This window comes from Arachis hypogaea, chromosome 19, assembly GCF_003086295.3.
Source record: "Arachis hypogaea cultivar Tifrunner chromosome 19, arahy.Tifrunner.gnm2.J5K5, whole genome shotgun sequence".
Lineage (NCBI taxonomy): Eukaryota > Viridiplantae > Streptophyta > Magnoliopsida > Fabales > Fabaceae > Arachis > Arachis hypogaea.
The window spans coordinates 118,888,502-118,960,590 of NC_092054.1; the positions used below are offsets into that span (position 1 = coordinate 118,888,502).

General features: G+C 36.7%; 1 protein-coding gene, 1 long non-coding RNA gene and 1 other non-coding gene across 16 annotated transcripts; 1 reads left to right on the forward strand and 2 right to left on the reverse strand.

Moving 5' to 3' along the window:
- Nucleotides 1-6,150: 6,150 nt before the first annotated feature.
- Nucleotides 6,151-7,621, forward strand: LOC112776681 (uncharacterized). Its single transcript, XR_003190124.3, has 3 exons — nt 6,151-6,694; nt 6,768-6,879; nt 7,364-7,621. It is a non-coding gene; the product is annotated as an uncharacterized lncRNA (long non-coding RNA).
- A 653-nt stretch (nt 7,622-8,274) lies between these two features.
- LOC112776506 (uncharacterized) lies at nt 8,275-13,039 on the reverse strand. 14 transcript variants are annotated; one of them, XR_011877078.1, is made up of 9 exons: nt 12,755-13,038; nt 12,535-12,577; nt 10,728-10,979; nt 10,201-10,248; nt 9,384-9,458; nt 9,054-9,131; nt 8,934-8,972; nt 8,715-8,771; nt 8,275-8,606 (listed from the first exon to the last, which is right to left on the reverse strand). XR_011877078.1 is itself a non-coding variant. In XM_025820690.3 (7 exons), the coding sequence occupies exons 1-7, from the start codon at nt 12,935-12,937 to the stop codon at nt 8,587-8,589; spliced, it is 708 nt and encodes a 235-aa protein (XP_025676475.1). In that variant the 5' UTR covers nt 12,938-13,033; the 3' UTR covers nt 8,275-8,586. The 14 variants fall into 14 exon arrangements, 4 of the variants coding, with proteins under 4 accessions (XP_025676475.1, XP_025676477.1, XP_025676476.1 ...); XR_011877075.1 differs by lacking the exon at nt 8,934-8,972; XR_011877077.1 differs by having other exon boundaries at nt 8,934-9,131.
- A 42,208-nt stretch (nt 13,040-55,247) lies between these two features.
- LOC112781467 (small nucleolar RNA R71) lies at nt 55,248-55,355 on the reverse strand. Its single transcript, XR_003192243.1, has one exon. It is a non-coding gene; the product is annotated as a small nucleolar RNA R71 (small nucleolar RNA).
- Between the last annotated feature and the right edge of the window lie 16,734 nt (nt 55,356-72,089).

Consider the following 72,089-nt stretch of genomic DNA (forward strand, 5'->3'; position numbering starts at 1 on the left):
TGACCTCTTCATACTAAATCAATCATAACTCGAGCTACAGAGGTCCGAATGAGGTAGTTCCAGTTGCGTTGGAAAGATAACATCTGGGGTTTCAAAATGATATGCAATTTGCCATAGTTGCCATGCAGTTAGGTGACGCGTACGCATGGATGACGCGTACGCGTGACCTTGCGAAAGTTCAGAGACCCACGCATACGCGTGACAGAGCCACATGCTGCACGTATCAGAAAATGCTGGGGGCGATTTCTGGGCTCCTTTTTGGCCCAGTTCGAAGTCCGAAAACACAGAATAGAGGCTGCAGAATGGGGGAATCATTCATACAACATTCATTCACATAATTTTAGGTTTTAGATGTAGTTTTCTGGAGAGAGAGGCTCTCTCCTCTCTCTATGTTTTAGGGTCCTTAGTTTTATTCCTTTTCAATTTCTGAATTCTATCTTATTTCAATTTAGTTTCTCTTCTACTTTTAATTGTTCTAGCATTCTAGTTTATTTATTTCCCTTGTTGATTACTTTATGTTGCCATTTGGTTTATGAATTCTCATGTTAGATTTGATTTTCTATTGAATGCAATTTGAGGTATTTCATATTTATTGCTTCTTCCATTATTTGTTATCATTGATTTTGCAATTGTTGGTTTTAGTATTTACATTCTCTTGTTAATTTTCTATACTTTTATTTTGTGCCCACCAAGTATTTGATAAAATGCTTGGTTGGATTTTAAATTAGCTTTTTATGTTCTTAGCTTAGATTGAGTAATTAGAGACTCTTGAATTGTCAAAGTCTCTTGTTGGTTAGTGATTGAAACTTACTAGTTGGCTTGAGCTTCACTAACTCTAGTCTTTGATTAGGACTTGTGAACTCAAGTTGATTTTATCACTTGAATTACTTTCAATTGTTAGAGGTTAACTAAGTGATAGCAAAAGGTAATTTCCATCACAAGTGACTATGATGATGGGGATAGGAATTCCAATTATCAATCCTTGTTAGGACTTTTTCTTAGTCATTATTTTATTTCCTTGTTATTTTACATTACTTGTTCAACATTTAAAAACCCAAAAAGATACTTTTCTATAACCAATAATAACTACACTTCCCTGCAATTTCTTGAGAGACGACCCGAGGTTTAATACTTCGGTTATTTTTATTGGGTTTGCTTAAGTGACAAACAAATTAAATTTGATTGAGGTTTAATTGTCGGTTTAGATCTATACTTACAACGTACTTATTTTTGTGAAATTCTTTACTGACGATTTTCCCCTATCAACGGTCCATTGAGCAATGCTTCAGATCCCTTTAAGATGAACAATCGCAGCCAGTTGGGGTCACATTCAGATGTGGATGGCACAATTTCACTGTTAAACCTTCTGAAGACAAGTAGCAGCCCTCGCAGTTATAAAAATTCAATGCCCTGTCAACATTTAAAGGCTTCAGCTTTGGGCTATACACCCTGAAATTGACATGCAGCTGTTTGACATATAGATTTGAATCTGCCTTAACCACTTCAGGCTTGCCATCCTCTGTCCAAAGGAGGACACTTTGATGCACAGTAGATGGTACAACCCCAACTCCGTGAATCCAGTCTCGACCCAGTAAAGCATTGTAACTTGCTTTTGATGGCACCACCACAAACACAGTATTTCTTTCAGATGACCCCACTTTCACCCCCAAAGTAACTAGACCTTTTGCAGGAGTAGAAGAGCCACTAAAGTCAATCACAGCAATATTGGTGGAAACCAAGTCATCAGGATGTTTGCCAACCTTCATCAACACCCTCTCAGGTAAGAGACTTATTGCTGCTCCACCATCAATCAAAACTTTATTTACCTTAATCCCACTCAAAGTAGTAGTAATATGAAGTGGGCAAAGATGAGACTTTTGCTTCTCAGTAGGCTGCAGGAAATATCCTGGTTCATCCTCATATCGGCTGAAAGAAAAAGCCTTTTCAGTATCCATGTCATAGTCCTCTTTTGGATCACCTTCATATTCACCCAAATACTCAGTTGGAATAATCGAAATAGTTCCAACCATATCGTCATCTCCCTCTTTAAAATATTCTTCGTCCAAGTCAACATCCTTCACTTTGTCAACACTTGGAATTTCGGCCAACACCTTACCTTTATCCAACTTTACAGGGGATGGAATGCCTTTTGGGCATGTCTCCCCATCAGTAGGGAAAACTATTTGGGAATGCACCGAAGGGATGGCCCCCTTGCCTTTGTCAGACTGAGGCTTCTTACTCTGAGGCATACTTCTTCTTCCCTTAACCCTCGCATATCTTCTGGCTCGACCATGTTAGTAAGGATAATGGTTTCGAGGAGGCCCTCGACGTTCCCATTGTGGGTTTCACTGATAATGAACATCTCGATTCTGGAATTCTTGACAATTCCTAATCCACTGGACACCTATAGCCTGAGAACGACTCAGCGGTGCAACAACATTTTGCTGAAGGGCCTTGGAACTTTGCCCTTTTATACGCCAAATTGGTTGCCTCTGACGTGCTTGCTCTTCTCCATGAGCTAATTCCTTCTTCATTTTTTTATTTTTGAAGATTGCTGCAACTTCAGCATCAAATACAACATTACACCATGGACACAAAGATACATTTCGATCTTTGATCTTTTGCTGTACCAAAAAATCTAACAGGCAATCTCCTGCTCGAGGATATACTGATCGAACTTGTGACACAAAATCATCCAAAGCCACATCAAAGTCATAAAACATGCCAACCATATTTACGTCAAAACATGGTTCAATGAAACTAGCTTCTGCGTCGAAAGGATCTACATTAACTTTTATTTCTTTTCTCCCATCGTCGAACTTCAAACGTCCTTCCATTATAGCCTCCTGAATTAAATCCTTGAAATGAACATAGCTATTAGTCGAATGACTGGTTGCTTGGTGAAATTTACAACAAGGCTTCCCTTTTAAATCTTTCACTGAAAGTAAAGTTCTACCCTTAGGCAAAACTAATTGTTTATCTTTAAGCAACACATCGAAATTCTGATCAGATTTCGAAATATCAAAACTATATTTTTCCCACTCTCTAGTTTTGAATCATTCGAATTTTCATTACTACGGAGCTTTTCAAGTAAGGAGCAAACATATGGAGGACCCTTCTTAAGTTCAGCCAAATCGACCTCTGCTTCGAGATCGAATTCCTCCTCTGAGGACTCCATGGTCACATAAGCAACCTTCTCCTTTCAAGTAAAAGGTTTACTCTTTAACTTCTGTTCATTCCTATATTTCTCCTTTTCTTTTTTTATTAATTCAACCTGATGAACCCTTTCAGCTAAATGGGCTAACTCAGAGATATGCACATTAAGCAACTTTCAACCCATATAGAATCCTAACCCCATAACTACTATTTTCACCATTTCACTCTCAGGTAATGACACATAGCATCTACTTCTAGCATTTTTGAAACGTATCATATAGTCATCAATGGTTTTACCATCTTCTCGTTTCAAAGCAACAAGGTCAGTAACTGCCACATTCAATTCTCCTCGATAAAATTGAGAATGAAAAGCAATTTCCAACTGATTCCATATCGTTATCAAATTTGGTCTAAGATTTGAAAACCAAGTAAACGCATTCTTCGTTAACGAAGAAGGAAAAAACTTCATTTTCAAATTCTCATTATTGTCTAGATTCCCAATCTCGACCAAATATCGAGCGACATGTTCAGTAGTTGACTCTCCAACTTCCCCTGCAAATTTTGTGATTATTTTTGGATTCTTCACCCCTCTTGGTACTTCATCCATTTGAACAACTTGAGGGAAAACAGACACAAAATGGGGTCGGTTCATAAAACCAACGTTCAAACCAACTCGATTGAGCACCTCCTCCATAATTCTTGTGACTTGATAACGTTCACCACTATGATTAGCACGTAATCGGGTTAGAACATCATCTGCATTCTGGCCACGAGGAATTATCTGAGGATTCTCTCTATTTAAAACGTTGTTTCATTTTAAAATATATTTTCAAATCCTTCATTATTCCCCCTGGCCTCATGCCTTTCACTTTCATCATAATCAACGATTTGAGCAATCCGTTCGACTTGTCTGGCAAGGCGTTCAAATTTTGATTCGTGATCAGCCATCATGGGATTTAGAATTATGGTTATTTGTTGAATCAATAAGTTGACTAAATCATGATGACTTTTCTCTACATGTTGTCAAAATACCGCCATGGAATTAGAAGCATTCGACGTAGAGCCCACATTATAATCACGAGAGAACTCAGAATGTTGTTGTGGGTTTTGAGAATTACTTACTCTATTTACACTCCTGAAATAAACAGGAGGAATAAAACTACTCATTGGTGGAGTATAACCAGGAGGAAGGCCATAAGGAGGCCATCCAATGGTTAATGGAGGCTGGACTGGTGGTAAGTTACCACGTGGACGAATATTACATCCAACATTTTCAGTTTGTATGCTAGTAACCACCGTACTTTCACTTACAACCACACCCTCCGAACGTGAAGTAACATCCGCAGATTGCACAGTTACTGGTATGCTGTCATTGGTGGACGAACCACCATTCACATTTGACAATTCATCAGCCATATGAATAATCTTTCCACTTCTCAATTGCATACACCAAATGAAACCAAAAAATTATTTGACACACTTAAATTTAAAACTGTCTCACTGGGCATGCCAATTTGTTTTGTTGATTTTTAGCAAATCGATGGTGGTTCGATTCTAATGGTCTAGGAGCGAAACCTACTCCTCTTTTGTAGGTACCAGTTCTATAAGTGCATCAAAGTGTCTTGAATTAGATGAGTATTAAAACAGGAAATAAGTTCGAAAAGTGCAAAAAGGATAAAAGAAGCGTAAAAGAAAAGATTTGAAAAGTAAACTGACTGAAATCAAAATGACTTGCTGAATTATAAAAAAAATAATAAAAATACATTCGATGGAATCAAAGGACTTTCAACATGAAAATTAAAGGTACTGAAACATAAATTGAGCAAAGAAGTAAAAGAAACTTTGAATGTAAATTTCGCAATAAAATTAAAGGATGCTTTAAAGATAAATTTGACAAGGAAAAGTAAAGTTTACAGAAATTGTAAATGGAAAATTAAAGACAATGGAAGGAACCTTACAGAAATCGAAGTCGAATGCAGACTCAGAAATTCGCTGTGGATGTGAGTGTGCTTGAGTGTATTTCTGAAGAAAAGTTCCAACTCTTATTTCCTAAAACTTATTAATATTTATAACCTATATCTATAACTGATCCTTAATTACACGTCGCTGCCTTGTATGCGGATTTTTAGGTAACTGTTCCTGCTCTTTTGTTAACAGACGTTACCCATAAATTCCTACCCATAAACTCCTCATTCAAAGAAAGCCTTCAACTTCTCTACTTAATGTAACCACTCAATTCTTTATTCGAACACTTGTTTGATTTACCAAGATGTCTAAGTCGAGTTCGTGTCAAACAACTTCTAATAAATGCCTGCACGTGCGTTATTTCGACCTTTGCTTCCTTCCTAACCCTTCACTAATGTTTTGAATGAGCCTAATCCTTCGAAATAATTATTTCGACTGACAACGGCAAGATATTTACATGATATAAAATAATTCTTCAAAAAAAAATTGTGAAATGGTTTTATGTTCAAATGCTATTACATAATTGTAAATTGATTATTTATTATAAAGAATTAAATAATCAATAAGTATTCGATCATTAATCAGTCTATAATATAATATGTCAATCATAATTGCACTCTATTTTATTATGTTTTCAATTATAGTAATTTCGTATTCTATCTTCAATTATATTAATTATATATTAAAATTAATTATTAAAATAAATAATCAGTATAAAATATATAATATATATTAAAAATTATATATATTGATTAATTTTTAATATATAAATAATATTATTTATTTATTTTATTTTTAATTAATAAATTTCAAAATTCTATAAAATAAAATTCTTGATTATTTTTTAGTACATAAATAATATTATTTATTTATTTTATTTTTTAGTTAATCAACCTCAAAATTCTATAAAATAAGATTCTCACATATTTGCTAATCAAACTGAATTTGATTTTCATGCTCATTATCTTTAATTATGACAATTTTCTCTCTCTTTCTATTTCTTTTTTCTCTCATTTGGCCATTTCTCTTATTCATTTTCTTTCGGGATTCATTATGCCACATTGACTTCTTTTTGTTTGCATCTATATATTATATTCTTTTCACTACATGAAAAAATACTTTTACTGATAAATTTTTAGCAACTATAATATTATTGTCATCATTTTTTTTATTTAATATAATTTTTTGTGACAATTATATATTTGTCATTATTCTATTAATTACAGTGGTAATTGCAACAATGGCCGCTAAATAATTACAATTAGACTTTTATTTTTAAGTAAAATTTTCTATTGGCTATATTATGTGAAAACAAAATAGAGACTGCCTAGTCACCAAAAAAAAAAAAAAAATAGAGACTGCCTCACCTCCTCAAATTGTCCGATCCCTGATTCTTCACACACGGTCACCACTCACACATCAGCCATTTGTACCGGCGGCTTCGTTCGTGCACACATTCCTCAAATCTTGATCTTGGTCTGCGATCTCAACAATCTCTCTCAAACACACTAACCGCTAATCTTTCACCTTCGCAACACCACAACACCACACCTCCGCGCGTGCACTGTTGCCGGTAGGTATTCTCCCTTAATTTTTTTAATTTTTGTTTTTTATTTTATATTTTTACTAATTCTAAAATTGATCAGGATTTTGTTGTTGTCGCCATTGCCAACTGTTGTTGCTATTCCTCTATTTTTTTGGTGACCAAACTTGCTGCTCGTTGCTCAGCTTGCTCTCTATAGCCGCCATTTGAAGTAGGTAAAGATTTCTATTTCTCTCTTTTTGCATCTTTTTCTTTTTATTTGTACTGGTACTTGTAACTAATTATAATTTATTTTTTTTATCGTAATTACAATTAACTGCATTTTATTTGTAATTTGTATATTGTTGGTTCTTGTAATTTTATTTGCAGTTGTTAATTTTTTGTTGTTTAACTAATTGTTTGGTTTATTAAATATTCAGAAGTCTGAGTTATCTGTTCTGTCCTTGTGATGAATACATTATAGGTTAGATTACAGTTTTTGTTATAGTGGCTTCAAGTTCGAAAAAATAAAATCTTCCTTATTTGCATATTGGTTATTTTTATTTAGACACTATCATTAGTAGATTAAATGGTGAACCTTACTCATTATTTTTTCACTCTCTCAACCTTTAAGAAGTGTCTAAAGTAGACATTTGTTTGGGTGTGTAAATAATAATTTTTCATGTAGATAATATATATTTTCTTTCAATGTTTTTTTAGGTACAACATACCACAATTGGCAAAAAGACACAAGGTGTATGTCTTAGACTTGATTGGATTTGGCTTGAGTGACGAAAAACTTATTGAATATGATGGCATGGTATGGAGGGATTAAATGGTAGACTTCGTGAAGGAAATAGTTAAAGAACCATCAGTTTTAATTGAAAATAGATAATTCACTATAATACTTGTACCAATTTTTTTTAGTAGATTGTATCTAATTTTAAATAGACACACAAGATAAATTAAGCGTTGGTAGCTGCATAGTCTTAAAAGATAACTAATGTGAAAGAGGGTTTAATAGTTTATTAATATAATTAAGAGGGAAAAATTAAAACTCACTACTACATACTTGATTTTTACTAACATTTATAAAATGTTACCAAATCATATTAAAATGTTACCTATGTATATTAGTAACATTTTACAAATGTTAAATATACCCTATATTACCAAAAAGTTTTACTAATATTTTTTTAAAGATTTAATAACATTTAGTAAAAATGTTACAATAGATCTCTATAGTAAAATTATGAGAAATGTTATAATAGACCCTTCTTAATAACACTTAAAGAAATGTTACAATAGATATATTTTGTAACACTTAGAAAAATGTTACTATAGTTATTTTTGTAACACTTAAAAAATGTTACAGTAGATATTTTATATAACACTTAAGAAATGTCACAATAACTCTTTCTAATTACACTTTAAAAAATGTTATAATAGATCTTCTATAGCAATACTCTAATAAATGTTACAAAAAGATCTTCTTTGTTAACAATAAAAAAATATTACAATATATCTTTAATAACATTTAAATGCACAAAATATTGAATTAAGATATTTTTCTTCAATTACATATTCTACACCCACTTTACAAATTAAACCCAAGATATTTAAACACTAAATTTGGTCCAATAAGTCAATTTTCCTATTTCTTCAATATGCTTACATTGCATAAACTTTTCCTACAGTAAAGATTAGTTTGACTACATATAAATATTTACAAGTAACAAAATAATAAAATTCATACTAATATTAACTTGAAGAATTCAAGTGCTCCCTATTTGTCATCTAACAGCACAAGATAACACCAATTAACATACTAATTTTACATTAATATCATTCTCTTATATAACTGGACAGCAACCAGAAAATTTCTCACGTTTTCGAAGTACTGATATGCCGATAATAGTGCCCCATCCAGGATCAATGCAGAATCAATAGGACTCTCCACAACCTTAAAATGAAGAACACATTATAGACATTAGTAAATACTAAACAAACAATACGAGAAAAGTGAGTAAATTAAACTCTTCCTCAGAGTGTTCAGTTGGTAAATCTTTACCTGCAACAACTTTAACCATTTTTCTAATCCACCCTGCTGCTTCATATCTTCTAGATGCTACATATCAATGATTTTCTATTTGAGAATTCAGAATAACTCATACAAAATCCAGATATGCAACCGTCACAGAGATAAAGATGATAAATCAATACATTAATAGAGATAAAGATATGCAAACCATGAATTTTACAATCAGGTAAGGAACAATAAGCTGCTTACAGTATTATTTTCAGATGGACGTGATGGGCGAGGATTCACCTTGAATAATAATTCCTTAGTTTCATGTCATAGCAAAAGCATTAAATACTATCAACCGACATATTAATGGTTCCATCTTACCTTGCTCATATTCTTGAACTCTCCTATCAACCTCTTCGACATCTGTTGACTGCCTTAGAATTTCTTCAACTTTAGTTCCTGCAAAGACGATTCGTTTAGTTCACATTTTTCTCTTTCCCAATGACCAGTTAAGTGCATTTCTATTTTCCAACATGGCTTTGCAATATATATGAATCATAGAATATCAACTTAACTAAGAAAACAAAACTAAACATCTAAATCCAAAAATTTGAGACAAGGACGATGAAAATTGAAATGAAATTTGGTTGCACTAGATACTTGTTTGAAGATACTCTAGAAATCGAAGAGCTTTTTCAAGGAAAGAAAGACCTTCATCAATATCTTCCAGTGCTAGAAGAATTGGCCTTCCAACAACCAAAGACTTAACTGGACGCTTGTCCCTCCCTAGAAGCAGTGCAAAGAATATAGACAAATCAGGATGGCAGAAACTTTCTATCAGAACAAGAAAAGAATATTTCTAATGATGAAGGGGCAGGGGAAGGTTCAGAAGCTTGCAGAAATAACCCAAAATTGCAAAATCAACATACAACTAAAATATGTTAATATAATTTTTCAGAAAAATCAACATACAACAAAACCTGAAAAAAGAAAAAAAGGTTTGATGTTTTCTGAATTTCTTCTGTATTTTCTTCTTAATCTAGTTACATGACATCTCCTACTAGTTAAATTGTACATAGTGAATTGATTTTCTATCAATAAAATTATTATAGATAAGAGTTTATAAGAAGATAGGCTTTACTACATCTATTGGATTAAATAAAATAAAATAAGTAACTACAACTATTGGATTAAAGGGTATACAATCAAAGAAAAATAAAATAAAATAAGTAACTACAACAGTCATTAATTTATTCATATCATATCATTGTAAGCGTAAAGTCCCTCTAGTTTATCTTATGGATGGGCTTTGATTATGGTACTTCAACTATATATGCTATTTGCTATGACTATCACAAGCCAATGACAATGCATTATAATTTATACCTTATCGTATACTTGCCTTCTTTAGTGGACAATAATTATTTAAAAAGGAAAAAAGAAGGAATTTTTATGCAGAGAATTTTTATCACAATTCAACTCTGAATCTAATATTTTTATCGCAATTCAACTCTGAATCAAAGCACACCTCAATATCTTAGTTCAAGCAGTCCTAGCCCTGCTTTAACACCTTCACCTAATTCAAATGCCAAAACAAAATCTTAGGAAGAGGTATGTGTATGTGGTATGAAGATAGGGATGGAGAACTCTTGTATGGGAATTGAAGCCTATAATGGCAAATTCTAAGACAAAAAAATGAGGAACTTTCAGCAGTAAAAAAAAGATTTAAATGGGGCCAAAAAAAGTTACATATTAGAGGACTAGTCCATTTTGGTTTGTAGAAATAAACCTAAGCAAGTAATGAAAGCATATGAAATAAAGATACTACATATTATGAAAGGTCTCAAAAAGAGAGAATACCATAAAAGAGATGTGAATTATTATGAAAGGTAACAAATCAAGTATGTAGCTGCAACTTTATTTATTCTCAGTGGTCCAAAGTGGAAAAAATTGAATCAGAGAGAAGGTGTGAGAAATTATATGCCTTTATTCTACCGTGTTGTTTCAAGAAATTATATGCCTTCTAATAACTAATAAGTTTTGGACAACTCATACCATGGTTAAAGTCATCAGTTGCAGCCTGGAGTTCAGAGAGAGTGAAATTCTTCCATGAAGATTTGAAGTTGGCAAACTCAGAGTCAAAAGAAGAAAGAATGAGATCCTCTCTAACCCTCTTACTCTTCCTTCTACTTAACTTAGAAACATCCTTCTTAAGAGGGTGAAATGGTTGAAATGGCATCTGTGGGCCTTTCTTGAGAAGCTTGAAGAAACCATGCCATTGGTTGTTAGCATTAGAACCACCACTTCCTAGTAGAGCCTCAGAATCAGAAGTGCTTGCTTAACAAGTGTTATAACCATTTCTTTCATATATACTATTATATATATCTCTATAAATTCATCTATCATTGATCTCGTACGTACGAAAAACTAAGGGATACATATCTTGGTATGCAAATTAATATAAAAACTTGTAGTATACTTCAATAATTAGCTTTTATATACGTATTTTATTATTTAAGTACTTGTAGGCACTAAGTATAATAATTTAGACTTGATGTAGAAAATCAAAAAAGAAAAAAAATAATTATCTACTGGAGGAGTCAGTCATGTGTATGTACCTAGCAAGGGACCAATTAAAAATGATGAAACTCATCTTGTATGTCTTTCAATTTGGATTTAATGATTAATGAGTACATACAAAATGGATTAGCCATCTAGAAGCCTAGATAATTAAGCATACAGACAATGCTGGAGGTTATGTGTAAGTGGAAACCCACACTTAAGTAAGTCTTTTCCAAAGAAAGGGAAATTCATCGCCACTCTTATCCACAGTCACATGCATGCCGTTCCTTTTTTTTTTGAGACATTTCTTCAAACACCTTAAATGCACTCCCAAAAACCCAAAGAACTTTCATAAAAAAATTTATACTAAAAAAATTTGGATTCATTGTCAAACACACCATATGTATTTATTCCCATTTTAATAATATAATAGTAACAAGTGCCGACTGAAGCGACTTGAACTTCAAAAATCTGATTTCAATATCAATTCAGAAAATGAGAAGTACTCACTGAAACATTCCTTAGGATTTGCACTTCCAAGCCGGATCCCCTACAATTTTTATTTTAGTACATTCTCAAGTTAGCCAAACACAGAGTATGAAAAATTTAGCAGTGAAGAATGAGATTTAATACTACATAAAAATTGTGTGCGGGGGTTAGGTCCGGACATTGAGCATCCAAAAAATAAATAACACTAAAATAACACTATATTTACATGAGGATAAGGAAAGGGTTACTATATTTACCGACAAATAATGTAGAAATCACTTTTCGATAGCTCACTAACTAGTGTAGATTTTCCCTAACAAGTATGTAATAAAGGCATTTAGTGATGGTTCTAACTTCTAAATGCAACACATAGCAAAAACAAATAAACTTAGACCACTTACAGCATTTGTATAGACAATAACAGCAACAACAGCTAAGCCATGTCCAAATGAACCTCCATGCCTCTTGCGACTAACACCTTATTCTATTAAAGATCTCAGCATTTAACTTGTTTATCATTACCAGTAGAGATTTTTGTGTAATTAAATACTAGAACTGTTATAGTCAAATGGAAAAATAGAATGAATAATAATTAAAAAATAAGTGTAATTAAACTCATTTATACCTAAATTCAAAACCTAAATTCAAATAAACAACTTAATTAAAACCTAAATTCAAAACCTAACTACTAAATAACCAATTAAAAACCTAAATTAACTAATAATTATACATCAAATTAATTACATATTAATTATCAAGTAAATATTAAAGAAGATTGAAAGAGCAAGAAGATAACTGAACTGGAACTCACCAAGCCGTGAATTGAGTAAAGGATGGAACCGCTGAGAAGACGACTTCGCATGGAGAAGACGATGGCGCAGGCGAGAAGAGGACAGTGCAACGACAGTGCAGGCGACAAGAGGATGAACCAGACGTGAGAAATTAGATATGCATGATTCAGATATGGATCAAAATCAGTAAGAAAAGAAAGAACACGAAAAGAGGTTCTTCTTCTTCTCCATTAGACTCACCTCAAAACAGAGAACAACAAATGTAACCCTAGAATTTGTTAAAACGAGAGAGAGATTCAAGGAGCGGAGGAGCACGATCGAGAGTGCCAGTGAGATTGAGAGTGAGAGTGAGAAGGAGAACGAGATTTGGAGTGATGTTGAGAGCGCTAGCAGGTTCCCCAATCTTTCTTCCACCCCAGCCATTAGGTTAGGTCTCCGTTTTGATTTCTAGAGTGTTATTACTGTATTTCTTCAACCTTTTTCAGCCACGATTTGTTTTCTTCAATTTGTTATTACTGACCATGGAATAGGTAACATTTTTGAAGTTTTTAAAAAAAATTATATATATTTATTAACATTTCATTATAAATGTTACCTTATATATAATTTTATAATAATCACTAACACTTTAACAAATATTAAGCAATAAATGTTACCAAATATTCATAATGTAGTAGTGACTATCCCTGGCATCCCACTTTATGAAGAAATTTTTTTCCAAGTTCATAATAAGGTTTTTTTTTTTGGGTATGGAAGTAAAAGTAGTGATATACTCTAATATTGTAATTTTTTGTATTTTTTAAAATTGTGAAAGGTACATGATGAATGAATTTTATGCGGTTTAGAATTCACAAATAAATCTTTGTTGCAAGTATAGTTTCTAAACCAACAAATAATCCTCTCATACAAAAGATTGTTTGTCACAAGTAACAAACCCCTAAAATTAATAACCGAAGTATTCAAACCTCGGGTCGTTCTCCCTAGGAAGTGCAATAAAGTGTTCTTGTTATTGGTTATGAGGTATGTTTTGGGATTTTTGAATTAAGAGACAAGAAATGTAAATGGCAAAGGAAATAAACTAACAACTAGAAAGGCTCTTGGCAAGGTATGAGAACTAGAAGTCCTATCCTAGCTGTCATTATCAATTGTGATGAGAATTATCCATTGCTCCCACTTAGTTAACCTCTAACCATGGAGGAAAGTCAAGTGGATGGATTAACTTGATTCCACAAGTCCTAGCCTAATCATAATGAAAGACTAGCTTTAGTAGCATTCAAGTCAATTAGTAACTTCTAATTATCAATCAACAAAGGAATTAGATAACTCAAGAGTCACTAATTACTCTACATAGGCCAAGAGGAGGAAAATCTATACTAAAATCCAACCAAGCATTTCATCAAACACTTGGAAGGCATAAAAGGAAAGTAAAAGGAATTAAACAACAACAAAGCAATTCAACAATAAAGGAACATGAATCATAAATTGCATTAAAAGAGAAATAGAAGAAACAAAAGTGTATCAACATATAGAGAATTACAAGAATTAAATGCTAAACTAGAGAGAGGAGATGTCGAAGAACAAGAATTACAAAAGGAAAAGTAAATCAAAGCATGAAATTAACCTAGATCTAAGAAATCCTAATCTAGATCTAACCTAATCCTAATTCTAGAGAGAAGTGAGAGCTTCTCTCTCTAAAACTAACTTTCCCTCCAAAACTTAAACTAAACTAAAACTAATGTGTTCAATAGTTGTGATTCCCCTTCAGTCCTTGGGTTGAATAGCATCAGAGATGAGTTGGATTTGGGCCTGGGAAGCCCAGAATTCGTCCACAGCGTTTTGCCTTTAAGTGAGTGACGTGCGAGCATCGATGCGTACGCACCATATATGCGTACGCGTCGCTTGACAATTCCCTATCTACGTGTATGCGCCATGTACGTGTACGCGTCGCCATGCGACGTCACAATCCACGTGTGCACGTCTGGTGCGCGTGTGCGTCGATCTCAACATCCTAAATCCTTATTTCTTCATGAGTTCTCCTCTTGCATGCTTTTCCTCTCCATCATTTTGATCCATTCATAGCCTTATCAATCCTGAAATCACTAGCTAACATATCAAGGCATCTAGTGGAATCAAAGGTGAATCAAGATTAGCAATTAAGGGCCTAAAAAGCATATTTTCACACTTAAGCACAAATTAGGAGACACTCATGAAACCATGCTATTTCATTGAATAAATGTGGGTAAAAGGTCATAAACTCTCCTAAATTAATGACAAGATAAACCCTAAAAATGGGGTTACACAAATCGGAGGGTCCGATTTCTATACCTCAAAATTTTTAATTTTTTTAACACAAATCGGACGGTCCGATTTCTGTACTTCTCACAAATTAGACGGTCCGATTTGTGTACCTCTATAAATTAGATGTCCGATTTCTGTAACTCTAAAAATCGGATGGTCCGATTTCTACTTCTCTAATTAAACGGTTCCACATTTGAGAATAACACCCCAACAGTCCATATTTTAAAAAAGAACACCATTGCTACTCCAATATCAAAAATAAAAGGTTCTCATAATAACCCAAGCCAGCCACGGCACCTGTACTGTGGTTTAGGATTTTAGGTTGCTTATGTTTAGTATCTCATACCAAATAGTAGTACAGCAAGATATTTACATGATATAAAATTCTTCAAAAAAAATTGTAAAATGGTTTAATATTCAAATGCTATTTATATAATTGTAAATTGATTATTTATTATTAAAAAATTAAATAATCAATAAATATTTAATTATTAATTAGTCTATAATATAATATGTTAATTGCATTCTATTTTATTATATTTTTAATTATAGTAATCCCATCTTTCTATTTTCAATCATATTAGGTATATATTAAAATTAATTATTAAAATAAATTATCAATATAAAATACATATTAAAATTATCATAGCTTCCTCTAGGATTATATATTTTGGAGTATGAATAATTTTGTTGTGGCCTAGAAGAGTTCATGAAATCAACTTTTTCCACTTGTCGTTGATTTATGTTGTAATTGTCATAGCTTCCTCCAAAGTTATCTCCCTCATACATGTCATAAGCTGGGATTTGGGTGTTGATTGCTGAAACTTGCATCCCCCCACTTGCTTGGTCAGTGTTGCTAATTGCAGAGAGGTGAGCTGCATTTGTTGAGCCATGAGCTTGTTCTGTTCCATGAGAGCATCCAAAGTTTCAAGCTCCATCACTCCCCTCTTCATGTTCATGTTTCTCTCCAAAAAATAGAAATATTGGTTGTTAGCCACAATATCAATGAGATCTATTGCTTCTTCAAGAGTCTTCATATAGAGTGAGCCCCCTGCGGAGTTATCCAGTGAGTTCCTTGAGGCTTGAGTTATGCCTTCATAGAAGATTTGTAGTTGAACCCAATCAGAGAACATGTTTGGTGGGTATTTTCTCAGCAATCCTTTGAATCTTTCTCATGCTTCATAGAGTGATTCTCCCTCAAGTTGCTTAAATGTCTGAACTTCAGTTCTAAGCTTGATGATCCTTTGAGGGGGGAAGAATTTAGTCAAGAACTTGTTGACTAAATCCTCCCAAGTAGCAATACTCTCTTTAAGAAAAGTCTCCAACCATTGAGTTGCTCCATCTCTAAGAGAGAAAGGAAACAAGAGCAGTCTATAGGTGTCTTGTGGAACAGTATCACAGATTCTGAGTAAAATGAACAAGTGTTGATTCAGATCTTCTTGAGCACCCCTTTAAATTGACAATTCTGCTGGACTAGGGTGACAAATTGGGACTTGAGCTCAAAATTATTGGCATGCACATTAGGAGTGAGAATGCTACTGCCACAATTACCAGGATTAGGATCGGTGTATGAACCTAATGTCCTTCTAATGGGGCATTAGCATTATTGTTGCCAATTTCAACATTGTGATCATGATTAACTTTCTCATCCATGTTGTGTTCTGAATCCACTTTCTCAAATTCCTCAAGAAGTTGTTTACCTCTTGCTTCTCTTTTTAATCTCCAAAGAGTTCTTTCTAGCTCTGGATCATAAGATGTTGATTCACCTCTACAACCACCTTGCATATACAAAAACAACCAAAACCAAGAATTAAGGCTCACTCTATTATAAAGTTTGGTTAGAGTCAAATGATGCAAAATATCAAACAATTAGTTTGCTAAGTGAAATGAATATATATATATATATATATATATATATATATATACAATAAACAGGTGAATGGCATCAAATGTAAAAATAAAATAAGTGAAATAAAAATAAGCTAAGTAACCAAATAGAAGAAAAATGTTTAATCTAGGTAACCAACTAACTTAGTCACTGTTAATCTAAATCAATCCCCGGCAACGGTGCCAGAAAGTTGATACGGATTTGATAAACAATATCCATCGGTAAGTGCACCGGGTTGTAATCAAGTAATAACTCACTATGAGTGAGGTTGATCCTACAAGGATTGAAAGATCAAGTAACTTTAATTAACTGGCTATTCTAGTTAAACAAGCAATTGGATGAGGTTTGATCAAATCTTAGTTACTTGACAGTAAAGTAAATTGTGGAAAACTAAATAACAAGAAAATAAATGACTGAAAGTAAAGAGCGAGAATGTAAATAACTGAAATTTAAAGTGCATAAACTTAAATTGCAATAATGTAAATGCGGAAAATTAAATGACAATGTAATTAAAGTGCTAGAATGTAAAGGAATTAAAGGCAATGAACATTAAACAAACACAAGTAATTAAGAAGGGAAGCTGAAGCAAGTAATTAGAACGAAAAATTGAAATACGTGAAGAAGTGATATGGAATTAAATCATTAGGGATTAGAGATGTTGATTCCTCCTGAATCAATAATTCTCAACTTCTTCTCAATCATGGAAAGTAGATCCATGGCAGATCGTAAGTAATTAATTCCAATCTTTTGGTAATTCAATTTCTCTTAACATAATCAATCACCAATCTCTTGATCTAATTGCTCATGAGAAGAGGTGAAGTTCAATTTCTGATCCCAAGCCACACAACCCTCAAGATCTTAATTCAGAGTGATTACATGTCACATATCAAGCTCTGAATTATCAATCAAGAGAATTGTTTGAGTAGAGTCTTAAACTGAATTACTTTGAATCTTTTCTCAAGCTCATAATAGAATTAAAATAGATCTAATCCCTCTCTGGATAGAACTAGATCTTTGAAGACCAAAGACTCTCTCTTAGATGAACAATACTTGAATTCAGAAGAAGAATAATAACATCAATTTATTTAAAATACAACAGAGTTCCTCTTCCCAATGAATGGGGGATTAGTAACTCAGGGCTTAGTTACAGAATGCTTCACAAAAATGGAAAATATTAAGAACTGGAAGAAAATAAGAAGTAAAAAGCAAAACTAAAGGCCAAGCAAAAAGTGAAGTATAATCCAAAGCCAAAAGTCCCCCTCTCAAGTTCTAACCCTCTCTTATTTATACTATTTCTGCTCCTCAAGTCCTTTTGAAGTTCGCTTCTAGGTTAGATCTTGTTGGGCTTGAATCAGAAGCCTTTCTTCAGGCCTAGGCATTAATAGCTTCACGCGTACGCACAACACATGCGTACTGCAAGATTCCCTGTTATGTGTACACGCAACCCACGCGTATGCAAAAACTCCACTTCACGCGTACGCGCAGTCCATGCGTACGCATGAGAACTAAATTTCCCAACCCCAAAGTCATCGCAGACGTTACTTGTAGAGGGCGCCAGTGGTCTTTGGTGTTAACAATGCCCAACAATGCTTCCAGGGACAGATTCTCACCTCACACGTACGCGAAGCCTTTGCGTACACATGACCTTTATCGTAGGCGTCATCTCGAGGGAGCGCCAGTAATGTTTGGCATTGGTAACGCCCAAGTCCATGCTCCAGGGAACTCAGTAGTGTGGAAGACATTACTTGAAAGGGTGCCAGTTGTTCTTGGCATTGGTAACACCTAGTTTCACAACTCCAAGAGCACTCTTGTGGCCAAGGTGTTGTTTTGGAAGGGCACCAGTTGTATATGGCATTGACAACACCTAATGCCACCATTGCCAGCGTTGTTTGGGCTAACGCCTCTTGTTATGGGCATTGACAATGCCCACTATCTTCCAGAGTTGGCATTTTTTTTTGATGATGCCCTTGTACCTTGGCATTACCAATGCCCAAAATTGGTATGCTCTAGGTGTCAGAGTGTGTCGAAGGCGTTACCCTTGAGGGCGCTTCTATTGTGGGTGTTAACAACGCCTTGCTCAGTTACTTCCATGCATGCTTTGCTTCACATTGATTTCCTATGGACCATTAAACAAAATAAGGTGCATCAAAGTTTGATATTCCATGAATTAATACAAGATGAACTAAGATATTTAAATGCAACACAATCCTCTTGATTATACATTCACTTAGTATCATTCATTATATCAAATTTGACTTGTATATTCATGGAGTAACCACAAATTCAATTCATGTTTAATGATCTGCAAATTCAATTCATGCAAGGATAGTTCATGAAGTCACTCATTTATTTGCTATAACGCATGAAAATAAACTAAAAATTCACTAAACTAGCCAGTTAAACTAGCTAAGATGCTCACGCATCAATACTTGATATTTGGTATGATTAGATTGACATGGAGTAGCTTGAATACTTGGTTTAGTTTGGTGCGGAATTGAGTGCACCATTTGACTGAAGGAGGATTTTCGATGAGGCTTGGTTGCGTTGATTAAAGCTTGGGTGTGATCGTAGAGGAGTTTCAAAATATTTGAGAAATTGCCGTCAACGAAGGTACCGATTTTATTTTCGGGTAAACATTATGTACCACTATGTGAAAACCTAGGTTAGATGACCCTATGTCAGTGATGAATTGGAATAATTAATGTGGTTGATATTGATGGTTTAGTGTGAAAAATTAATGTTGGTCGATGGTTGCATGATGATGTGTTGTGGCATGATTTTGAGAATTTGAGTATTGATGACCAATATATATATATATATATATATATATATATATATATATATATATATATATATATATATGTAAGATTACATTGGACTCAAATTGTGGTTTGAAATCTTATTATGGATAATCATATGGAAATTTGGGCGAAAACTGTGATCGGGTGAGATACACCTTTTTGGTATGTTATAAGCCTCAATTGAGGTAATAAAAAATGTTAATTGTGTTGTGGTGTATTGGTGCACGAAATTGACTCCTCAATATTCGCACAGATAGACCGGCAAGTGCACCGAGTCATCCAAGTAATACCTCAAGTGAGTGAGGATCGATCCCACGGAGATTGTTGGATTGAACAAGCAATGGCTATCTTGTAGATCTTAATTAGGTGGATAGAAAATATAGTTGTTTTGTGAAACACAAAAACAAAATAAATAAAGTGTTACTGGACATGTGTGAAATCAATGATAAGAGAACGGTTGAGGCTTCGAAGATGTTTCCTCTTTCTGGATCAACTTTTCTCACTATCTACTTCAACTTCCGATGATTCATTCCATGGCAGTATGTAAGTGACTAATGCTAGGTCAGTGGTCATTAATCTCCCCTGCTTCAGATCAAATTCCAGGTCAATGGTCATCCAATCTAAACGGGGGTGAAGCTCCTGCAGTCCATTTCCTTGGTGATCCTAGTCAAAACACCACAGATAAGGTTGGATCTTCCGGATCAGAGAATGCTGCCTTCTGATTCTAGCCTCTACCACAAAGGCCCTAATCGCCCTGTACCTCGGCTGAACTGATGTCTTGAGAAGTCCCCAACAAAGTCGTGGATTAGCCGTCTAAGAGATGTATAATCAAGCTTGTGGTTCAAAACTATCCCATCAAGGACTCGCAAGAACCCATATAGAATAGGGATGACGGTCAAGTTACACTCCCAATTCATTAGGATGAAGAACGAAGATACATCTTAGAATAGAATCAAACATAGATTGAAATAGAATAGTGATATTAGTAATCCATAATAATCAGTAGAGCTCTTAGCCTTAACTTAGGAGGTTAATGACTCATACTGTACAATAAAATAATGTCATTTGAAAATATGGCATAAGGTGTACTGAACAAGGGTGATCCTTGTTCTATATATACTAATCTAATAACTAAGAATTACAGAAATACGATAAACTAGTCTTATAGTGCAAAAATCCACTTTCCAGGCCCACTTGGTGAGTGTTTGGGCTGAGCTTGGAGTGTCTCTTTGTGCTAGGACTCCTTAGGGGCATTGAATGCCAGCTTGGGACTCCTATTTGGGCGTTGGATGCCAGCTGCTCCCTTTTGGGCGTCCAATGCCAGAAAGAGGGTGGAATACTGGCATTGAACGCCAGTTTCGGACCTCTATTTCCAGAGAAAAGTAGAAACTATCATATTTTTCTAGAAAGCCCTGGATGTCAGCTTTCCATAGCCGTTAAGAGCACACCATTTGGACCTCTACAGCTCCAGAAATGCTCCTTTGAGTGCAGGAAGGTCAGATCCTGACAACATCTGCAGTCCTTTCTCTGTCTCTGAATCAGACTTTTTCCAAAGTTCCTCAATTCCAGCCAGAATTTACCTGAAATCACATGAAAACACACAAACTCAAAGTAAAATCCAAAAATATAAAATTTTCACTAAAACCTATGAAAACATAATAAAACTTAATCAAAACATAACAAAAAGTATATAAAAATGATGCCAAAAAGCGTATAAAATATCCGCTCATCATGTATTTTGTGTCAGAGTCCGTAATTGTATGAATAGAGGATTAAGAATGAGGTAATGTTGAGGTATTGATGGAAATTTGTTGATTTGATGCATATGAGAAATGATATGATTTTTGGTAATGAAAATTATGTTTGGTAAGGAATTGAGTGTTTCGGTAAGTTGAGAAAATTCAAATGATAGGAAGGATTTGATTGATATGGAGGTTAAGATGAAACGAGGTTGTGGTGTTGATTTCAAAGGGAAAGATGTGAGAAAACTAGGTTTTAAATTAAGCAGAATTTTGGGTAAAAGTGAAATTTTGGCCAACTTCGATGGGCCATAACTTGTTGTTTGGAGTTTAGAATTGAGTGAAACTTATTTTAAATTAAAAATGGTGATGAGAGCTTTAAAACCGTCAAAAAATAAAAGAAAAATGAATTTTGTAGGAAAAGTTATGAACGTTTGAAAATTGATGTCGAAAACTGAAAATTACAGATTCTACAGCACACTAGAAAACTTTTTGATGTATGTGTGTGCACAGGGCTGTGTGTTCGCACAAGAAGAAAAAAATTCACTTGTGTACACGTACAAGGTGGTGCGTACGCACCACTCTGAGAAGCTTGCTGATCTGTGCGTGCGCACAGTGACAGATCCAGAAAATTTTAGTAATGGGACAAAAATAATATATAAAAATAATAAAAATTTAACATAAATATGTCTAGATATTGAAAAATCAAAATATATTAGCCAAACTTTAAATAATTTAATTAACACATCAAAAAAATATATTAATTTAAAAGTATTTTTTCGTTAAATACTCTCTATATCCATCAACTCACATTTTATTGATTATTTTTTATATAATACAAAAAGTTATAGCTCAATAATTAAAGAATCTGTAAAGAAAATATAAAATTAAAGAAAAAAAACACAAAAATAATTACGAAAAAATAAAATTTAACTCAAATAATCACATTTTTTTATATATAAATATAAATAATTTCTTTTTTTATTAAGTAATTATTCAAATATTTATGTCATTTAATTGCAAAGTTGACACTCTATAATATTCATAGTAAATTTTTTTAATGAAAATAATTATTATACATAATACCAAAACTAAATTAAATAAATAGTAAAAATAAATAAATGATATATAATATATATTATCTCAAATTAATTAAAAAACTATTAAATACTAACAATGCCATTTTTATTTGATAAACTAAATTTGATTTTGGATAATTAATTAATTAAGTTATTATTACTATTTAATCAAGCATATTTATTTTTTAAATATAAATAGATTAAATTTATATAATTCAATAATTTTTTATCATTGTGTTATTAATTAATAACCTAGATTTTTCACACATATATTTAAAAAAAATTAAACATGGGGCAAACCTATTATTTTAAAGGGGCATTTGATACTTATGTGTACTTATTATTTGTTTATAAACATTTAATGGGGCAATTGCCCCCACATAATTGTAAGTAAATCCGTCCCTACGTGCACACAAAGGTGTGCATGTGCACACGACCTGTTTAGCTTTTTCGACAAACTTGTAACCCTCTGTAATTTTCGTATGTTATCTGATAACCAATTTTTAAACTTTGAAAAGACAATGGGTATATCTAATAAATTAAATTGAATTAATTCCCTGATTAACACTTGGTTAACCGGATGAAAATATTGTAGGGACGGTGATTCGTCCCGCCCAAAGTGAGGAAGGTGGCGCTGTTTCGCTCACGAGATAATGAAATTGATAAATTGATAAAGAGAATTGAATCAATTTTTATTAAATTGATTTAAGTCAATGATTTTGATTGAATGTGGTCTGAAAAACTAAATTGATAAGGTCAGAGGTTTGTCCCCCATGAGTGGCAAGGTCGTGGGTTTCATTCCACTTGCGTATTGATTTAGCACCTACACCGGACAAGAATGGTGGTTCCATGCCACTTGTCCATTTTTGCGGTGGGATGTGGGGATGTTGGTTTTGTCCTGCCAACGGTGAGAACGGTGGCGTTGTCTTCCTCACGAATAGGCAAGTTGAGGATGAAAGATTTTATCTCTTGTAGTGGAGGACTAGTTTAAGGTTGAGAATTTTCTCTCTTGTTGCATCAGGAGATTGTATAGAAGGTTGAAGATTCCTTTCGATTCAATTTCTAACTGTGGTGGGGATGGTTGTTTCATCCCAATCACGGCTTGAGGATAATTATCCTTGTGATAAATGTGAATATAAAGAATTATGATTTCAATTTCGATTTTGATTGTGATTATGATTGAAAAGTGTGGCGGACACTATATCCCAAGAGTGTGCCGGACACCATATCTCAAGAGTGTGGCGAAAACTATATCGCAAGAGTGTGGCAAAAACTATATCGCAAGAGTATGGCGGGAACTATATCCTTGATAGCACATTTCTCTTTGATTGCAAGGTAGAAAGGTACACTCTTTCGTATGTGGAAAGACACACTCCTTTATAATTTCTCCAGGAGAAGGGAAAAAGACACTCTCCTTCATTTATATTCCTTCTGAAGATGCGCAACCGAGATACTATGTCTGGGTTAGCTACCAGATATGTCGGGTCTAGTAGTTTAACCGACAAGTGAGCTCACAGCCAATAGGACAAGCATATATCATGTGCATTTGTTTGCTATTGTTTGAGTGTACATAACTGTTGTGGTTTGCCTAATTGACTTTCTGTTAACTGTTAACTGTTAAATGTACTATTTGTTGTAATTGCTCTTTAGATGTATTTGCTTTGTACTGCTTATTGTTTGTGTATGATTTCACAATTGAGACTTGAGACTTGGAATTAATGATGATTATTGATGAGCGGATAATTTATAGCTTTTTGGCATTATTTTTAGTATGTTTTTAGTAGGATCTAGTTACTTTTAGGGATGTTTTCATTAGTTTTTATGTTAAATTCACATTTCTGGACTTTACTATGAGTTTGTGTGTTTTTCTGTGATTTCAGGTATTTTCTGGCTGAAATTGAGAAACTTGAGCAAAAATCAGATTCAGAGGTTGAAGAAGGACTGCTCATGCTGTTGGATTCTGACCTCCCTGCACTCAAAGTGGATTTTCTGGAGCTACATAACTCAAAATGGCGCGCTTCCAATTGCGTTGGAAAGTGGACATCCAGGGCTTTCCAGTAATGTATAATAGTCCATACTTTGAACGATTTTAGATGACGTAAAAGGGCGTTGAACGCCAGTTCTACGCTGCTGTCTGGAGTTAAACGCCAGAAACAAGTCACAAACCAGAGTTGAACGCCAGAAATACGTTACAACCTGGCGTTCAACTCCAGAAAGAGCCTTTGCACGTGTAACATTCAAGATCAGCCCAAGCAAACACCTAGTGGGCCCCGGAAGTGGATTTATGCATCAATTACTTACTTCTGTAAACCCTAGTAGCTAGTTTATTATAAATAGGACTTTTTACTATTGTATTAGACATCCTGGATTGTATTTCGATCCTGTGATCTCGTTTTGGGGGCTGGCCATTCGGCCATGCCTAGACCTTTCACTTATGTATTTTCAACGGTAGAGTTTCTACACTCCATAGATTAAGGTGTGGAGCTCTGCTGTTCCTCAAAGATTAATGCAAAGTACTACTGTTTTCTATTCAATTCATCTTGTTTCGCTTCTAAGATATTCATTCGCACTTCAACCTGAATGTGATGAACGTGACAAATCATCATCATTCCCTATGAACACGTGTCTGACAACCACTTCCGTTCTACATCAGATTGAATGAGTATCTCTTAGATCTCTTAATCAGAATCTTCGTGGTATAAGCTAGATTGATGGCGGCATTCATGAGAGTCCGGAAAGTCTAAACCTTGTCCGTGGTATTCCGAGTAGGACTCTGGGATTGAATGACTGTGACGAACTCCAAACTCGCGAGTGCTGGGCGTAGTGACAGACGCAAAAGGATAGTAAATTCTATTCCAGTATGATCGAGAACCTCCAAGATGATTAGCCATGCAGTGACAGCGCATCGGACCATTTTCACAGAGAGGAATAGGATGCAACCAACGACAAGGGTGATGCTTCCAGACGATTAGCCGTGCTGTGACAGAGCATTTGGACCATTTTCCCGAGAGGATTAAAAGTAGCCATTGGCACCGGTGACATCCTTACATAAAGCCAGCCATAGAAAGGAGTAAGACTAATTGGATGAAGACAGCAGGAAAGCAGAAGTTCAGAGGAACGAAAGTACCTCTACACGCTTATCTGAAATTCTCGCCAATGAATTACATAAGTATTTCTATCCTTAGTTTAGTATCTATTTTTGAAAACCCCATAATCAATTATTATCCGCCTGACTGAGATTTACAAGATAACCATAGCTTGCTTCAAGCCAACAATCTCTGTGGGATTCGACCCTTACTCACGTAAGGTATTACTTGGACGACCCAGTGCACTTGCTGGTTAGTTGTGCGAAGTTGTGAACCATGGTATTGGCATCATGTTTTTGGCGCCATTTCCAGGGAAAGAAAGAGCAATGAATTTTACATAATCAAAGTGTAATCACAATTTCGTCCACCAAGTTTTTGGCGCCGTTGCCGGGGATTGTTCGAGTTTGGACAACTGACGGTTCATCTTGTTGCTCAGATTAGGTAATTTTCTTTTGTTTTATTTTCAAAAATTTTTCAAAAATCTTTTCAAAAATTTCTCCTTTGTTTTCAAAAAAAATAATAAAATAAAAATGTTTTCAAAAATATATTTTTCTTCAGAATTTTTAAGAATGAATTCTAGTGTTTCATGAAACATGTTGAATCCCATCTGGCTGTAAAGCCATACCCAAACTGCTTTGGGATTGGTCTTCAACTAATCACCTCAATGGAGCCATGTCCAATTCTTCTGGATAGGGTATGTCAGGCGTGTCATGTCTGAGTTACATACTAAAGCTTGGCTGGCTATTAAGCCATGCCTGGCCCTTTGATTGGAGCTTTAGACTAAAGAGCATAAGATTCCTGGAATTCATATTAAAAATTTTGGAATCCTTATTTTTCTTTTTTTCAAAATGATCTTTGAAAATTTTAAAATAAAAATACAAAAAAAATCATAAAATCATAAAAATCAAAAATATTTTGTGTTTCTTGTTTGAGTCTTGAGTCATGTTATAAGTTTGGTGTCAATTGCATATTCATCTTGCATTTTTCGAAAATTTTCATGCATTCATAGTGTTCTTCATGATCTTCAAGTTGTTCTTGGTAAGTCTTCTTGGTTGATCTTGATGTTTTCATGTTTTGTGTTGTATGATGTTTTTCATATGCATTCTTGCATTCATAGTGTCCATACATGAAAAATTTTTAAGTTTGGTGTCTTGCATGTTTTCTTTGCATTAAAAATTTTTCAAAAATAAGTTCTTGATGTTCATCTTGACATTCAAAGTGTTCTTGGTGTTCATCTTGACATTCATAGCATTCTTGCATGCATTCATTGTTTTGATCTAAAAATCTCATGCATTGCATCATTTTAGTGTTTTTCTCTCTCATCATAAAAATTAAAAAAAAAATAAAAAAATATCTTTCCCTTTTTCTCTCTTAAAATTTCAAAAGTTAGATTTGACTTTTTCAAAAATTTTTAAAATCTAGTTGTTTTTATGAGTCAAATCAAATTTTTAATTTAAAAATCTTATCTTTTTCAAAATCTTTTTTTAAAAATCAAATCTTTTTCATTTTTCTTAGTTATTTTCGAAAATTTTAAAAATTTTTTTCAAAAATCTTTTTCTTATTTTTGTATCAAATTTTCGAAAATAACAATAACAATTAATGTTTTGATTCAAAAATTTTAAGTTTGTTACTTGCTTGTTAAGAAAGATTCAAACTTTAAGTTCTAGAATCATATTTTATGATTTCTTGTGAATCAAGTCATTAATTGTGATTTTAAAAATCAAATCTTTTTCAAAACTAATTTCTATCATATCTTTTCAAAAATATCTTCTTATCTTATCTTTTTCAAAAATTTGATTTCAAAATATCTTTTCTAACTTCCTAACTTCTTATCTTTTCAAAATTTGTTTCAACTAACTAACTAACTTTTTGTTTGTTTCTTACCTTTTTCAAAACTACCTAACTAACTCTCTCTCTCTCTCTCTCTCTAATTTTCGAAAATATCTCCCTCTTTTTCAAAATTTCTTTTTAATTAACTAATTATTTCAAATTTTAAATCTTAATTTTCGAAAATCACTAACTCTTTTTCAAAAATTATTTTCGAAATTCTTTCTTTCTCATCTCCTTTTATTTATTTATTCATCTACTAACATCTCTTTCTCACATCACTCTCCAAATTCGAACCCCATCTTCTATCTGTGTTCAAATTTTTTCTTCTTCTTTTCTTCTACTAACAATAAGGAACCTCTTTACTGTAACATAGAGGATTCCTTTTCTTTTCTTTTTTTCTTCTCTTTCTTATGAGCAGGGACAAAGAAAAAGGCATTCTTGTTGAAGCTGATCCAGAACCTGAAAGGACTCTGAAGAGGAAACTAAGAGAAGCTAAATTACAACAATCCAGAGACAACCTTATTAAAAATTTCGAACAAGTAAAGGAGATGGCAGCCGAACCCAACAACAATAATGCAAGGAGAATGCTTGGTGACTTTACTGCACCTAATTCCAATCTACATGGAAGAAGCATCTCCATCCCTACCATTGGAGCAAACAACTCTGAGCTGAAACCTCAGCTAGTTTCTCTGATGCAGCAGAACTGCAAGTTTCATGGACTTCCATCTGAAGATCTTTTTCAGTTCTTAACTGAATTCTTGCAGATCTGTGATACTGTTAAGACTAATGGAGTAGATCCTGAAGTCTACAGGCTCATGCTTTTCCCTTTTGCTGTAAGAGACAGAGCTAGAATATGGTTGGACTCTCAACCCAAAGACAGCCTGAACTCTTGGGATAAGCTGGTCACGGCTTTCTTAGCCAAGTTCTTTCCTCCTCAAAACCTGAGCAAGCTTAGAGCTGATGTTCAAACCTTCAGACAAAAAGAAGGTGAATCCCTCTATGAAGCTTGGGAAAGATACAAACAGCTGACCAAAAAGTGTCCTTCTGACATGCTTTCAGAATGGACCATCCTAGATATATTCTATGATGGTTTATCTGAGCTATCAAAGATGTCATTGGATACTTCGGCAGGTGGATCCATTCACCTAAAGAAAACGCCTGCAGAAGCTCAAGAACTCATTGACATGGTTGCTAATAACCAATTCATGTACACTTTTGAGAGAAATCCTGTGAGTAATGGGACGCCTCAGAAGAAGGGAGTTCTTGAAGTTGATACTCTGAATGCCATATTGGCTCAGAACAAAATATTGACTCAGCAAGTCAATATGATTTCTCAGAGTCTGAATGGAATACAAGCTGCATCCAATAGTACTCAAGAGGCTTCTTATGAAGAAGAAGCTTATGATCCTGAGAACCCTGCAATAGCAGAGGTAAATTACATGGGTGAACCATATGGAAACACCTATAATCCATCATGGATAAATCATCCAAATCTCTCATGAAAGGATCAAAGGCCTCAACAAGGCTTTAATAATGGTGAAAGAAACAGGTTTAACAATAATAAACCTTTTCCATCATCCACTCAGCAACAGACAGAGAACTCTGAACAAAATACCTCTAATTTAGCAAACTTAGTCTCTGATCTATCCAAGGCCACTATAAGTTTCATGAATGAAACAAGGTCTTCCATTAGAAATTTGGAAGCACAAGTGGGCCAGCTGAGTAAAAGGATCACTGAAATCCCTCCTAGTACTCTCCCAAGCAATACAGAAGAGAATCCAAAAGGAGAGTGCAAGGCCATTGACATAAGCACCATGGCCGAACCTGTAAGGGAGGTTGAGGACGTGAATCCCAGTGAGGAAGACCTCCTGGGACGTCCAGTGATCAATAAGGAGTTTCCCTCTGAGGAACCAAAGGAATCTGAGACTCATCTAGAGACCATAGAGATTCCATTAAACCTCCTTATGCCATTCATGAGCTCTGATGAGTATTCTTCTTCTGAAGAGAATGAGGATGTTACTGAAGAGCAAGTTGCCAAGTACCTTGGTGCAATCATGAAGCTGAATGCCAAATTATTTGGTAATGAGACTTGGGAAGATGAACCTCCCTTGCTCATCAATGAACTGAGTGATCTAGATCAACTGATATTGCCTTAGAAGAAACAGGATCCTGGAAAGTTCTTAATACCTTGTACCATAGGCACCATGATCTTTAAGGCTCTGTGTGACCTTGGTTCAGGAATAAACCTCATGTCCCTCTCTGTAATAGAGAAACTGGGAATCTTTGGGGTGCAAGCTGCTAAAATCTCATTAGAGATGGCAGACAATTCAAGAAAATAGGCTTATGGACAAGTAGAGGACGTGTTAGTAAAGGTTGAAGGCCTTTACATCCCTACTGATTTCATAGTCCTAGATACTGGGAAGGATGAGGATGAATCCATCATCCTAGGAAGACCTTTCTTAGCCACAGCAAGAGCTGTGATTGATGTGGATAGAGGAGAATTGATCCTTCAAATAAATGAGGACAACCTTGTGTTTACAACTCAAGGATCTCTCTCTGCATCCATGGAGAGGAAGCATAAAAAGCTTCTCTCAAAGCAGAGTCAAACGAAGCCCCCACAGTCAAACTCTAAGTTTGGTGTTGGGAGGCCACAACCAAACTCTAAGTTTGGTGTCAAACCCCCATATCCAAACTCTAAGTTTGGTGTTGGGAGGTCTCAACAGAACTCTGCACATCTGTGAGGCTCCATGAGAGCCCACTATCAAGCTATTGACATTAAAGAAGCGCTTGTTGGGAGGCAACCCAATGTTTAATTATCTAATTTTATTTTTGTTTTTCATGTTTTATTAGGTTCATGATCATGTGGAGTAAAAAAAAATATAAAAATTGAAAACAGAATCAAAAACAGCAGAAGAATAATCACACCCTGGAGGAAGACCTTACTGGCGTTTAAACGCCAGTAAGAAGCATGTTTTGGGCGTTCAACGCCAGAACAGAGCATGGTTCTGGCGCTGAACGCCAGAAATAGGCAGCATCTGGGCGTTTGAACGCCAGAAATGCACCCTAGAGGAGAGCTGGCGCTGAATGCCCAGAACGAGCATGATTCTGGCGTTCAACGCCAGAAATAGGCTACAAATGGGCGTTCAACGCCCAGAACAAGCACCAACCTGGCGCTGAACGCCCAGAGTTGTGTGCAAGGGCATTTTACATGCCTAATTTGGTGCAAGGTTGTAAATCCTTGAACACCTCAGGATCTGTGGACCCCATAGGATCACCTCAGGATCTGTGGACCCCACAGGATCCCCACCTACCTCCACTCACTTCTTCTCACCCCTCTTTCACACAATCCCATAAACACTCTTCCCCAAAACCCTTCACCAATCACCTCAATCTCTCTTCCCCATCACCTCCTCACCACTCACATCCATTAACTCTTCCCCATAAACCTACCTCATAAACTCCACCTACCTTCAAAATTCAAAATCAATTTTCCACCCAAACCCACCCTAAATGGCCGAACCTTCACCCCCTCCCTTCCCTATATATAGCCCTCCATTCTTCCTCATTTTCACACAACACAACCCTCTCTTCTCTTCTTAGCCGAAACACACCTCCTCCCTCTTCTCCATCTTTTCTTCTTCTTCTTCTTCCTCTTTTCTTTCTTCTCTTGCTCGAGGGCGAGCAAAATTCTAAGTTTGGTGTGGTAAAAGCATAAGCTTTTTGTTTTTCCATTACCATTGATGGCACCTAAGACCGGAGAATCCTCTAGAAAAGGAAAAGGGAAGATAAAAGCTTCCACCTCCGAGTCATGGGAGATGGAAAGGTTCATCTCCAAAGCCCATCAAGACCACTTCTATGATGTTGTGGCCAAGAAGAAGGTGATCCCCGAGGTCCCTTTCAAACTCAAAAGAAATGAGTATCCGGAGATCCGACATGAAATTCAAAGAAGAGGTTGGGAAGTTCTAACAAACCCCATCCAACAAGTCGGCATCCTAATGGTTCAAGAGTTCTATGCTAATGCATGGATCACTAGGAACCATGATCAAAGTAAGAACCCGAACCCAAAGAATTATCTCACCATGGTTCGGGGGAAATACTTAGATTTTAGTCCGGAAAATGTGAGGTTGGCGTTCAACTTGCCAAACATGGAAGAGAACGCACGCCCCTACACAAGGAGAGTCAACTTTGATCAAAGGTTGGACCAAGTCCTCATGGACATATGTGTAGAAGGAGCTCAATGGAAGATTGACTCAAAAGGCAAACCGGTTCAACTAAGAAGACTGGACCTTAAGCCTGTAGCTAGAGGATGGTTGGAGTTCATTCAATGCTCAATCATTCCCACTAGCAACCGGTCTGAAGTTACTATAGACCGGGCCATCATGATCCATAGCATCATGATTGGAGAAGAGGTGGAAGTTCATGAGATTATACCTCAATAACTCTACAAAGTGGCTGACAAGTCCTCCACTATGGCAAGGTTAGCCTTTCCTTACCTCATTTGCCACCTATGCAATTCGGCTGGGATTGACATAGAGGGAGATATCTTCATTAAAGAGGACAAGCCCATCACTAAGAAAAAGATGGAGCAAGCAAGAGAGAGCCCATTCATGGAGCTCAAGAGGCGCATGAAGCTCATCACCATGAGATCCCGGAGATGCCTCAAATGCATTTTCCTCCACAAAACTATTGGGAGCAAATCAACACCTCCCTAGGAGAACTAAGCTCCAACATGGAACAACTAAGGGTGTAACATCAAGAGCACTCCATCATCCTTCATGAAATTAGAGAAGATCAAAAAGCAATGAGGGAGGAGCAACAAAGACAAGGAAGAGACATAGAAGAGCTCAAGGACATCATTGGTTCCTCAAGAAGGAAACACCACCATCACTAAGGTGGACTCATTCCTTGTTCTTACTTTCTATGTTTTTCGTTTTCTATGTTAAGTGCTTATCTATGTTTGTGTCTTCATTACATGATCATTAGTAGTTAGTAACTTTGTCTTAAAGTTATGAATGTCCTATGAATCCATCACCTCTCTTAAATGAAAACTGTTTTAATTCAAAAGAACAAGAAGTACATGAGTTTCGAATTTATCCTTGAACTTAGTTTAATTATATTGATGTGGTGACAATGCTTCTTGTTTTCTGAATGTATGCTTGAACAGTGCATATGTCTTTTGAAGTTGTTGTTTAAGAATGTTAAATATGTTGGCTCTTGAAAGAATGATGACTAGGAAACATGTTATTTGATAATCTGAAAAATCATAAAAATGACTCTTGAAGCAAGAAAAAGCAGCAAAGAACAAAGCTTGCAGAAAAAAAAAAGGGGCGAAAAAAATAGAAAGAAAAAGAAAAAAGCAAGTAGAAAAAGCCAAAAGCTCTTAAAACCAAGAGGCAAGAGCAAAAAGCCAATAACCCTTAAAACCAAAAGGCAAGGGCAAATAAAAAGGATCCCAAGGCTTTGAGCATCAGTGGATAGGAGGGCCTAAAGGAATAAAATCCTGGTCTAAGCGGCTAAACCAAGCTGTCCCTAACCATGTGCTTGTGGCGTGTAGGTGTCAAGTGAAAACTTGAGACTGAGCGGTTAAAGTCAAGGTCCAAAGCAAAAGAAGAGTGTGCTTAAGAACCCTGGACACCTCTAATTGGGGACTTGAGCAAAGCTGAGTCACAATCTGAAAAGGTTCACCCAATTATATGTCTGTGGCATTTATGTATCCGGTGGTAATACTGGAAAACAAAGTGCTTAGGGCCACAGCCAAGACTCATAAAGAAGCTGTGTTCAAGAATCATCATACTGAACTAGGAGAGTCAATAACACTATCTGAACTCTGAGTTCCTATAGATGCCAATCATTCTGAACTTCAATGGATAAAGTGAGATGCCAAAACTATTCAAGAGGCAAAAAGCTATAAGTCCCGCTCATTTAATTGGAGCTATGTTTCATTGATAGTTTGGAATTTATAGTATATTCTCTTTTTTTTATCCTATTTGATTTTCGGTTGCTTAGGGACAAGCAACAATTTAAGTTTGGTGTTGTGATGAGCGGATAATTTATACGCTTTTTGGCATTGTTTTTAGTATGTTTTTAGTAGGATCTAGTTACTTTTAGGGATGTTTTCATTAGTTTTTATGTTAAATTCACATTTCTGGACTTTACTATGAGTTTGTGAATTTTTCTGTGATTTCAGGTATTTTCTGGCTGAAATTGAGGGACTTGAGCAAAAATCAGATTCAGAGGTGGAAGAAGGACTGCTGATGCTGTTGGATTCTGAACTCCCTACACTCAAAATAGATTTTCTGGAGCTACAAAACTCAAAATGGCGCCCTTCCAATTGCGTTGGAAAGTAGACATCCAGGGCTTTCCAGAAATGTATAATAGTTCATACTTTGAACGAGTTTAAACGACGTAAAAGGGCGTTGAACGCCAGTTCTACGCTGCTGTATGGAGTTAAACGCCAGAAACAAGTCACAAACCAGAGTTGAACGCCAGAAATATGTTACAACCTGGCGTTCAACTCCAGAAAGAGCCTCTGCACGTGTAACATTCAAGCTCAGCCCAAGCACACACCAAGTGGGCCCCGGAAGTGGATTTATGCATCAATTACTTACTTCTGTAAACCCTAGTAGCTAGTTTATTATAAATAGGACTTTTTACTATTGTATTAGACATCCTGGATTGTATTTCGATCCTGTGATCTCGTTTTGGGAGCTGGGCATTCGGCCATGCCTGGACCTTTCACTTATGTATTTTCAACGGTAGAGTTTCTACACTCCATAGATTAAGGTGTGGATCTCTGTTGTTCCTCAAAGATTAATGCAAAGTACTACTGTTTTCTATTCAATTCATCTTGTTTCGCTTCTAAGATATTCATTCGCACTTCAACCTAAATGTGATGAACGTGACAAATCATCATCATTCCCTATGAACGCGTGCCTGACAACCACTTCCGTTCTACATCAGATTGAATGAGTATCTCTTAGATCTCTTAATCAGAATCTTCGTGGTATAAGCTAGATTGATGGCGGCATTCATGAGAGTCCGGAAAGTCTAAACCTTGTCCGTGATATTCCGAGTAGGACTCTGGGATTGAATGACTGTGACGAACTCCAAACTCGCGAGTGCTGGGCGTAGTGACAGACGCAAAAGGATAGTAAATTCTATTCCAGTATGATCGAGAACCTCCAAGATGATTAGCCATGCAGTGACAGCGCATCAGACCATTTTCACAGAGAGGAATAGGATGCAACCAACGACAAGGGTGATGCCTCCAGACGATTAGCCGTGCTGTGACAGAGCATTTGGACCATTTTCCCGAGAGGATTGAAAGTAGCCATTGGCACCGGTGACATCCTTACATAAAGCCAGCCATAGAAAGGAGTAAGACTGATTTGATGAAGACAGCAGGAAAGCAGAAGTTCAGAGGAACGAAAGCACCTCTACACGCTTATCTGAAATTCTCGCCAATGAATTACATAAGTATTTCTATCCTTAGTTTAGTATCTATTTTCGAAAACCCCATAATCAATTATTATCCACCTGACTGAGATTTACAAGATAACCATAGCTTGCTTCAAGCCAACAATCTCCGTGGGATTCGATCCTTACTCACGTAAGGTATTACTTGGACGACCCAGTGCACTTGCTGGTTAGTTGTGCGAAGTTGTGAACCATGGTATTGGCATCATGTTTTTGGCGCCATTGCCAGGGAAAGAAAGAGCAATGAATTTTACATAATCAAAGTGTAATCACAATTTCGTCCACCAATTATGACTATGTGGATGAATGAGATTGTTGGTAGTTCAGAGTATGTAAAAATTAGCAATTAACCCCGTATTGATTATTATTTGTGATTGAAATTACCGAATTGAATACTGAACCGAGTAATTGAATATTGGGAGTAAAGATGAGATTATGTTGAAAATGATTGAGGTTAGAGGTAATTGATAACTGATGAATCCACATTGGACGATATATTTTGGATTGATTTGAGTAGATTTCATCATATAAACCCACATTTATTCATCTAAATAGCATGCTTTTGAAATTTCTTCCTAAATTGTGCTTGAAAGTGAAAACATGATCTTTTGTGCTTAATTTAGTCAATTTTATTCACTTTAACCCCATTGGTGCCTTGATGTATTTGTTAAGTGATTTCAGGTTTCCAAGGCAAGTATGGGATGAAGAAGTGACAAGAAGAGCATGCAAACGAAAAGAAACCGTGAAGGAAATGGAGTTTGGAAGATTCTGCATCCGTGCGTGCGCACAGTGATGCGTGCCCACGCACAAGTGCGAGCTTGGCGACGCGTACGCGTGATCCAAACGTACGCGTAAGGATGAATTTCACCAGGTGAGGCGTACGCGTGACCCACGCGTACGCGTGACCCGTGTCACGTGAGCTCATTAATTGCAAATTGCTGGGGGCGAATACTGGGCCTCCAAAACCTAGTCAAACTCATTTCTGAAGCTATTTCAACCCAAAGTGAAGAGGAATGAAGGGGAACAATTAGGTTTAGCTTTTCTATGTCTTTCTCTTTGTTTTCTAGAGAGAGAAACTCCTCCTCTCTCTAGAATTAGGGTTTTCTTACTTAATTTCCCTTTAATTTTAGCTTTTAATTCTTATGCTCATGTAGTTTCATTTATGTTTCTATGCTTTATTGTCTTAGTTCTCTTAGTTCTTCTTCTTAATTTTCCATTTTTGTCATTTTTATGTTTATGGATACTCTTGTTAATTTTAATTTCAATTAATGCAAATTTATGTTTTCATGTTGATTGTTGCTTCCTTTAGTTGTTATTATTATTTTCTTGCTTTTGGTAGTTAGATTTTATTTTTAATGCTATTTAATATTTTTCTATTTTGATGCACACCAAGTGTTTGATAAAATGCTTGGCTTAGTATTTACCTAGTTTTTTCTCACTCTTGGCTTGGAATTGAGGACTTTTGGTGACCCTTGAGTCATTGATGTCTATTCTTGATTGATATATTAGAGTAGTTAGTTGATTTGGTTTCCTCTAACACTAAGTCTCCCATTAATAGAGTTGACTAGGAATTGAGAATTGAAATCAATTATGCCTGTTTGACTTATCCTCGATGTAGGATTGACTAAGTAGGATTAACTCTTCATAATCATCATGTGTTTGTGGTCAATGGCTAGGATAGGTAACCTTGACCCTCAATCCATGCCAAGAGGTTTTTAATGCATTTGAATTTCCCTTTTCTTTGATTAATTGCATTTGAATTTAATTGCTTTCATTTAATTTCTTGCATGTTTATTTACTTTCTTACTATTTACATTACTTGCCTTTCTTGCCATCGTAGCCAATAATTAAACATTTTATTGCAACTCCTAGAGAAGACGACCTAGGACTTAAAACTCCCAGTTTATATTGGTTTTGAATTGTGATGATCCTCTGAATTAAATTTGATTGTTGGCCAATTGTTGGGTTGGGAACTATACTTGCAATGCCAATTGAATTTTGAGAAAAATTCCTAACCCACTTTAGGCCTTCATCAAGTTTTTGGTGCCATTGCTGTGGAGTTACAGTGGTATTATATTATTGGCTATTGTGTATATGTTAATATGTAAATAGCTTGCTTTTTGGTTGTCTTTTATTTTTGTTAATGGTTAGGATTGGGATCCCGGAGGACATTGCAAATTCAAGCATTGGCAGGAAAATCAAGCACAAGCCACCATAGCAAGGGCCCTCCCAATTGTCTAACTTAAAGACAATAAATAAAAGTGCTTGGTAACATCTTTCTAACTCTCTCTCTCCTTTAGCACTTGTTTGTTGAATTTTTGCTTCTTTTAGTTAGCTTAGTTTGGTAGAATTTTTGTGTTGATCTTGTAGTTTTACGGTAGAATAAATTTTGGGGTTGGAAAATCTATTTTGGATGTCAAGTTTGGTGCCTTAAGGGACTAAAATATTTAGAGAAAACAGAGCATGTGCGCACGCATAGAATTTTGCATCCTGTGCATATGCACCCACCTGTCCGTGCGCACACTCATTAACGCCCCCCTCTGTTGGGAGCGTTCGCACACCTTGTGTGCTCGCATCCCCCTCTTTTTGCCTCTTATGCGTACCCACGGACCTGTGTCCGTACGCACATATGGCTAATCAGGCATTAATTTTTGACGTTTCATTGTCATAAAATTTTTTTGCCTTTTTGTGCGTGGGCACAGGCCTGTGCGTGGGCACACTTCAATGCAAGGCCTCTGTTCGCAGCATTTGCACACGTAGTGCGAACGCACAACACTTTTTATTTTGCCCATCGACGCGCACGTGTCCCTCACGCGTACGCGTCACCCTGCATTTTCTCTCATTCACGCGTTTGTGTCCCGCACGCGTACGCGTCGATCCTCATTTTCGCACGCACCACACTCACGCATCTCTCACGCGTATGCGTGACCCCTTGTGCGTACGCACCGCGGCCCTGTGTGCGTACGCACGCCCTTGTTTTCTCACCACTATACTTCTCTTATCTCTATTTGTTCCCTTCTTTTCTCCTCTCCCCTCCTCTTTCCCTTCTCAAACCACCATCTACCACTATCATTCATCACCCATCACACTCATCTTGGGTTAGTTATTTAGTTAGTTAGTTAGTTAGTTATTTGTTTAGTTAGTTAGTTTAATTTTCTATTTTGGTGCTAAGTGTTGGATGATTGAGTTGATTTGTTGATTATGTTGAGATATTGCTGCTGAATTGTTGATATTGTTAGTGCTATTTAGTGTTGGATATCTTTATTGAGGTTATACCTTGTTGCTTGGTATTGAGTTCTTCATGTTGAATATTTGTACATACCAAGTACTTATGACATTGCCTTCATGAATCTTGTTGGATTTCTAAATTGCATGTTTCGGCCACCATGTACTTTGATTTCATTATCTATTATTAGGCAATTTGTATATAGTTGATGCATTTTTTAGGTGATATTTGTGATGATTGATTTTTATTTAAATCACCTATTTGATGCAACATTGAGAATTGTGAAATTGAATCACAAACTTACCTAATGACACTTTTTGAGCTTTTTAAGCTTTGTGGACTATGCTTGTCATGTTTTCCACTTCATGTCAATTAGGCGTTGCTTCATATCTATTTCACAATTGTTTAATTCTTGCTTGAATACTTTTGTGCTTCTTTATTACTTGTTTGTTTATCTTAACCTACAAGTCCCCTTTAAAGTATTTCAAGCACACTAGAATGAGTGAAGTGCATGTTTCTTTTGTGTAATTGTGACATAGTCTTCTATGTTAGTGTGGGTGTTCTAAACCGCGCAACTTAGAATACACACACTTGTTTTTCTTCATGTCACAAACTTATTCACTCACTCATTCTAGTGAACATCACCTCATTCCAACAATCCATGCTTCCTTATTTTTTCATTTACTTGTATTGCCATTCTATTTTCTATTTTTCATGGATGATGTACCATAAAGCAATAAAGGAAGCGGGAGAAAGAGCACATAGCAGCCGATTGGTCCACCAACTGAAGGTGGCAGTCTGAAGTCACCATACCCCCTTGCTCATCTTTGATGCACCACAGACGGTGCAAACCTTTAAGTGTGGGGAGGTCGTCACCGATCGACAATCTTGGATGACATACTCTAATCCCAAACACTTTCATCTTTTATCTTTCTTAGTTGTATATATTTTAGAGCTTCAATTGAATTTTTCTTAGTTTATTGCGTGTCTTTGCATACATATAATAAGCTTAGTTAATTTAATGAAATTTTCCAAGAAAAAAAATAATTTTTATAGGACATTGACATCCTAATCGATTTGAGTTGGAACTTTTTATTGAAACTTGCTTGAAATATATTGTGGAACATGTTTTTGAGCTAAGAACACATAAGCATGTGAGTTTTAAGCCTAATTGTGTGGTTACATCATATAACCACTATTTTCATTCTTGTGTGTGTTATTCTCTTTATGATTGCAATCTTTGATTGTTTGATTCTTTATGTCCATTGTTTGATGTATTTATGTATTTACATGATTGAGGCCTTCATTTCATTAAACTCACTTATCCAAAATAGCCTACCCTTTTATCTCCCTTTGTTAACCAACTTTGAGCCTATTTTAATCCCCTTTTGTTCTTAAAGTTAGCACATTACTAGCCATAAGTGAAAATAATAATAAATATCCCTTATTTGGATCTTTAATTAGCTTAGGCTAGTGAGAGTGTGTATCATCTATGTGTGGGGAAGTTTGGGAACTTTGGTTGAAGTAAAAGTAGATTTTTTATATATTTGTTGAAAATCTTGGGAGTTGGGTACATACTCATGCAACGAATGCTTAAACCATATGCATTGACACTTTTGTTATATATTTTGTATTGAAAAAAAAGAAAAAGAAAAAAAAAATAAAAAGAAAAGAAAAGAAAAGATAATAAAATTGTAAATAAAGGATGCATATGTGGTTGAATTAAAAAGAAAATGCATGAGTGAATGTGAAAAAGGAAAATGAATGGGAAGTTGGGTTGGTTTCTCTTGTGTAAATAGGTTAATATAGGATTAGGTGGGATACTTGAGCTAATCAAAGATCCAATCCACTAGTCCACATAAGCATATTAATCCTACCCTTACCTAGCCCCATTACAACCCTCAAAAGTCCTCATGATATTTGCATTCATGCATTAAATATTAGTTGATTGTTAGATGACTTGCAAATTTTCGAGAAACATGATTAAAGGAGCGTTGAGTGATTAAGCCCTACACACTGAACGACTAGAGTCTAAACACATCTGGTGAGAGGTTCGATCGCTCAATTCTATGTTTCCATCCCTTATCTTATGTCTTCTTGCAAGTTGTTGAACTTAATTTTAGAAACTTCAAATCAATCTTTGGACATTGATCATATTGCTATATTTGCTTTTTCTTAGCCCTAAGTTTCTACATTGGATTGATTGAGATTCTTTTGTTTGTTTTTACCAAACTCAATAGGAAATCATAGTATAGATATATGTAGATAGCATTTGGTATAGTTACATGCATATAGGTAGTACATTAAATAAATTACTTACCCTTTCATTCGCCTCCTTTGGTTGTGATTAGCATGAGGACGTGCTATTATTTAAGTGTGGGAGAATTGATGAATCCATATTTGATAATATATTTTGGATTAATTTGAGTGGATTTCATCATATAAACCCACATTTATTCATCTAAATAGTATGCTTTTGAGATTTCTTCCTAAATTGTGCTTGAAAGTGAAAACATGCTCTTTTGTGCTTAATTTAGTCAATTTTATGTATTTGTTAAGTGATTTCAAGTTTCCAAGGCAAGTACGGGATGAAGAAGTGAGAAGAAGAGCATGCAAAAGAAAAGAAACCATGAAGAAAATGGAGTTTGGAAGATTCTGCATCCGCGCGTGCACACAGTGATACGTGCGCACGCACAAGTGCGAGCTTGGCGACGCGTACGCATGATCCACGCGTATGCGTAAGGATGAATTTCGCCACCCGTTTCAGGTGAGCTCATTAATTGCAAATCGTTGGGGGTGAATTCTGGGCCTCCAAAACCTAGTCCAATTCATTTCTGATGCTATTTCAACTTAAAGTAAAGAGAAATGAAGGGGGCAATTAGGTTTAGCTTTTCTGTGTTTTCTCTTAGTTTTCTAGAGAGAGAAGTGGTGCAGATTTTACAACCACAAACTAATCGGCAAGTGCACCGGGTCGTACCAAGTAATACCTCAGGTGAGTGAGGGTCGATCCCACGAGGATTGATGGACTAAGCAACAATGGTTAATTGATTTACTTAGTTAGGCAAAAAGAGAATAGTGTTTAAGAGTTCAAAGACATTAAAAAATAGCAAGAATATTAAAGAAAGGCAAGTAAATAAGTTGGGAATAAAGTATTGAGAAAGCAGTTATGGCTTCAGAGTTATCTATTTTCTGGATTGACTTTTCTTATTAATTTATTTTAATCATGTAAGATTTAATTTATGACAACTATATGTGACTAGACCCTAATTTCTTAGACCTTTCTAGTCTCCTCTAAAATTCATCAACAACCAATTCCTTGGTCAATTAATTCCAATTAGGGGATGAAGTTCAATTCTAGTTATATGCCACAAAATCCTAATTACCCAAATATAAGAGGATTATATGTCATGTATCCTGTTAAATCCAGATAATTAAAATTTAGGAGAATATATTTTCAAGCTGTTGTTCAAGTAAAGAGCTTTTTCAAGTTATACAAGAACTCAATTAGAAAGAGGGTCATACTTCTGTTCCACCCAAATTCATAAAATAAAGAACGAAAATAATTCTTGCAATATAAATCAAGTCATGAGTTAAAATAGAAAAACAATAAAATCAATCCATACAATAGACAGAGCTCCTAACCTTAACAGTGGAGGTTTAGTTGCTCATGGTTCAGAGAGAAAAATAAGGATTCTGATAAAATGTAATTTGGTAGTCTGGAATGGAATAATCCCCTCGTGGAATAATTCCAATCCCCTTTTATATCTAATCCTAATTAATTTAAAATCTATCTTCTAAAACTAAAATAATATCTTTTTCTATTTTCAAATAAAAATTAAAGTTTAAATCAGAATTAATTAAAGCAATCAGCATGTCTTCAGTTGATAGATGGGGACTACTTGCTTCGTCCATTCTGCAGCTTCTAATCTGTGTTTTCTAAGCTAGAAACTAGGTCAAAAACAGCCCAAAAATCCCCCTCAGCATTTTCTGCATTTTTCTGCAAGTGGCGCATGTCACGCGTACGCGTCGATGGTCTTCTTCGCGTGTCACGCGTATGCGTCAGGTACGTGCACACGTCGTTTTGGGAATCTTCAAATTGCGCGTACGCGTCAGTCACGCACATCCGTCGCTCCTCGCTGGTAATCTCCTTTAATTCTTGTGCTGCAGAAACTCCATCAAATCCAGCCGAATGCTACCTAAAATAAACAGAATTGCACAAGACTCAAAGTAGCATCCATAGTGACTAAAATATAATTAATTCTTGATTAAACTCAACAAATTAAATGCAAATTCACTAGGAAAAGATAGAAAAGATGCTCACGCATCACAACTCCAAACTTGAATTGTTGCTTGTCCTCAAGTAACCAAATTAATATAAGCTTAGGATGTGAATTTGCATGAGAATGAGAGTTCGATTAAGCTCATGTCTCTTCTTATAGTGGGGTTTACAATTGCAATCTTGAATAGTTTTGGCACCTCACTCTCCTTTGAATTAGAAGGATGTCACTTGTCATTCGGAATTAGAATCCGGATAATATTATGAATTCTCTGATCTTTTGTAACTCAATTTAACCCTTGAACACAACAATTTTTCTTTTCCTTGGTGCTTTGCACCTTGAGCCTAGCCGTGACTTTAAATGTTTTGTCTCAAGCTTCACTTGACACAGAAACACCACAAGCACTTAACTGGGGAACTCTCTTTAAGTTCTAATATATATATATATATATATTTTCTTAAGTTACTCCCAGACAGTGGTGCTCAAAGCCTTTGGCATACTCTTTTAGTTGCAATTGATATCGACTCTAAATGTTTTGTCTCTAGGATTACTTGACACAAGAACACCACAAGCATGTGACTAGGGAAACAACTCTTTGAGCTTTTAATCATGTCTGACCTCCCTAGTCATTGATGCTCAGAGCCTTAGATCTTGCTTTTATTTTTCTTTTGCTGTTTCTTTTGCTTCAAGGATTAAACTTTCATTAATTTCAGAGAAGTCATAATAGTTCTCTAAATTCTTGTTCCTTATACATTAACATTCTTTGATTCAAATTCAACTATGCACTGTTCATATCATGCATTCAGAATTACACTTAATACCACCACAATTAAGTAAATAAGACTACTTTTAAAATTAACTCAATTTCTCATGCATTACACCTCCTTTTCTTCTTTCTTTTTGATTTCAAGCTTAGTGGGTAATACATGAGGCATCTTTCAGAATTAAAGCAAATTAACAGAAAACTAAACTAGAATCTAACTAAAAACTAAACTAGAATCTAACTAATAAAGGATCATGCAATAAACAAAGCAAAATAGCAGAAAATCGGAACATAACATAGTAGAAGCGGGAAGGAAAAAAAATGAAAGGAACTCAACCACCTTAGTCATCCTAGCGGTTGTTTTATTCTTCAGGTTGTGCTCCTCCTATGAAGATGATTCACCTCCCTTTAGTGCCCTAAAATTAAACAGAAAACCCATAAGCGAAGCGTCAACACCAAACTTAAAGGTTTGCTTGTCCTCAAGCAAAGAAGAACTGAAAATAAAAAGAAACAAATATTATGATGAAAGAAGAATAAAAGGATAAAAGAACAAGAGAGAATTAGGATTTGGGAGAGAGAAAATGAAAATTTAAAAAAACTGGACGGCGAACTAATGGAGTTGTGCGGCGCATGCGACGCGTACGCGTACAGCACGCGTACGCGTGTGGTGCAAAAATTTCATAATGACACGTGAGCGTCAGGCACGCGTACGCGTACCCATGATTTGTGCGATTCGCGCGAAGGCAGCAGCGTACACGCGTAACTCTCTGTTCGCGTGGCTTGAGAACTAAAATTTTCATACGACGCGTGCGCATCATGCACGCGCACGCGTGCATGGCCATTTGTGCAAAGGATGCGCACGCATCAGGGACGCATACGCGTGATCAAATTTGTGCTCCCAGCTCACTTCCAGCCTCAAGCCAGCACAACTCTCTGTCCAAACACATATTTACGCCAAATTTTAAGGTCACGCGTACGCGTCAGTGACGCGAACGCGTGAGGTACGCGTACGCGTCAGTGACGCGCACGCGTGAGGTACGCGTACATGTGGGATTGTTTGTGTGAAAGGCATAATTCCAGCGCCACTCCTGCTCAACTCTCTATTCAAAAAATGTTTTTTCACGCACACACATATGACGTGTATACGTCAGCGACGCTTGCGCGTTGTGTGTTCTTTTCTCTTTTTTTTTTTTTTGCCTGAGGTGTTCGGTTCCTGTGATAAAATAGCTGCATGATCAGAAAAAATAGTAAAAATTCAATAAAATTCAAACAAGTAAGAAAAAATACTACTACGAAAAGTAACTAAGGATACGAAATTATTGGTTTGCCTCCCGACAAGCGCTTCTTTAATGTCACTAGCTTGACGGTCGGTTTTGCTAATTCAGCAGATGAGCGTTCCTCTGGCGATCGATATCACCTTTAAATAGTGCTTCAACCTTTGGCCATTCACTGTAAATTTTCTGTCAGAATTCTCTTCCTGTATTTTCACATGACCATATGGTGAAGCTCTGGTAACCACAAACGATCCTGACCCCTGGTATTTCAGCTTCCCGGGAAAGAATTTGAGCCTTGAATTATATAGAAGCACTCTTTGTCCGGGCTCAAAGACTCTGATGGCAATCTTCTTGTCATGCAGTAGCTTGCTTCTCTCCTTATAGAGCTTGGCATTCTCATAGGCAGAATATCTGAATTCATCAAGCTCATTCAACTGAAGCATTTGCTTGATTCTTGCAGCTTCTGAATCAAGATTTAGATACCTGATTGCCCAATAAGCTTTGTGCTCTAGCTCAACTGGTAAGTGACAGACTTTGCCATAGACCAACTGATAAGGGGACATACCAATGGGAGTCTTGTACGCTATTCGGTATGCCCAGAGAGCATCATCAAGCTTCCTAGACCAGTCATTTCTTGAAACACTGACGGTCTTCTCTAGAATCCTCTTGAGTTCCCTGTTGGAAACTTTAACCTGTCCACTTGTCTGAAGATGATAGGGGGTTGCCACTTTATGACGGACTCCATATCTCTGCAGAAGAGAGTCCAGCTGTCTGTTACAGAAGTGACTTCCTCCATCACTAATGAGTGTCCTTGGGACACCAAACCGGCTAAAGATATATCTCTGAAGAAAGCTCATTACCACCTTGGCATCATTGGTGGGTAGAGCCACAGCTTCCACCCACTTGGACACATAATCAACTGCCACTAAAATATAGTTGTTTGCATGTGAGGGTGGGAAAGGTCCCATAAAATCAATACCCCACACATCAAACAACTCAACCTCAAGAATCCCCTGCTGTGGCATTTCATGGTTGGCAGGGAGATTCGTGGCTTTTTCACATCTGTCACAGTGCTTCACAAATGCTCTTGAGTCTCTGAAGAGAGTCGGCCAGTAAAACCCGCTCTGAAGTACCTTTGTAGCTGTCCTCTCACCACCAAAGTGGCCTCCATAATCCAAACCATGACAATGCCAAAGGATTTACTATGTTTCTTCATCTGGGACACATCTCTGGATTATACCATCTGAACACCTTTTAAGAAGATATGGTTCCTCCCAAATGTAGTACTTTGCATCAGTCAATAGCTTCTTCACTTGTTGCCTACTGTACTCCCTTGGAATAAAATTCATGGCCTTATAATTTGCAATGTCTGCAAACCATGGAGCCTGCTGAATGAGGAACAATTGCTCATCCGAAAACATCTCAGTTACAGTTGTGGGTGGTTGTACTCCGGCTTCAGGCTCAATTCTGGAGAGATGGTCAGCTACTTGATTTTCTGACCCTTTCCTGTCTTTTATCTCAATATCAAACTCCTGAAGGAGTAACACCTATATGATTAATCTTGGTTTAGAGTCCTGCTTAGTTAGAAGGTACTTTAAAGCAGCATGGTCAGTATAAACAATAACCTTAGAACCAAGTAAATAGGACCTAAACTTATCAACAGCATACACAACAGCTAATAATTCCTTTTCTGTAGTTGTGTAATTCTTTTGGGCATCATTTAACACACGACTGGCATAGTAAATGACATGTACAAGATTACCATCCCTCTGTCCTAAAACAGCTACTATAGCAAAATCACTAGCATCACACATTAATTCAAATGGTAAATCCCAGTCAGGGGGAGCTATAATTGGGGCAGAAGTAAGGTTTTCTTTCAGAGTTTCAAAAGCATTCAGACAATTAGAATGAAAGACAAAAGGAACATCAACAACCAACAGGTTGCTCAATGGTTTAGCAATTTTAGAAAAGTCCTTTATAAATCTCCTATAAAATCCTGCATGACCTAAGAAACTCCTAATTGCCTTAACATTAGTTGGTGGTGATAATTTTTCAATTACCTCCACCTTTGCTCTGTTAACCTCAATCCCCTTACTTGAAATCCGATGTCCAAGAACAATGCCTTCTGTGACTATAAAATGGCATTTTTCCCAGTTCAAAACAAGGTTTGATTCTTGAAACCGTTTCAAGACAAGAGATAAGTGCTTAAGGCAAGATTCAAAAGAATTACCAAAAACAGAAAAGTCATCCATAAATACCTCAATGAACTTTTCAACCATGTCAGAAAAAATTGAAAGCATACACCTCTGAAAAGTTGCTGGAGCATTACAAAGTCCAAATGGCATTCTCCTGTAGGCAAATACTCCAAAGGGGCATGTGAATGCTGTCTTCTCTTGATCTTGAGGGTCCACTGCAATCTGATTATATCCAGAATATCCATCTAGAAAATAATAAAAGGCATGACCAGCTAACCTCTTAAGCATCTGATTAATGAAAGGCAAGGGGAAATGATCCTTCCTTGTAGCAGTGTTGAGCCTCCTATAGTCTATGCACATTCTCCATCCTATGACTGTTCTTGTAGGAATAAGCTCATTCTTTTCATTCTTGATCATTGTCATCCCTTCTTTCTTGGAAACTACCTGCACAGGACTTACCCAAGGACTGTCAGAAATAGGGTAAATAATACCTGCTTCCCCTAATTTCATTACCTCTTTTTGGACCACCTCTTTCATGGTTGGATTGAGTCTCCTTTGTGGTTGCACAACTAGTTTAGCATCATCTTCAAGAAGGATCTTGTGCATACACTTGGTTGGACTAATCCCTTTCAAGTTACTAATGGTCCACCCAAAAGCTATTTTATGGCTCCTGAGCACTGAAATAAGCTCCTCTTCTTCTTCAGGCTTCAGGGAAGAGCTAATTATCACTGGATAGGAATCATTTTCACCCAAGAACACATATTTCAGAGAAGGAGGTAAAGGTTTGAGCTCAAGCTTGGGTCTTCCTCCTCTGCTTTAGGCGTGTGAACCACAACCTTTTGGGGTGGTGAATCATCAACTTCCATTAATTCATACTCAGAAATAGGATCCAGGATGTCATCAAGTACCTCAGCTTTCAGTACCTCTTGAACAAGTGGTTTAATAGCATCTATTTTCATACACCCTTCAGAATTATTAGGGTGCTTGAGAGCTTCAAAAACATTAAGTACCACCTGTTCTTCATTGACCCTTAGGGTTAATTCACCCTTTTGTACATCAATCAGAGCTCTATCTGTAGCTAAAAAGGGTCTACCAAGTATAATAGAGGAATTTACCTCCTCTTCCATGTCTAATATAACAAAGTCAACAGGGAAAATAAATGGTCTCACTTTAACAAGTAAATCCTCAACAACACCCACATGTAATTTAATAGAAAGATCAGCGAGTTGAAGAGAGATACGAGTGGGTTTCACCTCCTCAATTTGAAGCTTTTTCATCACTGAAAGTGGCATTAGATTGATGCTAGCTCCAAGATCACATAAAGCTCTCTGAATGGTGACATCTCCAATGGTGCAAGGAATGACAAAGCTCCCTGGGTCTGGCATCTTCTCAGCGAGGTTGTGTTGAATAATGGCACTACATTCCTTGGTTAACACCACTGTCTCTTGTTCCTTTCAATTCCTCTTGTGGGTCAACAACTCTTTTATAAATTTAGCATAGAGAGGCATTTGCTCAAGGGCCTCTGCAAAAGGAATGTTGATCTGTAGCTTCTTGAAGACATCTAAAAATTTAGAGAATTGCTTTTCTTTGGACGCTTTCTGAAGCCTCTGAGGATATGGAATTTTTGGCTTGTATTCAGGAGCCTTTGGTAAGGTGGGATAAGTGTCAAGAGAGTCAGGGAACGGGTTGTCTGCAGGTTTTGGAGGGGCGTGCTCCACTTCTCCCTTCTTCTCCTCTGGAGCTTCCTTTTCAACTGGCTCTTCATTGGCCTTGGTCTCAGAGCCAGCTACTTTACCACTTCTCAATTGAATAACCTTGCAATATTCTCTTGGGTTCACCACTGTATCACCTGGAAATGTACTTGCAGACCTCTCAGGTATTTGCTTGCTCAGTTGGCCCATTTGTACCTCTAAATTTCTAATGGAAGCTCTGGTCTCTTGCATAAAATTCCTCATCAGCTCCCAATTAGATTCTTCTTGGGATTTAGAGTTTGCCTGCTGAGGTGGTTGTTGCTACTAAGACTGAAATTGGTGGTTATTGTAATTGTTCTGTTAGAAGCCGCCCTGAGAATTATTGTTGAAGTTCTGAGGTCTCTGAGGTTGGTCCCTCCATCCAAAATTTGGGTGATTTCTCCACCCCTGGTTGTATGTCTTAGAATATGGATCATTATTGGGATTCCTAGGACCACTCCCCATGTAATTGACCTGTTCAGAAGAGGATTGAGCATGATTATAATTATCATTTTTCACAAAGTTACCTGCCATGTCATAGGAGGCCTCTTGAGGTGGATTTTGGGTGTTGATAGCCGAGACTTGCATGCCACCCATCTGCTGAGTAAGTAGATTTATTTGCTGAGACATAAGCTTGTTCTGAGCAAGAAGAGCATTAAGAGCTTTTACTTCCATAACACCCTTCTTCTGAGGAGCCTCAGAGTTCACAGGATTCCTGTTAGATGAATATAAATATTGGTTGCTAGCAACCAGTTCAATAAGCTCAATAGTCTCCTCTGATGTCTTCTTCTTGTGCAATGAACTGCCTGCAGAAGTATCTAAGCTCATCTTGGACATCTCACGCAAGCCTTCATAAAAGATATCTAGTTGGGTCCATTTGGAGAACATGTCCGGAGGGCATTGCCTAGTCAGTAGCTTGTATCTCTCCCGAGCTTCATAAAGAGTTTTACCCTCCTTTTGCCTGAAAGTCTGGACCTTTAACCTAAGCTTAGTCAGCTTCTTTGGTGGGAAAAAATTAGTAAGAAACTCAGTGACAACCTTATCCCCAGTATTCAAACTCCCCTTTGGTTGGGAATCTAGCCATAGCTTTGCTTTATCCCCAGAGCAAACAGAAAGAGCATGAGTCTGTACACTTCTGGGTTCACTCCATTTGTCTTCACAGTATCACATATCTGCAGAAAATCAGAGATAAATTGATTTGGGTCTTCGTGGGGAAGACCATGATACTAGCAGTTTTGTTGCACCAAGGTGACCAATTGTGGCTTCAACTCAAAGTTGTTCGCAGCTATAGGAGGCACCACAATGCTTTTTCCATAAAGATCTGCAGTAGGAGTAGAGTAAGAGCCAAGTACTCTCCTTTGTTGTTCATCCCCATTTGGATTTGCCACATTGGCATTAATAGCATTATTAGGATCCATAGTGGATTCTGCAGCCTTGTAAAGTCTTGCTTGTTGTAAACGTCGCCTACAAGTCCTTTCAGGTTCAGGATCAAAGTCTAACAGAGGTTCTTTGTCCCAATTCCTGCTCATAAACAGACAAAAGACAAGAAAAGATGGGACTCTCTACGTCAGAGTGCAGAGAAGCCCCTGTGAGGTAACCTGTTTAAAGAAATAAAATAAAAATGCTAAATAAATAAATAAAAAAAAATTTCGAAAATAATAACTGAAAAAAATTTCGAAAATTAACAGGAAAAATAAACAGGAGAATTAAAATAAATTTAACAAGGTAACACCAAACTTAATTTTAGAAATTAAAGAAAAATATTAATACTATTATTAAAGAAAAATTCAAAAATAATAAGGCAAAATTTAAATAAAATTAAAACTAAAACGCCTAATCTAAGCAATCAAACAACTGATAGTTGTTAATCACAATCAACCCCCGGCAACGGCGCCAAAAACTTGGGTGTGGATTTTACAACCACAAACTAACCGGCAAGTGCACCGGGTGGTACCAAGTAATACCTCAGGTGAGTGAGGGTCGATCCCACGAGGATTGGTGGACTAAGCAACAATGGTTAATTGATTTACTTAGTTAGGCAAACAGAGAATAGTGTTTAAGAGTTCAAAGACATTAAACAATAGCAAGAATATTAAAGAAAGGCAAGTAAATAAGTTGGGAATAAAGTATTGAGAAAGCAGTTAAGGCTTCAGAATTATCTATTTTCTGGATTGACTTTTCTTATTAATTTATTTTAATGATGCAAGATTTAATTTATGGCAACTATATGTGACTAGACCCTAATTCCTTAGACCTTTCTAGTCTCCTCTAAAATTCATCAATAGCCAATTCCTTGGTCAATTAATTCCAATTAGGGGATGAAGTTCAATTCTAGTTATATGCAACAAAAATCCTAATTACCCAAATATAAGAGGATTATATGTCACGTATGCCGTTAAATCCAGATAATTAAAATTTAGGAGAATATGTTTTCAAGCTGTTGTTCAAGTAAAGAGCTTTTCCAAGTTATACAAGAACTCAATTAGAAAGAGGGTCATACTTCCGTTCTACCCAAATTCATAAAATAAAGAACGAAAACAATTCTTGAAATATAAATCAAGTCATGAGTTAAAATAGAAAAATAATAAAATCAATCCATACAATAGACAGAGCTCCTAACCTTAACAGTGGAGGTTTAGTTGCTCATGGTTCAGAGAGAAAAATAAGGATTCTGATAAAATGTAATTTGGTAGTCTGGAATGGAATAATCCCCTCGTGGAATAATTCCAATCCCCTTTTATATCTAATCCTAATTAATTTAAAATCTATCTTCTAAAAATAAAATAATATCTTTTCCTATTTTCAAATAAAAATTAAAGTTTAAATTAGAATTAATTAAAGCAATCAGCATGTCTTCAATTGATGGATAGGGACCACTTGCTTCGTCCATTCTGCAGCTTCTAATCTGTGTTTTCTGGGCTGAAAACTGGGTTAATAACAGCCTAGAAATCACCCCCAGTGTTTTTTGCGTTTTTCTGCATGTCACGCTATGCGTCAGTCATGCGTACGCGTTGATGAGCGGATAATTTATACGCTTTTTGGCATTGTTTTTAGTATGTTTTTAGTAGAATTTGGTTACTTTTAGGGATGTTTTCATTAGTTTTTATGTTAAATTCACATTTCTGGACTTTACTATGAGTTTGTGTGCTTTTCTGTGATTTCAGGTATTTTTTGGCTGAAATTGAGGGACTTGAGCAAAAATCAGATTCAGAGGTGGAAGAAGGACTGCTGATGCTGTTGGATTCTGACCTCCCTGCACTCAAAATAGATTTTCTGGAGCTACAAAACTCAAAATGGCGCGCTTCCAATTGCGTTGGAAAGTAGAAATCCAGGGCTTTCCAGAAATATATAATAGTCCATACTTTGCTCAAGTTTAGACGACGCAAACTGGCGTACAATGCCAGCTCTCTACCCAATTCTGGCATCCATCGCCAGAAACAAGTTGCAAAGTGGAGTTCAACGCGCAAAATGGCACAAAAGCTGGCGTTCAACTCCACGAATGACCTCTCCACGTGTAGACTTCAAGCTCAGCCCAAGCACACACCAAGTGGGCCCCGGAAGTGGATTTATGCATCAATTACTTACTTCTGTAAACCCTAGTAGCTAGTTTATTATAAATAGGACTTTTTATTAACATCTTTGAACATCTTTGAATATCTTTGAACATCTTTTGATCATCTTTGGATCATCTTTGGACGCCTAGTTCTTAGATCAGAGAGGCTGGCCATTCGGCCATCCCTGCACCTTTCACTTATGTATTTTCAAACGGTAGAGTTTCTACACTCCATAGATTAAGGTGTGGAGCTCTGCTGTTCCTCAAAGATTAATGCAAAGTACTACTGTTTCTCTATTCAGTTCATCTTATTTCGCTTCTAAGATATTCATTTGCACTTCAACCTGAATGTGATGAACGTGACAATCATCATCATTCCCTATGAACGCGTGCCTGACAACCACTTCCGTTCTACCTTAGATTGAATGAGTATCTCTTAGATCTCTTAATCAGAATCTTCGTGGCATAAGCTACATTGATGGCGGCATTCATGAGAGTCCGGAAAGTCTAAACCTTGTCTGTGGTATTCCGAGTAGGACTCTGGGATTGAATGACTGTGACGAACTTCAAACTCGCGAGTGCTGAGCGTAGTGACAGACACAAAAGGATAGTAAATCCTATTCCAGTATGATCGATAACCTCCAGATGATTAGCCATGCAGTGACAGCGCATCGGACCATTTTCACATAGAGGAATAGGACGCAGCCATCGACAAGGGTGATGCCTCCAGACGATTAGCCGTGCTGTGACAGAGCATTTGGACCATTTTCCAGAGAGGATTAAAAGTAGCCATTGACAACGGTGATGTCCTTACAAAAAGCCAGCCATGGAAAGGAGTAAGATTGATTGGATGAAGACAGCAGGAAAGCAGAGGTTCAGAGGAACGAATGCATCTCTATACGCTTATCTGAAATTCTAACCAATGAATTACATAAGTATTTCTATCCTTCTTTTATTATTTAATTTTCGAAAACTCCATAATTATTTTATATCCGCCTGACTGAGATTTACAAGGTGACCATAGGTTGCTTCATACCAACAATCTCCGTGGGATCGACCCTTACTCACGTAAGGTTTATTACTTGGACGACCCAGTGCACTTGCTGGTTAGTTGTATCGAAGTTGTGACAAATTATGAATTGAGATTAGAGCACCAAGTTTTTGGAGCCATTACCAGAGATCACAATTTCGTGCACCAAGTTTTTGGCGCCGTTGCCGGGGATTGTTCGAGTTTGGACAACTGACGGTTTATCTTGTTGCTCAGATTAGGCAATTTTCTTTTTTGTTTTATTTTCAAAAAAAGTTTTCAAAAATCTTTCAAAAAAATTTCTCCTTTGTTTTCGAAAAAATTAAAAAAAAAAAAGAAAAAAAATGTTTTAAAAAATATAATTTTCTTCAGAATTTTTAAGAATGAATTCTAGTGTTTCATGAAGCATGTTGAAGTCTGGCTGGCTGTAAAGCCATGTCCAATTCTTCCGGATAGGGTATGTCAGGCGTGTCATGTCTGAGTTACATACTAAAGCTTGGCTGGCTATTAAGCCATGCCTGACCCTTTGATTGGAGCTTTAGACTAAAGAGCATAAGATTCCTGGAATTCATATTAAAAATTTTGGAATCCTTATTTTTCTATTTCAAAATGATTTTCGAAAAAATTAAAAAAATAAAATAAAATAAAAAATACAAAAAAAATCATAAAATCATAAAAATAAAAAATATTTTGTGTTTCTTGTTTGAGTCTTGAGTCAGATTTTAAGTTTGGTGTCAATTGCATATTCATCTTGCATTTTTCGAAAAAAATTCATGCATTTATAGTGTTCTTCATTATCTTCAAGTTGTCCTTGATAAGTCTTCTTGTTTGATCTTGATGTTTTCTTGTTTTGTGTTGTATGGTGTTTTTCATGTGCATTTTTGCATCCATAGAGTCTAAACATGAAAGATTTCTAAGTTTGGTGTCTTGCATGTTTTCTTTGCATATAAAATTTTTTTCAAAAATAAGTCTTGATGTTCATCTTGACATTCAAAGTGTTCTTGGTGTTCATCTTGACATTCATAGCATTCTTGCATGCATTCATTGTTTTGATCTAAAAATCTTCATGCATTGCATCATTTTCATGTTTTTCTCTCTCATCATTAAAAATTCAAAAATCAAAAAAATATCTTCCGCTTTTCTCTCTCAAAATTTCGAAAATTAGATTTGACTTTTTCAAAAATTTTTAAAATCTAGTTGTTTTTATGAGTCAAATCAAATTTTCAATTTAAAAATCTTATCTTTTTCAAAATCTTTTTCAAAAATCACATCTTTTTCATTTTTTTTATTTATTTTCGAAAATTTTAAAAATATTTTTCAAAAATATTTTTCTTATCTTTATCTCCTAATTTTCGAAAATAACAATAACAATTAATGTTTTGATTCAAAAATTTCAAGTTTGTTACTTACTTGTTAAGAAAGATTCAAACTTTAAGTTCTAGAATCATATCTTATGATTTCTTGTGAATCAAGTCATTAATTGTGATTTTAAAAATCAAATCTTTTTTAAAACTAATTTCAATCATATCTTTTCAAAAATATCTTCTTATCTTATCTTTTTCAAAAATTTGATTTCAAAATACCTTTTCTAACTTCCTAACTTCTTATCTTTTCAAAATTTGTTTCAACTAACTAACTAACTTTTTGTTTGTTTCTTATCTTTTTCAAAACTACCTAACTAACTCTCTCTCTCTAATTTTCAAAAATATCTTCCCTCTTTTTCAAAAATTCTTTTTAATTAACTAATTATTTTAATTTTTTATTTTAATTTTCGAAAATTACTAACCTTTTTCAAAAACTATTTTCGAAAATCACTAACCCTTTTTCAAAAATAATTTTCGAAAATCCTTCTCCCTCATCTCCTTCTAATTATTTATTCATCTACTAACAATAAGGAACCTCTTTACTGTGACATAGAGGATTCCTCTTATTTTCTTGTTCTCTTCTCTTTCTTATGAGCAGGAACAAGGAAAAAGGCATTCTTGTTGAAGCTGATCCAGAACCTGAAAGGACTCTGAAGAGGAAACTAAGAGAAGCTAAATTACAACAATCCAGAGACAACCTTATTGAAAATTTCGAACAAGTAAAGGAGATGGCAGCCGAACCCAACAACAATAATGCAAGGAGAATGCTTGGTGACTTTACTGCACCAAATTCCAATTTACATGGAAGAAGCATCTCCATTCCTGCCATTGGAGCAAACAACTTTGAGCTGAAACCTCAATTAGTTTCTCTGATGCAGCAGAACTGCAAGTTTCATGGACTTCCATCTGAAGATCCTTTTCAGTTCTTAACTGAATTCTTGCAGATATGTGATACTGTTAAGACTAATGGAGTAGATCCTGAAGTCTACAGGCTCATGCTTTTCCCTTTTGCTGTAAGAGACAGAGCTAGAGTGTGGTTGGACTCTCAACCCAAAGATAGCCTGAACTCTTGGGACAAGCTGGTCACGGCTTTCTTAGCCAAGTTCTTTCCTCCTCAAAAGCTGAGCAAGCTTAGAGTGGATGTTCAAACCTTCAGACAGAAAGAAGGTGAATCCCTCTATGAAGCTTGGGAAAGATACAAGCAGCTGACCAAAAAGTGTCCTTCTGACATGCTTTCAGAATGGACCATCCTGGATATATTCTAAGATGGTTTATCTAAGCTATCAAAGATGTCATTGGATACTTCTGCAGGTGGATCCATTCACCTAAAGAAAACGCCTGCAGAAGCTCAAGAACTCATTGACATGGTTGCTAATAACCAGTTTATGTACACTTCTGAGAGGAATCCTGTGAGTAATTGGACGCCTATGAAGAAAGGAGTTCTTGAAATTGATACTCTGAATGCTATATTGGCTCAGAATAAATTATTGACTCAGCAAGTCAATATGATTTCTCAGAGTCTGAATGGAATGCAAGCTGCATCCAACAGTACTCAAAAGGCATCTTCTAAAGAAGAAGCTTATGATCCTGAGAACCCTGCAATAGCAAAGGTAAATTACATGAGTGAACCATATGGAAACACCTATAATCCCTCATGGAGAAATCACCCAAATCTCTCATGGAAAGATCAACAAAAGCCTCAACAAGGCTTTAATAATGGTGGAAGAAACAGGTTCAGCAATAGCAAGCCTTTTCCATCATCCACTCAGCAACAGACAGAGAATTCTGAGCAGAATCCATCTAGCTTAGCAAATTTAGTCTCTGATCTATCTAAGGAATGAAACAAGGTCATCCATTAGAAATTTGGAGGCACAAGTGGGCCAGCTGAGTAAAAGGATCACTGAAATCCCTCCTAGTACTCTCCCAAGCAATACAGAAGAGAATCCAAAAGGAGAGTGCAAGGTCATTGAATTAATTACCATGGCCGAACCTGTAAGGGAGGTTGAGGACGTGAATCCCAGTAAGGAAGACCTCCTGGGACGTCCAGTGATCAATAAGGAGTTTCCCTCTGAGGAACCAAAGGAATCTGAGACTCATCTAGAGACCATAGAGATTCCATTAAACCTCCTTATGCCATTCATGAGCTCTGATGAGTATTCTTCTTCTGAAGAGAATGAGGATGTTACTGAAGAGCAAGTTGCCAAGTACCTTGGTGCAATCATGAAGCTGAATGCCAAATTATTTGGTAATGAGACTTGGGAAGATGAACCTCCCTTGCTCATCAATGAACTGAGTGATCTAGATCAACTGATATTGCCTTAGAAGAAACAGGATCCTGGAAAGTTCTTAATACCTTGTACCATAGGCACCATGATCTTTAAGGCTCTGTGTGACCTTGGTTCAGGAATAAACCTCATGTCCCTCTCTGTAATAGAGAAACTGGGAATCTTTGGGGTGCAAGCTGCTAAAATCTCATTAGAGATGGCAGACAATTCAAGAAAATAGGCTTATGGACAAGTAGAGGACGTGTTAGTAAAGGTTGAAGGCCTTTACATCCCTACTGATTTCATAGTCCTAGATACTGGGAAGGATGAGGATGAATCCATCATCCTAGGAAGACCTTTCTTAGCCACAGCAAGAGCTGTGATTGATGTGGATAGAGGAGAATTGATCCTTCAAATAAATGAGGACAACCTTGTGTTTACAACTCAAGGATCTCTCTCTGCATCCATGGAGAGGAAGCATAAAAAGCTTCTCTCAAAGCAGAGTCAAACGAAGCCCCCACAGTCAAACTCTAAGTTTGGTGTTGGGAGGCCACAACCAAACTCTAAGTTTGGTTTCAAACCCCCATATCCAAACTCTAAGTTTGGTGTTGGGAGGTCTCAACAAAGCTCTGCACATCTGTGAGGCTCCATGAGAGCCCACTGTCAAGCTATTGACATTAAAGAAGCGCTTGTTGGGAGGCAACCCAATGTTTATTTATCTAATTTTCATTGTTTTTCATGTTTTATTAGGTTCATGATCATGTGGAGTCACAAAATAAATATAAAAAATTGAAAACAGAATCAAAAATAGCAGAAGAAAAATCACACCCTGGAGGAAGACCTTACTGGCGTTTAAACGCCAGTAAGAAGCATGTTTTGGGCGTTCAACGCCAGAACAGAGCATGGTTCTGGCGCTGAACGCCAGAAATGGGCAACATCTGGGCGTTTGAACGCCAGAAATGCACCCTGGAGAAGAGCTGGCGCTGAACGCCTAGAACAAGCATGGTTCTGGCGTTCAACGCCAGAAATGGGCAACAAATGGGCGTTCAATGCCCAGAACAAGCACCAATCTGGCGCTGAACGCCCAGAGTTGTGTGCAAGAGCATTTTGAATGCCTAATTTGGTGCAAGGTTGTAAATCCTTGAACACCTCAGGATCTGTGGACCCCACAGGATCACCTCAGGATCTGTGGACCCCACAGGATACCCACCTACCTCCACTCACTTCTTCTCACCCCTCTTTCACACAATCCCATAAACACTCTTCCCCAAAACTCTTTACCAATCACCTCAATCTCTCTTCCCTATCACCACTTCACCACTCATATCCATCCACTCTTCCCCATAAACCTACCTCATAAACTCCACTTACCTTCAAAATTTAAAATCAATTTTCACACAACACAACCCTCTTTTCCCTTCTTGGCCGAACTTACCCCCTTCCCTTCCCTATATATAGCCCTCCATTCTTCCTCATTTTCACACAACACAACCCTCTTTTCCCTTCTTGGCCGAAACACACCTCCCCCTCCTCTCCATATTTTCTTCTTCTTCTTCTTCATCTATTTTTTCTTCTCTTGCTCGAGGGCGAGCAAAATTCTAAGTTTGGTGTGGTAAAAGCATAAGCTTTTTGTTTTTCCATTACCATTGATGGCACCTAAGACCGGAGAATCCTCTAGAAAAGGGAAAGGGAAGACAAAAGCTTCCACCTCCGAGTCATGGGAGATGGAAAGGTTCATCTCCAAAGCTCATCAAGACCACTTCTATGATGTTGTGGCCAAGAAGAAGGTGATCCCCGAGGTCCCTTTCAAACTCAAGAAAAATGAGAATCCGGAGATCCGACATGAAATCCAAAGAAGAGGTTGGGAAGTCCTAACAAACCCCATCCAACAAGTCGGCATCCTAATGGTTCAAGAGTTCTATGCCAATGCATGGATCACTAGGAACCATGATCAAAGTAAGAACCCAAATCCAAAAAATTATGTTACAATGGTTCGGGGGAAATACTTAGATTTTAGCCCGGAGAATGTGAGGTTGGCGTTTAACTTGCCTATGATGCACGGAGATGCACGCCCCTACACTAGAAGGGTCAACTTTAATTAAAGGTTGGACCAAGTCCTCATGGATATATGTGTGGAAGGAGCTCATTGGAAGATTGACACCAAAGGCAAGCCGGTTCAACTAAGAAGACTGGACCTCAAACCTGTTGCTAGAGGATGGTTGGAGTTCATCCAACGCTCCATCATCCCCACTAGCAACCGATCTGAAGTTACTGTGGATCGGGCCATTATGATTCATAGCATCATGATTGGAGAGGAAGTAGAAGTTCATGAAGTCATCTCCCTTGAACTCTACAAAATAGCCGAAAAGTCCTCCCCCATGGCAAGGCTAGCTTTTCCTCATCTTATTTGCCATCTATGTTACTCAGCTGGAGCTAAAGGAGACATTCCCATTGAGGAAGAGAAGCCCATCACTAAGAAAAGGATGGAGCAAGCAAGAGAGCCCATTCATGGATCTCAAGAGGCGTATGAAGCTCATCACCATGAGATCCCGGAGATGCCTCCAATGCATTTCCCTCCACAAAACTATTCGGAGCAAATCAACACCTCCTTAGGAGAATTAAGTTCCAACATGGGACAACTAAGGGTGGAACATCAAGAGCACTCCATCATCCTTCATGAAATTAGAGAAGATCAAAAAGCAATGAGGGAGGAGCAACAAAGACAAGGAAGAGACATAGAAGAGCTCAAGGACATCATTGGTTCCTCAAGAAGGAAACGCCACCATCACTAAGGTGGACTCATTCCTTGTTCTTACACTCTCTGTTTTTCGTTTTCTATGTTAAGTGCTTATCTATGTTTGTGTCTTATTACATGATCATTAGTAGTTAGTAACTATGTCTTAAAGTTATGAATGTCCTATGAATCCATCACCTCTCTTAAATGAAAACTGTTTTAATTCAAAAGAACAAGAAGTACATGAGTTTCGAACTTATCCTTGAACTTAGTTTAATTATATTGATGTGGTGACAATGCTTCTTGTTTTCTGAATGTATGCTTGAACAGTGCATATGTCTTTTGAAGTTGTTGTTCATGAATGTTAAATATGTTGGCTCTTGAAAGAATGATGATAAGGAGACATGTTATTTGATAATATAAAAAATCATGAAAATGATTCTTGAAGCAAGAAAAAGCAGCAAAGAACAAAGCTTGCAGAAAAAAAAATAGGCGAAAAAAAAATAGAAAAAAAAAGAGAGCAAAAGCAAGCAGAAAAAGCCAAAAGCTCTTAAAACCAAGAGGCAAGAGCAAAAAGCCAATAACCCTTAAAACCAAAAGGCAAGGGCAAATAAAAAAGATCCCAAGGCTTTGAGCATCAGTGGATAGGAGGGCCTAAAGGAATAAAATCCTGGTCTAAGCGGCTAAACCAAACTGTCCCTAACCATGTGCTTGTGGCGTGTAGGTGTCAAGTGAAAACTTGAGACTGAGCGGTTAAAGTCAAAGTCCAAATCAAAAAAAAAGTGTGCTTAAGAACCCTGGACACCTCTAATTGGGGACTTTAGCAAAGCTGAGTCACAATCTGAAAAGGTTCACCCAATTATGTGTCTGTGGCATTTATGTATCCGGTGGTAATACTGGAAAACAAAGTGCTTAGGGCCACGGCCAAGACTCATAAAATAGCTGTGTTCAAGAATCATCATACTGAACTAGGAGAATCAATAACACTATCTGAACTCTGAGTTCCTATAGATGCCAATCATTCTGAACCTCAATGGATAAAGTGAGATGCCAAAACTATTCAAGAGGCAAAAAGCTACAAGTCCCGCTCATCTGATTGGAGCTATGTTTCATTGATAGTTTGGAATTTATAGTATATTCTTTTCTTTTTATCCTATTTGATTTTCAGTTGCTTGGGGACAAGCAACAATTTAAGTTTGGTGTTGTGATGAGCGGATAATTTATACGCTTTTTGACATTGTTTTTAGTATGTTTTTAGTAGAATCTGGTTACTTTTAGGGATGTTTTCATTAGTTTTTATGTTAAATTCACATTTCTGGACTTTACTATGAGTTTGTGTGTTTTTCTGTGATTTCAGGTATTTTCTGGCTGAAATTGAGGGACTTGAGCAAAAATCAGATTCAGAGGTGGAAGAAGGACTGCTGATGCTGTTGGATTCTGACCTCCCTGCACTCAAAATAGATTTTCTGGAGCTACAAAACTCAAAATGGCGCGCTTCCAATTGCGTTGGAAAGTAGACATCCAGGGCTTTCCATAAATATATAATAGTCCATACTTTGCTCAAGTTTAGACGACGCAAACTGGCGTACAACGCCAGCTCTCTACCCAATTCTGGCATCCATCGCCAGAAACAAGTTGCAAAGTGGAGTTCAACGCGCAAAATGGCACAAAAGCTGGCGTTCAACTCCAAGAATGACCTCTCCACGTGTAGACTTCAAGCTCAGCCCAAGCACACACCAAGTGGGCCCCGGAAGTGGATTTATGCATCAATTACTTACTTCTGTAAACCCTAGTAGCTAGTTTATTATAAATAGGACTTTTTATTAACATCTTTGAACATCTTTGAATATCTTTGAACATCTTTTGATCATCTTTGGATCATCTTTGGACGCCTAGTTCTTAGATCAGAGAGGCTGGCCATTCGGCCATCCCTGCACCTTTCACTTATGTATTTTCAAACGGTAGAGTTTCTACACTCCATAGATTAAGGTGTGGAGCTCTGCTGTTCCTCAAAGATTAATGCAAAGTACTACTGTTTCTCTATTCAGTTCATCTTATTTCGCTTCTAAGATATTCATTTGCACTTCAACCTGAATGTGATGAACGTGACAATCATCATCATTCCCTATGAACGCGTGCCTGACAACCACTTCCGTTCTACCTTAGATTGAATGAGTATCTCTTAGATCTCTTAATCAGAATCTTCGTGGCATAAGCTACATTGATGGCGGCATTCATGAGAGTCCGGAAAGTCTAAACCTTGTCTGTGGTATTCCGAGTAGGACTCTGGGATTGAATGACTGTGACGAACTTCAAACTCGCGAGTGCTGAGCATAGTGACAGACACAAAAGGATAGTAAATCCTATTCCAGTATGATCGATAACCTCCAGATGATTAGCCATGCAGTGACAGCGCATCGGACCATTTTCACATAGAGGAATAGGACGCAGCCATCGACAAGGGTGATGCCTCCAGACGATTAGCCGTGCTGTGACAGAGCATTTGGACCATTTTCCAGAGAGGATTAAAAGTAGCCATTGACAACGGTGATGTCCTTACAAAAAGCCAGCCATGGAAAGGAGTAAGATTGATTGGATGAAGACAGCAGGAAAGCAGAGGTTCAGAGGAACGAATGCATCTCTATACGCTTATCTGAAATTCTAACCAATGAATTACATAAGTATTTCTATCCTTCTTTTATTATTTAATTTTTGAAAACTCCATAATTATTTTATATCCGCCTGACTGAGATTTACAAGGTGACCATAGGTTGCTTCATACCAACAATCTCCGTGGGATCGACCCTTACTCACGTAAGGTTTATTACTTGGACGACCCAGTGCACTTGCTGGTTAGTTGTATCGAAGTTGTGACAAATTATGAATTGAGATTAGAGCACCAAGTTTTTGGAGCCATTACTAGAGATCACAATTTCGTGCACCACGCGTCGATGGTTTTCTTCGTGTGTCACGCGTATGCGTCAGGTACGCGCACGCTTCGTTGAGCAAGTTCGCTTTTCACGCGTACGCGTCAGGTACGCGCACGCGTCGTCATGGGAATCTTCAAATCGCGCGTACGCGTCAGTCACGCGCACGCGTCGCTCCTTGTGCTGCAGAAACTCCATCAAATCCAGTCAAATGCTAACTAAAATAAATAGAATTGCACAAGACTCAAAGTAGCATCCATAGTGGCTAAAATATAATTAATTCTTAATTAAACTCAACAAATTAAATGCAAATTCACTAGAAAAAGATAGGAAAGATGCTCACGCATCAAGAAGCTCCCCCCTCTCTCTAGAATTAGGGTTTTCTTAGTTAATTTTCCTTTAATTTCAGGTTTTAGTTCTTGTTCTCACGTAGTTTCATTTATGTTTCTATGCTTTATTGTCTTAGTTCTCTTAGTTCTTCTTCTGAATTTCCCATTTTTTGTCATTTTTATGTTTATGGATACTCTTGTTAATTTTAATTTCAATTAATGCAAATTTATGTTTCCATGTTGATTGTTGCTTCCTTTAGTTGTTATTATTATTTTCTTGCTTTTGGTAGTTAGATTTTATTTTTAATGCTATTTAATATTATTTTATTTTTGTGCACACAAAGTGTTTGATAAAATGCTTGGCTTAGTACTTACCTAGTTTTTCCTCACTCTTGGCTTGGAATTGAGGACTTTTGGTGACCCTTGAGTCATTGATGCCCAATCTTGATTGATATATTAGAGTAGTTAGTTGATTTGGTTTCCTCTAACACTAAGGCTCCCATTAATAGAGTTGACTAGGACTTGAGGATTGAAATCAATTATGCCTATTTGACTTATCCTCGATGTAGGGTTGACTAAGTAGGATTAACTCTTCATAATCATCATGTGTTTGTGGTCAATGGCTAGGATAGGTAACCTTGACCCTCAATCCATGCCAAGATGTTTTTAATGCATTTGAATTCCCTTTTCCTTGATTATTTCCCTTGCATTTAATTGCTTTGACTTTAATTTCTTGCATGCACATTTACTTTCTTGCTATTTACATTACCTGCGATCTTAATTCCCCATTTTCCCATCATAGCCAATAATTGATCACATTAATTGCAACTCCTAGGAAAGACGACCTGGGAATTAAAAGTTCCAGTTTATAATATTTGTATTGAATTGTGATAATCCCTTGAATTAAATTTAATTGTTGGCCAATTGTCGGGTTGGGAACTATACTTGTAACGCTAATTCTATTTTGAGAAAAATTCCTAACCCACTTTAGGCCATCATCATTCCTCTTGAAGGATCCAGCAAAGGAAGAGGGCTGAGCCTATGGACCGTCCAACTTAAGGACGTTAAAGAAAAGTGCTAGGTGGGAGGCAACCCACCATGGTATGATATTCCATTTTTATAGTTCTATGTTATTTCTTTGCTTATTTTTGTTTCATTAAGTGTCTTTGTTAATTTTCATATAAGCATGTTTCACTTTTGTTCTGAGTTAAAAAAAATAAAAAAAAGGGCGCATCCCACGCGTATGCGTCATCGACGCGCACGCGTCGTAGGGACGCTAGCGCTCTCTGGTATATTTTCTCGAGAGTTGAGCTGGAACTGTGCGGGATGGGTGCCTGGCGCACAACCCATCCCATGCATTCGCGTGACACACACGTACGTGTCACCAGCAATTTCATCCTCTCACATGTGTACGTGAGCAACGCGTACGCGTCGTATGAAAAATCATACTCTGGTACGAAAACCTGAGAGTTGTGCCAGTATTATGCTGGAAGCGTGCGTCTGGCGCGATGAGTAGTCACGCGTACGCGTGACCGACGCTTACGCATCACTTGGACTTCTGCTTACCCACGCGTACGTGTGGGCGACGCGCACGCGTCACAACGCGAATTCAATTAAATCAGCGCGCCGCCCAGATCTCCGTTTCTTTCACTCATCTTTTCTTTCTCTAATCCTAACTCTTCTTCATTCTTCTTCTTTCTTTCTTTCTACTTCTTCCTTATTTCTCGCCCCCCTCCACTACTACCGTCAGACCCCCAACTCCGGCAGCCACAATTTTCTTTCCTTTCCTTTCTCTCTTCCTACCCATGTTCTCTCATTCTTTCTCCTATTTATCTCCCTCTTTTCATCTTCTTTTCAAGGTTTCTTTTTCTTACTTTCTTCTACTCTTTAATTTTTATTCTGTTTCTTACGTTTGAATATTTTAATTATTTTTATTTGCATCTTAATTTTGTTATTTGTAATTTCTTTTTAATTCTTTTCTCTTCTTGTATTTTTATGTTGGTGTTGGAATTTTATTTTGTGGATTATTTTGATATTTCTTAACATGTTTGTGTTATGAGGTTTGCTTTGACAATTGACATTCTATTTTGGGTCTCCTATACACTTGGATTGATTACCTTACTTCTTGTTTTTAATATTGATGCTAGAGCTATTCTTCTCATGCTTGTTACCTGCATGCTTTTATCCCTCTTGCATCTAGTTGTTATGATATGCCTTCATGATTTTACTTGGCGTCTTACTTGCATGTTGTAGCTACCATGTATTTAAGACACTTTCTTTCTCTTTGGCATTCATTATCACTTGCACTTTCTTACTTCCGGTGTTTATTTTTCTAAATTTAATATTCCTTCCTTTTCTTCCTTTTTCAGGATGGCCATCAAGAGAGGAAAAGAGAAGGCTTCTAAGAGGACAATGGCAAAGAAGGAAACTAAAAGAGCACCGGCTAAGGCGCAACCATCTGAGTTGATGAAACGGAGAAGGAATTTACTGCATAGGACTCCGCACGATTCACTAACCACTATTGTGAGTGGATGTTCCCCGTCTTAATAGAGAGAAACTACCACAATGAGAACCTCCTCATTCTTTCAGCACACTTCGTTGAATTTGTGGTGTCCCGCATTGAACGGAGACAGTGGGGATTCTTGTAGAGGCAGCCGCGACAAGCTAATCTCTCTTGGGTAGTTGAATTCTATGCCAAATATTACTCGCCTACCCTTCAGTCAGTTTTTGTGCACCAAAAGCAAGTCCCTATCTTGGAAGGTTCTATTCAGGAAGTACTTGGTCTCTTACCTAGTCCGGATGGGCTGGATGCCTATCAAGAGGTAGAGCTTGAGCGTAAGACTTTTCAATCGACTAGAACCTTGTCCACAGAGTCATCACCCAACCCGAAAGCGATGGGATCTATGGGCAATACAGGACTAGACCCAAGAGCATCTCAGCCCAAGACCTCACTATAGAGGCTCGAGTATGGGCACAGATCATGTCCCACTACATATTTCCGAGCACTCATGAGTCCAGTTTCACTGCTGACATGGCCGTTCTTATCTGGTGCATCCTCACAGAGAAACCTCTCAACTTGCCACGAGTCATCTAACAAGCTATGGGCCGAGTGCAAATAGCGGGCAACATACCTTTTTCTGCATTGGTTACAGACTTGGTATCTGCAGCAGGAGTCTCCTATCGGGCTGGGGATACGAGAACCATGATTCCTAGGGATGATGAACTTGTCCAGAATGGGAAATATATCAGACCTCCAGTGCCACCTGTGAGCCGGAATGAAGACCTGTCCTTCAACGCCCCTTCATTCTCTGCTCTACCAACAAAGACACCACATGCACCATCCACCCACCAGTTGTTACTTGAGCTCATCAAGACGGTAGACCGGCAAGGCCGGAGAATAATGCAGATGGAGCGACGCAACAAGCATCACTATGATTACTTAAAGGAGCTCATTGGGTGTTCTAACCCACCTATGGAGGAACCCGACACCTCGGACTCTACTTCCATTGATGGCGAGGTGAGTAATCAAGATATAGACATGGAGGCGCCCCTGTCTCCCCATCATTTAGCCTTTGGAAGTGGAGATCCCAGACCCACCTTGCGGATCACTAATGGCACGGAGGACCGTGCTAAGCATTAAGTGTGGGGAGGTCGGTAACTGACTCCCAAAGGTAACAATTCTCTCTCTCAACACCAATATTTTAATTTTTTTTGTTAGATAGGTTAACTTGCATGAAGTAGTTAGTTGCTTGCATTTAGGTACTACTTGGTTGAAGTGATAAATTCTTTTTCAAGACACTGCTTTAAAGCATTTCACTAATTTGAATTAAAACTTTTTAAACTTGCTTGAAGAATTTTATTTTGGAACATGATTTTAGAGCTCGAACACACAAAACCCAGTGAGATTTTGAACCTATTTGATTGGTTGCATCTTATCAACCAATGTTTTATTTTAGTGTGTGTTGTTCTCTCTAAAATTGTGATATTTATCTTGCTTGATTCTATATTTCCATTGTTTGATGTATGCATGCACTTAAGTGACTGAGGCCTTATTTTACTATAGCTCACATACCCATATGGCCTTACCCTTTCATTTCCCTTTGCAACCCAATATCGAGCCTATTTTACCCCATTTATTCTTTATTTTAGCACATCATTAAATCTAAGCGGAAAACAATATATGTCCCTAATTTGAATCCTTGGTTGGCTTAGACTAGTGAGAGTGCATATGAACTAAGTGTGGGGAATTTGGGTTTGGGAATTACTTGGTTAGGAAATTGGGTATTTTACATTATTATATGAAAGTGTGAAAACAGTTTGGGCACTTGTTCATGCATCTAGCACATTAATCATATGCATTAACTCACTGAAAAAAAAAAAGAAAAAAAGGGAAAAAAATATGAATAATAAAGAAAGGAAAAGAAAAGAAAAAGAAAAAGCAATAAAAAGGGGACAAGATGTCCCAAGCCTAATAAGTGAACTAATGCATATGATTTGTACTCAAAAGATATCAAGCTGCATGGATTTGTGGAAAAATAGTTAATGGGCGGCTAGGCTTTGCATTATGATAACATGGAATGTCTTAGGTTAGGTGAGAAGTTTAGCTTAATCAAGGATTCGGATTTTAGTCCACTTAACCAAATACATTCCTACCTTGACCCTAACCCCATTACAACCCTTGAAAAGACTTCTTGATATGTGTATTTGTGCATTAAATTTTTATTGATTGGTAGAAGAAGAGCAAGCCTTGGAAAGCAATATTAGTAGAGAAGCGAGATAATCGACCCTCAAACACTAGAGTGATGAGAGTGTATACACTTCCAGTGAGGGTATGACGCTCAATTCTTTGTTCCTGCCTTTCATGAGCTTTCTTCTTGCAAGTTTACTTGTGCTTTATTGTGTGATTTGAATTAGTGAAATCCAGTTTATGTTTGTCTTGGAGAATTTTTTTACTTTTAACTAAGTAGGTAGAAGCATTTAGCATGTAGTTACATTCTTATAGATAAATCGCATTGCATAAGTCTCACCATTTTCCCTTCACTCTTCTGTTTTCATTGAGCTTAGTATGAGGACATGCTAACGTTTAAGTATCGGGAGATTTGATACACCACTATTTTATGATATATTTTGGACTGAATTGAGTGGGTTTTGTCAACTATTCTCACACTTATTCATGTAAATTGCATGTTTTTAAGTTTCCTTCCTAATTTTGTGCTATGATTGAAAATATGCTTCTTAGGCCTCCAAATTGTTAATTTTTAATTCTCTTTTATTACCATTCGATGCCGTGATGTGGTTATTAAGTGTTTTCAGGGTTACAGGGCATGAATGGCTTAAAAGGAAGAAGATGAAGCATGTTAAAGTGGAAGAAACACAAGAAACTAAGGAGTTGAGAAGCGAGGAGCGACGCGAACGCATGGCTGACGCGTGCACGTGACCAGCAGTGTCGTTCAGCGACGCGTACGTGTGACTAACGCGTACGCGTGGCCAGGTGCAAGGTTCAACGACGCGTACGTGTGACAGAGCGTCACGTGCTGTACTTAACAGAACTCGTTGGGGGCGATTTTTGGGCTGATTTGGACCCAGTTTCAATCCCGAAAACACAGACTAGAGCTAGGGATAGAGCTGAGACTGAAGACTTCACTTTTCATTTTAGTTTTTTTTTTTAGTATTGAATTCTAGAGAGAGAAACAACTATTTTTCTCAAGGGTTTTGATGTTCTTAGTTTTGCTTTGAATGGGATTTTGAGAGAGCTGCTACTACCTTCAATTGGAGTCATTATCCTTATAGTTTTCTTCTCCAATAACTCAATTACTCTTTTCCATTTAATTGTTTTGAATTCATGTTTGGATCTTGTCTTTTTTGAATTTTATTAATGTATTGAAGTATTTTTATGTTTATTTTTATTGCTTGTTTGATCCTTGTTGATTATTGTTAGTGCAATTTTTAATTAAATTAATTTCTCATAATTATCATGTCTTTTATTTACTCCTATTATGTGTTTATGAAAATGGCATTCATGTTAATGGAGTAAAGCTCCCAACTTGGTTGGGGGTTGATAATTGGAAACCCTTGAGTTGTGACACTCAAGTATTAATATGTAATTGGAAATTGCTGGCTAACTCAATTTTTACCAACTCTAGTCCTTCCCCACGAGGTGACTAGGACTTGTAAATCAGAGTTAGTGACAACCACTTGACTTTCCTTCAATTGTTAGAGGATAACTAAATGGAAGCAATAAACTTTTACTATTATACTCCGGAAAGACAACAAGGATAGAAACACCAATTCTCTCCCCTGACCAAGGCCTTTTATTTTGAATACATATCACCTCTTGTTATTTTATCATTACTTTAATTTTTAGTTATTTATTTTTACATTCTCAACCTCAAAAATATTCAGAAAATATCCTGACCAATAATTTACATCTTATGCCAACTTTTAGGGAAACGACCCGGGATTCTAGTCCCGGTTATTTATTATTAATTGTGACACACATTATAAATTGATAGTGGGAATTTCGTCGGTTAAGATTGTGCTTGCAACGCTATTTTAGAAAATACTTTTCAGAAATTCTTAACCGGTATTTTTACTCCCATCAATGAACAATGCATATTTGAAGTTGGAATTTATGAATATTGGCTCTTGAAAGAATGATGATGAAAGAGAAATATTATTAGTAATTTGAAAATTCTCAAAAATTGATTCTTGAAGCAAGAAAAAGCAGCAAAAAGAAAAAGAAAAAGAATGTTGCAATAAAAGAAAAAAAATATAATAAAGCATGCGAAAAAAAATGAAAAATAAAAAGCAGAAAAAGCCAATAACCCTTTAAACCAAAAGGCAAGGGTAAAAGGATCCAAGGCTTTGAGTATCAATGGTTAGGAGGGCATAAAGGAAACAAAATCCTGGCCTCAGCGGCTCAACCAAGCTGTCCCTAAGCATGTGCTTGTGGTGTGAAGGTGTCAAGTGAAAAGCTTGAGACTGAGCAGTTAAATTCGTGATCCAAAGCAAAAAGAGTGTGCTTAAGAACTCTGGACACCTCTATCTGGGGATTCTAGCAAAGCTGAATCACAATCCGAAAAGGTTCACCCAGTTAAAGTGTCTGTGGCATTTATGTAGCCGGTGGTAATACTGGAAAACAAAGTACTTAGGGCCACGGCCAAGACTCTAAAAAGCTGTGTTCAATAATAAAAAAGAACTTAACTAAGAGGGTCAATAATACCATCTAGATTCTAAGTTCCTAAGGATGCCAACATTTCTGAGTTTCAATGGATAGTGAAATGCCAAAAATGTTCAGAAGCAAAAAGCTACTAAGTCCCGCTCATCTAATTGAAACCGAGCTTCATTAGAAACTCTGAGATTTATTGTTTCTTAATCTTCTTTTTATGCTACTATTTTTTTAGTTGCTTGGGGACAAGCAACAGTTTAAGTTTGGTGTTGTGATGAGCGGATATTTTATGTGCTTTTTGGCATTGTTTTTCTATAGTTTTTAGTATGTTTTGTTTAGTTTTTAGTATGTTTTTATAGGTTTTAGTGTTAAATTTATATTTTTGGATTCTACTTTGTGTTTGTGTATTTTTATGCAATTTCAGGCATTTTCTGTCTAAAATTGAGGAGCTGGAGCAAAAGTCTGATTCAGAGATAGAGAAAGCATTGCAGATGCTGTCCAGATCTGACCTCCTTGCACTCGAATGAGTTTTTCTAGAGCTACAAAAGTCCAAATGGAGCGTTCTTAATGACTCTGGAAAGCTGATTTCTAGATCTTTCCAGAAATATATCATAGTTCAAACTTTGCTTCAGATTAGAAGGCCCAAAACTGGCATTCAACGCCAGCTTCCTGCCCCCTTCCAGGCGTCTAGCACCCAAGGAGCAGATACCAGTGTCCAAACCCCCAGAAAGGACCCCCTAGCCAGCGTTCAACACCCTAGAGACCTCCTAGCACGTGGATCTTATCAAAGCTCAGCCTAAACACTCAGCAAGTGGACCCCAGAAGTAGATTTTAGCACTAAAATGACTGTTTTACCCTTTTTTTTATGTAATCCTTAGTCATTAGCTTAGTATTTAAAGACTTTTTACATCTCTCATAAGGGAGATTTGCCAATTTTCGTTTACCACATTGTGTATTTCATAACAGTATGAGTTTCTAAACCTCCTAGGTTGAGGGGAGGAGCCCTGCTGAGCTTTATGGATTAATAAAAGATTACCGTTCCTCTTTAATTTGCGTTTGATTCTCTGTTCTAAAATGTATCTTCGTTCTTCATCAACATGAATACGTTGAACTGGCATAAGGTTATCACATTCTACATGGGTTCAGAGTGCGTCTTTCATCGGACAATGATGAACCATCAGCTTGATTATACATCTCTCAGATGGCTAATCCACGACTTCATTGGGGACTTCGCGAGACACCAGTTTAGCCGAAGTATGGGGAGATTAGGGTCCCTATGGTAGAGACTAGAACACAAAGGCGCAGCATCCTCCGATCTGGAAGATTCAACCTTGTCTGTGGCGTTTTAAGTAGGATCACTAAGGAGAATGAACTGTAAGAGCTTCACCCTCAATCAGAATGGATCCACACTAACCCTGTGGTTTAAATCTGGAGGAGCATTGGCAGCTGCTCAAACTAGCGTCAATCACATACAGCCTGCCATAGAAGAAATCATCCACAATTAAAGAAGACAGTAATACCAGAGTTAATCCAGAAAGACAAAACAACTCCAAGCATCATCCATCTTCTTATTCTTATTCTCAAACATTGTAATTCCATCTTCCAAATTCAAACCAATAACTCTTCTATCTGACTAACTAAGACCTACAAGATAACCATAACTTGCTTCAAACCATAATTCTCGTGAGATCGATGCTGACTCACTCAGGTATTACTTGGACGACCCAGTGTACTTGCTGGTACAGTTGTACGAAGTGTAGGGATTCACACACCATAACCCAAAAAAATAGTTCTTTGCTTTAAGAAGGCCTCCAAAATGCTCAGTACGGTGCCTTGACGATCAGATTCTTACCAGTAAAGAAATTTTATAAAAATAATCGCGTTGTAAGTATAGTTTCTAAACCAGCAGAGAATCTTTTCGTACAAAAGTTTGGTTGTCACAAGTAACAAAACCCAATAAAATTTATAACCGAAGTATTCAAACCTCAGGTCGTCTTCTCAAGGAATTGCAGGGAAGTATGATTTATTATTGGTTATGGAAAAAGGTATATTTTTGGGTTTTTGAAATAAGGAACAAGTAATTTAAATAACAAAAAAATAAATTAATAATTAGAAAAATTTTTGGCAAGGTATGAGAACCGAAAATCCTATCCTAGTTATCCTTATCAGGTGTGATGAGAATTGTTATTGCTTCCACTTAGTTAATCCTTACTAAATAAAGGAAAGTCAAGTGGACTAATTAACTTGATTCCTCAAGTCCTAGTCAACTCCTATGGAAAGACTAGCTTTAGAGGGATCCAAGTCAATCAGCAAATTCCAATGTTCAAACAACAACTGAGTTTGATAACTCAAGTGTCACCAATTACTCAACCAAAGCCAAAAGGGAAGAAAATCTACTTGAATAAAAATTATTTGGAATAATTAGAATCATTAATAACATAAATTAAAGAAAGCCATCATAAGTCTGAAATACCTCAAACTATATTAAATAAAGATATCAATTATAACATGGAGTTCATAAACCAAATTGAAAAGATAAATAACAAT

Excerpts from the sequence above, each read along its gene's own strand:
- LOC112776506 (XM_025820690.3), bottom strand. The coding sequence starts at position 12,937 with ATGGCTGGGGTGGAAGAAAGATTGGGGAACCTGCTAGCGCTCTCAACA. Across the intron at positions 12,578-12,754 it reads TTGTTGTTCTCTGTTTTGAG|TCGTCTTCTCAGCGGTTCCA; the intron begins GTGAGTCTAATG and ends CTCCATGCGAAG. Across the intron at positions 8,607-8,714 it reads AATGGTTAAAGTTGTTGCAG|GTTGTGGAGAGTCCTATTGA; the intron begins GTAAAGATTTAC and ends CTTCATTTTAAG.